The sequence below is a fragment of the Tasmannia lanceolata genome, unplaced genomic scaffold (assembly GCF_043159265.1).
Source record: "Tasmannia lanceolata isolate RefF3 unplaced genomic scaffold, GAP_Taslan_0.1 ptg000003l, whole genome shotgun sequence".
NCBI lineage: Eukaryota > Viridiplantae > Streptophyta > Magnoliopsida > Canellales > Winteraceae > Tasmannia > Tasmannia lanceolata.
Genome location: NW_027518680.1, coordinates 55740041 through 55791638, shown reverse-complemented (window position 1 = coordinate 55791638; position 51598 = coordinate 55740041). Strand labels below are relative to the sequence as shown.

The 51598-nt window shown below is 40.1% G+C and overlaps 1 protein-coding gene across 1 annotated transcript; it reads right to left on the bottom strand.

The window, feature by feature from the left end:
- Nucleotides 1-7066: 7066 nt before the first annotated feature.
- LOC143869952 (uncharacterized) lies at nucleotides 7067-32323 on the bottom strand. Its single transcript, XM_077376491.1, has 2 exons — nucleotides 29780-32323; nucleotides 7067-7228 (listed from the first exon to the last, which is right to left on the bottom strand). Exons 1-2 carry the CDS (start codon nucleotides 32321-32323, stop codon nucleotides 7067-7069), a joined length of 2706 nt encoding a protein of 901 aa, XP_077232606.1.
- Nucleotides 32324-51598: the final 19275 nt, after the last annotated feature.

The following is a 51598-nucleotide window of genomic DNA, read 5'->3' as shown; positions in this document are numbered from 1 at the left end:
GGTTTCAGGCATTAATGGAGAAATCTGCAAGAGGTTGGCGGTAAATTTTGGTAGGTGAAAAGTGAGAGAGAGAAAAATCTACTCTAACGTGTTCTTTTTGCCATGAGGGGTATTTGGGTAAAAGGCCATGTTAGAAAAAGGTGTTTTGACCTCCGTTCACAAGCTTTCCAAAGGGTGTCATCCATCCACTATTTTGGCATTTTTGTGTCACCAATTGACAATTTTTCCTTTACGAAAAACTTTCCAGTTTGGCACTCCACAGGACTACCAAATTAGGTAGTCCTTTTCCTACGTAGAAGTGTAGAACCAACTTAATCGCTTTTGACCTTTCAATACTTTATAAAAAGAGGAGATTTTATATGGTGTAAGGGCTTACAACAATACACTTAATCTCTTCTTAACCTTTCAATACTATAAAAAGAGGAGATTTTATATGGTGTAAGGGCTTACAACAATACGGTTGGGGCACCGCCCTTGATATTTGATCCAACAGCAGCTCATCAAAAAGCTCAAAAAGCGAGCTGCTGTTGGATCAAATATCAAGGGCGGTACCCCTACTGTATTGTTGTAAGCCCTTACACCATATAATTTCTCTAGATACTCAAAAGGAAATAGATGATTTGGGGTTTAGTGAAGTCATTTGAACAGTTAATTTTCTTTTAGGGCAGACTACGAGCTTTGGTAGTCCAAACCTTATACTTTGAAAAAGACAAACTGGGTAATAATGGGTTTCTCTTTATTTATGGAGAAAAGATCGAAGGAATCAATACACATGATATTTTAGCGAGAAAAGTACGGAATGCGTGTACTTGTGAAAAATAATTACGGATTTTGGTTACCTTTTGAAACAAGCATAAAAGATGGGTGATTCTTCAAAATCGGAAACAAGCATAAAAGATGGGTGATTCTTCCAAATCGGGTGGACAAAAGACCCTGATACCCTTCTGACATCAACAGAAACGTCCTTCAGCTTCCTTTTTCATTACTGCCCATTAAATTGGTGTGTTTCACAATGCTTCTTTTGGTTCATTCGAATTTTTATTTGAACCGACATAACCTTGGGTTTGTTTCTATCTTGGCAGTCGAAAATAACCAGAGACGGATGGATGCTTTACACGTGTTAAATTTGTTTTTTGGACTGCTGGCACTTCTCTACACAGCTGGTTTGGTTTGGATTTGAAATTTTCCTCTGAACCCAGGGTCCCTTGGGTTTGTTTAAATCTTGATCGTCGTCAATATGCATAGACGGTCGGATCCATGACACGCGAACATCAATATAGAATAGTGGCGTCTTCTAACAATACCGCTCTCTCTCAGTATGAGATTCCGGCGGCGTACTCGATATTCTGGCGGCATACTCTAGAATCCGGCGACGTACTTGATATCTTTTGGAACACATAGTTGAACCTAGAAACTCTGGTAGCGTACTCGATATTCCCGCAGCGTACTCTATAATCCAGCGACGTACTCCAGAATCCGGCGGCGTACTCTAGAATCCGGCGGCGTACTTGATATCTTTAAACGGTGGATGTTCCTTGAATCTGGTGGCGTACTTGATATTCCGGCGGCGTACTCTAGAATCCGGCAGCGTTATTAGCCAAAAGAGACGTGAGAAATAATAAAATATTAATAACGTCGCCGTTCTAAGCCAAAAGAGTCGTGAGAAATACTAAAATATTTGTTAACATCGCCGTTCTCAACCAAAAGAGATGTATAAAACAGAATTCTGGAGGATGTGGGTGAGCCACATGGCACCCCTCCTCAAAAAACGTAAAACTCTCATAAGGTGATTGTGGACCCCGATCCGAGATAGGCGGCGAGGGAACGGGTCCCTAACACCATCTGGATCATCCACGTGTAAAGGAGAGCTCTACCAAGGAACTCTCAAAACTGATGCCACCCTCATAGCATAGCACGAGTGGCGATATAAAAAGAAAGAGATGTGTCTCGATCCGGAACCGAGGTTCGAAACCGAGACATACCTGAAATAAACTCAGAGTCGCCATCCATGGATATGCCATGGAACCCTAAAATCAAATCCTCTGTGCAATGGATAACCAGAAATATATATGGGTTCGTGCCTGGTTACGAATGGGGAAGGTCTGAGAGCACCCCCGATTCGTCCGAGTGCAAGCACTTGGTCTCTTATGCTATTTATTATTAACTCCAAAGAAGTTTGGGTAAAAATCATCTGAAATGGGAACAATCCTCCAGAATCGTCTACCTAAGCATGCATTTCCTGAGGATAAAGATAATAAACACATATAAAATAAAAGATGTGCCACCTAAGCCTAGCTAGGTTATGAGTGACAAACCTAATGGGTGTCTAAATTCTGATGTGCAAACACATGCAAGCTACAGCAAAAGGTATAGGATCAGTACGAGAAAGTAAGAAAACACATCAAAACATATAATAACAACATAATAAATCTTAAGACTCTAAATTATTAGCCCGAGTCCTCGGATGGTCTGGTATTCATCCAAAGAAGCCTACGTATCCCCGCCTCCACGAGAATCAAGGCAACGTAGTTTCTCGCGCCTATTCTAAGCTAGGATGCCTAAGACACCTAGACCTCTATCTTAGACTCGATCTAAAAGACTGGACTAGTTATTAAAGCTTCTTGAACGATTATTTAAATTCTAGTGAATTGTAGATTTTAGGACACCCTATATGCCCTAACTAAATGCTAGTTAGCCCTAAGCTAATGCAGGTGGTTCCTACAACCTATGCGTAACTAGGCTGTGCATCCTAAGGAAAACAATGAGATCATTAACGCATCCTAGACCTAGTCATCAGTCGGCGATGTGAATCGCCAACTGACCAGACGGAGGCGCTCCTAGCTAGGACAAACTCCTAACTCTAATACAAACACTCAACAAGCAACAACAAATCAAAGACAAACCCTGACTCTAAAACCCTCCATCTAAGACAAAGTCCTAACTCTAGAGGAAGATCTTGTTGAAAACAAGATTTTGAAGAAAAAGGGGGTAAAACATTTATTTTACAAAGTTTGGCTGGACTTGGGATATGGATCCCAAGCTGCACTACGTACCTCGTGGAAGAGGATCAAGCCAACGTAGTTCGAAACGAACTCTTTACCTATCAAACACTTGCAGCAAATCAACCATTTTTATGTTTTAAGTTTCTAATGTTTTTGAGATTTTTAATGATTTCAATGTTTATGGATTTTAAAATTTCTGATGCTTTCACCCTTTTGGCCAAAGACCGGAGGGAATATACAAAATAACACCTTAGGGACAAACCCTAGGGTGAATAAGGGAAACTATGCTCTAATAACACCGTTATAAGAGCAAATGAGTCAAAGACTCTCTAATAAGAGCACAAAGGGAGCAACCGAGTCAAAGACTCTCTAATAAAAGCAACTAGAGGATAAATGAGTCAAAGACTCTCTAAAAGAAATGGAAACATGATTCGAAGACTCTCTAAGAGAGAAGAACATACGAGTCAAAGACTCCACTGACAACAACTAAAGGATACATGAGTCAAGGACTCTCTAAGAGATGAAAACACGAGTCAAAGACTCCACTGACAACAACTAAAGGGTAGATGAGTCAAAGACTCTCTAAAAGAGAAAATGAAACACGAGTTTGCACATTTGGCAGAGGTAAAACACCCAACCGGGCCGGACAGCTACCTAGCCATAGGTTGCAACAAATGTGCAACCCAATACCCATAAGGATAGGGGTATGTTGCCAAGCCGAGTAAGGTGTCCTCCCCAAAACCAGACGATGCATAGAGAGGAGGACTAACGAGAGAATGAGACCGGGCGGGTCTCCCAAACACACACAAAGATGGGCTCCAAGTAATCTTATCATTGCTCTTGCAAAGGGGGAAGCAAGGCTAAGACAACTAATTGAGAGGATTCTACAAATAAGGCCAAGCAGGCCTTCTAAAGGCTAATTACTAAAAAAAACCAAGACAGATGACTCCCTAATAACATCAATAAAGATCAAATGAGTCAAAGACTCCCCTGATAACATCATCACACAAACGAATGATTCAAAGGCTTTCTAAATGAGGCAAGGCATGCCTCCTATGGGTACACCCTTTATAAAAATCAAAGCAACCTCCTTGAGGTTAAGCTAAAAATGAGGCTTGCCTCCAAAGGAGGATTGCCTAACGAGACAGAGTATGTCTTCTAGTATAGGTTCTAGTATCTAAAGAAGTCTAAAAGAAATCTAGAAGACTGTGTTAGTCTAATCAAAATAGAGAAGAAAAAGGCTACCAGGTAATCTCAAATTTCCATTCAATTATTATAAAAAAACAAATCAAGTATTAGCAAAGTATGATTTACAACTAAAGAGTGTACAATCTGTAAGAATAGCAATCATAAAATGATAAACAACATTAATTAGTCCAGACCAGCCGCTGGATAGCTTAATAAAGTAAAAACAATATCAAACACTTCAATGCCAACCACAAACCCCAATAAAGGGGACTCCAATGAAATCAGATGATGCCAAAGTAATCATCTGATATCATATACACATGATAATATTTCTATATCCCGCCTTTAAATCAAACAGTACTCATATCGATAACATCGAATAGAGTAGTCATCTGATTTCCTTCTTCAATTAAACAATTTATTTAAATAAAAGAGAAACGAATATAATAAATTTCTAGATCATAAAGCAACGAATTAATCCTTGATTTAAAGTTAAATCCTCAAGATAATTTTTCTATTGAAGCAACTTCTCATGGATTCCATAATTTATGCCAACAGATTTACATATATTCATATGAGATTAACAAGAGATACGAAGACATCTCTATGTATAATTACAACATGCTCAATCTAAAGATCCAATTTAAACAACATCAAGCACACCTAAACAAACATAAACACACTTACCATGCTGCTGCCCTGTTACATGAGAGAATAGCCATATACTAGAGTGATGAATTAGGGAATAACTTGACTGACTTAGGGGGGGTTATAACAGGGGTTGAATCTGTGCCAACAAAGGTTGAATCATGAGTTGATTCAATGCGCGAACATGTATTGAACAGACACAGATTTGTGTGTGTGCACTGTGTGTTGAACAGAGGCATATTTGTGTGTGTGCATTGTGTCAAACACAGACAGATTTATGGGCAGAATTTGTGCAAAAACTGGGAACATTTTAATGAACAGATTTGTGTCGGAATTGAGGCCAAAACAGAAACAGATTTGGGGCTAAAAGCTGGGTTCAAACAGGGGCCAAAATGAGTGAAAATTGTGTTCAAACAGAGGCTAAAATGAATGAAAATTGTGCTAAAATGTAGACAGATTCTGTGTGAAAATTGGGCATGAAATGGAGTTAAATCTATATTGAAACAGGGCTGGTTTTAATCCAAAACAGGGGAACAGATTTTGGGTACAGAAACTTTCAGATTTTGCGAACCAAATCTGTGCAAGAATTAGGACAGATTTCATGGGTTGAATTAAGTAAGAATTGGGATGGATTTCATGCTTAAAAATGGGATAGATTTATGTTTAAAACCTGGACAGATTCATGCGTGAAACATGGACAAATTTATGATAGATTCATGAGTAAAAACTAGGATAGATTTATGGATAGAAAATTGTACAGAAAATGAGCAGAATATATGGGCTAAAATTGGGCAAAAAACTGGGCAGCGATAGGGTTAAATCTGTGCAGAAATTGTGTGGATACGGTGGGCTGAAATGTGCAGAAATTGTGCTAAAACATGGGACAGATTTGGGGCTAAAAGCTGGGCCCAAACAGGGGTAGATTTGGGGCTATGTTCTGACCCTTTGTCATAGATAACCTCAACAGACCCTAGGCTAAAAAAATATGTGCAGATATGCCTTGTATATTTACACCACAATGACACATATACAAATATATGCAGATAACTGACAAGAGAAATATATGTTTCAAACAAGCATTCAAGGACTTAACAGAAATAATCTCACAACTTCCAATGGAGGTCATTTAACCTTTTCAAAATAGAACCAAATCTCGCACCACTTTATTATCAGTAATGTAATTCCTTTGAAGCAAACATATCTATTTTCATTTCATGCATAGAGATAATGATCTGCTGGAATTTTTATCTCTAACACAATGGAGAAGAACTATAATATGCTTATATAGGAACTAAACTAACTAAAAAAAATCAAATTAGAAAAGATAAGTAAAGAATCACAATCATACATTTACACACACTCACTTACTCTTATACACATACTTTCACTGTTAGGGTGATTCATTTTTAAGCAAAGAAACACTGTTAGGTTTTCCTACAAGCACCTCTATGTGACAAATGACATAAAAGGATGATGAAATGGCTGCCATTACAAAAATGAAGATGTGGCTGCCATTATAAGAATGAAATAAGGGCTTCCACTATAAAAAAAAATAAAAATAAATGCATGAGTGTAGACACCCCATTTTGACAAGGCCCTAAACCCGCATATTCGAATAAAATCCCGAGGTCAGACGGAAAATGAATGAAATTAATCCGAGCAAAAGAGAATGTGGGGCCCGCTTGTGTGGGACCCGCCTGTGTGGGACCCGCTTTTGTGGGGCCCGCTTTTGTGGGGCCCGTTTGTGTGGGACCTGCTGATGTGGGGCCCGCTGATGTGGGACCCGCTTGCGTGGGGCCCGCTTGTGTGGGGCCCGCTGTTGTGGGACCCGCTTATGTGGTCAAAGAGAGAATAAGGACGGTCATCATTTTCTTCGTTTTTAAAAATGGGCGTAATGAGTAGTTTTGGTTTTCGTATGGCATCCGATGCCATTTGAAAATTGTTTTCTATTTTTTTATTTATTTTTTTGCAAAATTTAAGGGAATTAGGGGGGACAAGAGGGGGACAAAAGACTCTCATTTTCTCCCCTCATGATGACTCGTCATCATGGGTCTTCTGATCTCTCTCTCTCTCGCAGAGAAAGAAAGAAAACAAAAAAGAAAAAAAAAACGGGTGGGAAAACAGCAAGGGAAAAACCAGAGAGGAAAAAAAAAAGAGCAGAAGAAAAAAAAAGGAAAAGGGGGAGGGGAGAGGCCAACCGACTTCCACCACCACTACCACCTATCTCACTACCCACCTCCATCTACCCCATCCACCACCAAACCCACTGCCGACCTCCAATCCCACCACCCTCCAATCTCCGGCAACCCAACCGGAATCCGACCACCGGAATCCGGCACAGCCACCATTAATCTCCCAACCACCACCCTCAACCTCCCTCCAAAACCCTTCTAAAAAAAAAAAGAAAAGAAAAGAAGGGAGAACGAGAGGGAGGGAACCAGAGAAAAAAAAAAAAAAAAAAAAAGACAGTGAAAAAAAAAGAAGAAGGAAAACCAGAGAGAAAAAAAAAAGAAGGAAAAACCAGAGGGGAGAGAGAGAGAGAGGAGAGATCTGTAGAGAGAGAGAGGGAGAGAGAGAGAGAGAGAGAGTCTTCTCCTCCGGCAATCCAGCCGGAATCCGGCGAGGCCAAACCCATCTCCGACCGGCCATCCACCGATCACCACCACCTTCTCCGGCATCCTCCCAACCAACCACTGGAGCTCCACCGGCATCCACATCTCCTCCACCCCACCTCCAGCGGGCCCCACCTCCAGCGGATCCTACATCAGCGGGTCCTACATCAGAGGGTCCCACATCAGCGGGCCCCACACAAGCACGACTCTGTCAACACCTTCCTGGATCTCTTGTTCCTCCCATAGCTGGCGTAAGTTCATTTTTTTATTTTATTTTATAATTATTCATTCTTCGCACTACACGGGTCCCACAGCGGGTCCCACATCAGTAGGTCCCACAAGCGGGTCCCACAGCGGGTCCCACATCAGCGGGTCCCACAGCGGGTCCCACATCAGTAGGTCCCACAGCGGGTCCCACATCCGCGGGTCCCACAGCGGGTCCCACAGCGGGTCCCACAAGCGGGTCCCACAGCGGGTCCCACAGCGGGTCCCACATCAGTAGGTCCCACAGAGGGTCCCACAACAGCGGGTCCCACAGCGGGTCCCACAGCGGGTCCCACATCAGTGGGTCCCACAGCGGGTCCCACATCAATGGGTCCCACATCGGCGGGTCCCACAGCGGGTCCCACATCGGCGGGTCCCACATCAACGAGTCCTACTATGAATAGTAGTTTTGAATAGTACTTATAAATAGTAATTATGAATAGTAGTTTTGAATAGTACTTATAAATAGTAATTATGAATAGTAGTTTTGAATAGTACCTATAAATAGTAATTATGAATAGTATTTTTGAATAGTAATCTTGTATAGTAATTATAAATAGTAATTATAACAGTCTTCAGCACAGGAGTCAGTCCTTCAGTCAGTCCAGGAGTTTTTCCTATCATCATAGGGGTTAGGATTCTGTCCATCCTCTCATCAAGTCGTGATCTTTACCCGCTCCTGCAAGGTATAGGATGCTGTCCAACCCTTGCCGAGTTATTTTCCTGTTCGTTCCCCCGCAAAGTATAGGATGATGTCCAACCTTTGCGGGATTCCAGAAGTCTCCCTACCCTTATGATGATAGGATTTTATTCTCTGGTGTCAAAAAACAATAAAAACATTTCAAAAATACTTGAAAACAACAAAAACATTCCAAAAAACACTTGAAAATTCAAAAACATCTAAAAAACAATTCAAAATCCAAAAACATTTTAAAAATCAAAATTTCAAAAAATCTTGAGTCATGTGCAGAGTAGTTAGGAATTCTGGTCCGAACTACGTTGGCTTGATCCCTTTCAACAGGGTACGTAGTGCAGCTTGGGGTCCACATCCCAGGTCCAGCCAAACCTTTAAAAATAAACATTTCAAATATTCCAAAAAAATACAAAAAAAAAACTTCAAAACCTTTTCAAAAAAGATCTTCCCCTAGAGTTAGGAGTCTGTCCTAGATATTTAGGGTGTTTTAGAGTTAGGAGTCGGTCCTGATTTGTATTGATATGGTGTGTCCTGTCGTGTGAGTGTCCCTAGAGTTAGGAGGCCTCAAGTCGATCGGTTAGACATTTAGTCGAATCGATGGCTAGACTAGGAAGCATATAGTCAACCCATGGTTTTCCTTAGAATGCACAGCCTAGGTACACATAGGATGTAGGGCCCACCTGCATTAGCCTAAGGCTAATCAACTTGCATTAGTTAGGGCATATAGAGTCCTAAAAATTACAATCCACTTGAATTTAAGCAATCGCACAAAAAGCTTTAAAAATCAGTCGAGTCTAGTGGATCGAGTCTAGGATAGCGGTCCTAGAGTTTTAGGCATCGTAGTTTAGAATAGGGCACCGAACTACGTTGGCTCTGATTCTTCCCGAGGCCGGGATACGTAGTGCAGCTAGGATGGATGGCCATCCTGGTCCGAGTCAAGTATTGCATTAGAGTCTAGGGTTTGTCGTGTCGGGTCGTGTGTCGAGTCGTGTTGTGTTGTGTGTTTTGCTGTGTTTTCTTATTTTTATGTACAGATCCTATACCTTTAGCTGTAACATGCATGTGCTTGTCCACCAGAAATTAGACACCAATTAGGCATGTCACTCATAACCTAGCTATTCTTAGGCGACATATCTTTCATTTCTTTTGTGTGTGCTTCTTATTCATCTCCGAGACATGCATGATTAGCTAGACGTTATCTCGGAGATATTCGTTCTCATTTCGCATGATTTTCGCCCAAAACTCTTCAAAATTAATAATAAATGGCATAAGAGACCAGGTGCTAGCACTTGGGCGAATTGGGGGCGCCTAATCCCTTCCCCATTCGTCATCAGGCACGAACCCTATTTTATATCTCTGGTTATCCGTTGCAACAGAGCACAGCATGGGATCCAGGGCCCACTTCCTTGGATGGCGACTCTTCTTTGTTTAAGGTACGCCTCGAATCTGGGCTAGTCCCCGAATCGAGAGGTATCTCACTTTACATCGCCGCTCATGCTGTGAGGGGCACTCTTTCGAGAGTTCCTTGGTGGGGCTCTCCTTCACGTGGACGATCTAGAGAGACCCGTGCGGGGGCCCGTCCCCTCACGCCCGTCCCGGATCTGGTTCCACAGGCTGGCGACTCTGCTGGGGATTTCTTGAAACATTGCCTAACTCTGTAAAAATGCCATTTTTATTAATTTTGAAGAAATTTGGGTCAAAATCAAGCTAAATGGGAACTTTATCGTTAGAAATCCAGGGGCACCAAGTAGGTGCGTAATTAAAACAAGGGATTCACACACTGCACAGTAGGCATTGTCATATTTTTTATTTCTTGATTTTCATTGTTTTTTTATTGGCTCCACGGGATAGATTCAATGCGTGCCCGACTGGGATGTTATTACACCCTGATGGTGCTGTTGAATCTATTTCCAAGCTATGCGCCAGCGCTGCAGCCGTAAACACTCGGTGCACTTGTGTTTACAGCAGCCGATGAGCAATGAAGCATACTATGTATAACACTCGGTGCACTTGAGTTATACATATTAAGTATGTTTCATACGCATAGTACCCGATAGATTGAGTTCGGAGCCCTACTTTGTTTTATATATTATGTATATACTTACTGACCTAGTGAAACCCAACTAGGAAGTACCCGTGTTTATATAAGTATATTGCATTCATATAAGGACGAACATGTGTGGCTTACACATGTTGGAGCCTAGGTTTAGGAGCCATGTCCTATCTATAGATTATTGTAGCCCACCTTATGTGGCTACAGACGCAGTCCTAGTACACTCACTTGTCTGTCATGAGTCGAGACTCTCTCGACTCCGCTAGATTAGACTAGGGTTGGTGCCCCTGGTTAGGATGTATATATGTGTATACATATTTGTTATTAGATTAGGGTTTACTTCCTAGTTAAGTTTTCCTTCATAATCTAATCAATTATTCCTCTCTCTCCATTCTATGGATTATCATCAGATGCTTGGCTCTTTTAGCCATGATCTATCTCCCATGTGCTTGATCATTTGATTGATCATGATCAGGTGTACTCCGCATGTCGATTATGAGTCTATCTTGCCATTATCATTATCGGAGTGTGTTCTTGCTGAGAGCCCTGCTTTATCTTGACCATGACGGCATACTCTTCATGTTTAGTTGCTGAGACCCTCCTAGTATAGCCGTTATGCTGCCGATTTTTTTTCAGAACCCTTGAGCGTAATCATTCTCCTTTTGGGTTCGTTGACAACCATGTGCTTACCTTACCACATCTCCTGGTATAGCCGTTATGCTGCCGAATTTTTTCCAAATACCTTAAGTGTGGTCATCATCCTTTTAGGCTTGTTGACGAACCATGTACTTGCCGTACCACATCTTCATGTACAGTTGTTATGCTGTCGGATTTTTATTAAAGGGGAGGATGTGTTTGTGCTACCTTTTGCTTCAACTTGCACATTACATTGTCATGCGATTAATTCTCATTGAGCCTAGTGTTTATGATGTCCATGACAGGAGTCTTAGTCACTCGTCTACCATCAACCCCAAAAAAGCTTTCATCTCTAAACTCGCTTGGTCTAGCCCGCTACCTGGTAGACAGGGATTCCCTCATTCTTCTTGAACTCAAATGCTTCTGAGAACCCTGCACCTAACCATGTTGCACTTCTTTCACCCACCATGGGAACCATTTCACCCATTCAACCCTTCATATATCTTACCACCTTTACCTGTACCACTTCTGGCCTGAAAAATGATTGGGAAGGGAAAAGAAAAATGTCAGAGCTTGAACTTCTTGAAAATATCATACCAGAGAAAGCCTTGCCATTGTCAGGTGCTAAAGAACAATTTGAGCTGGGTCAACAGAAACCAAAGAGGCCCTCCCTTCTGAGATTCTAACTCCAGGATTGCTCTCTCCAATCATTATCATCATTAATGAAGGCACGTTGTCCTTGAACTTTCAACGCCGATCCTTTGCCTCCGATGAAGTGTCTCATCTTTGAAATTTGTTTTGAAGTGTGTATACCAACCCTCCTGTCAAAGTTGGTAAGCCTAACCATGTCAATATCAATTCTACGTATGTCGTGTTTTGTGGTCTCTCTCATTGTGAGCCAATGTCCCATCTTTTGTTGAATTTGATGGAGAGCCTATCGTGGCGCGTCAAAAATCAATGTATGCACTTCAAACATTCAATGCAACGAACATTTGATTCCAGTGTCGTCAGTATTCTTGTATATGTTCACTCTTGGATCTAATGTTAATAAACAAATTAAGACACCCTCCTCAGACGAGGATGCCGATGAAATTCTCCTCGAGATTTGAAAGCTGATCAAACGAGGGGAAGAGCGTCGAGCAAAGCCACTCGAAGATGAAATCGATACCGTGGATAGTGGTATCCAAATCCGAAACTCGGGAAATAAGGATTGGCAAAATCTCCCGAAGAGCGCAAAGAATCGATAAATCTATTTAGAGGGTTCAAATAAGTGTTGCTTGGTCCTATGAGGATAAACCGGAAGCGTGTCTTGGCATTGTTCAACGTAAGTCACCCTCAGCTTCAGACATCGGGTGGAAAAGCAAAAATTTCAAACGAAGAATACCAGATATCAAGTGAAGTTAATGAAAAATTGAGAGAAGACTTTCGGACAACAAAGTCATGAGCATAGAACATGAACCCCAAAAAGAATACTTGGGCTATACATTACGATGGAATTCTAAGTCAAAGTAATCAAAGGGTAAGGGCATTCCCGCATTTCAAATGAACAAAAAAAGAAAGATAGAATCCAGAGACGAAAGAAGAAGGGAGCATGCCCCACGTCAACTTCTCGAGAGCGTCAGAATCTCAAAAAGCAGAGCTGATAAATAGATTGAAAGATTTCAAAATCTTCAGCATTCAGAGAGGATCCAGCATTCAGAGAGGACCCAAAGTCGTAGAATCCCGAATATCAGTGCAAGATCCCAAAGAAAAAGTGGGAATTCAATCAGTCTAGCTTGCACAGTGCAGATGAAGTCTTGCCAGGAAATGCCGCCAGACTCCTCAAAAAAAAAAAAGAGAACAAGAGAAAAAGTTCAAAGCCATTGAACCTTGGCCATTCAAGAAGCTTGTATGCCAAAACATCAGAAGGCCATCCTTGGACGCCTGAGCCTTAAATGCCAGAATCCCAAGTTTTTTAAAAAAAAAAAAAAAAAATCCTTTTGCAAACACCTTCGAGCCTCAACAAAATCAAACATTCTTTTCAAACACCCGCAAACCAGGGGCATTTCGACCCGAACTACGCGGACCTGATCCCCAACTCTTCGGGGGTACGTAGGCAACTTGATCAATTCAGGTTCGGTCAAATCCTTGGGGATAAAAGCTAAATCGTCCCCTTTTTCAAACTTTTGAAGCTAAAAAGATAAACCATTCATTGTAAACCCAAAACGAACTACGCGGATCTGATCCTCCATTTTTTGGGTACGTAGGTAGTCTGGCAAGACCAGATTCGGTCCAAATCGTTTGAACTTTTGATATCTACCCCTTTTGAACCCGAGCCTACCTATAAAGTTCTTCTGGTGAAACGAGCAAAGGTTCAAGGCAATTGAAAGCAAAAACAGAAAGAAATGAAAGAAAAAAAAACGATGGAGTCTGAAGACCCGCTAGGCTGAAAACCCGGGAGGGCGGTCTAGGCAAAATTTAGGGTCATTCACCCGCTAAGTTGACAACTGAAAAGTCAGCTTAGGCAAAAGTTAGGGTAGCAGGCCCGCTGGATTGAAAACCCGAAAGGGCGAACCAGGCAAAAGTTAGGGCAAGCGGTCCGTCAGATTGAAAACCTGAAAAGGCAATCTGATCAATGGCAATGACTTCCAACAAAAAAGCGAATCATTGAGATGGAGAAACAGCCTTCAACCAGCGTAAAATCTCGGGGTCCAAGTAGTGCCAGCAAGCTTACTTTAACATTCCTCTAAACTGGGGCATTGAAACCGAGCAATCCAAAAGGGATAATAACCATGACCTAAACACCGAAAAAGGAGAGTAGTGCCTCTTGACACGGTCTTCGAAATACTCTAAAAGTGGCTAAGCCATACCCTTGAAAAATAACACATCAGATCCAAGAGTGAGTCGAAAGCGAGCCGAACAACAAGAATCTTCTTTGACCGAGTCCTTGGAAATCTATTCCTCCTTCATATTTGTGTTCCCTTTCCTTGCAAAGTCCAAACTGTCAGGTGCTGGAAGAATGGGAGTGTGTCCTCCAAAATGCGAAGAAAATTCAGAGTAAATCCTGGTTTAGGTATCAGAAGGGGCGGGAGACATCTTGTTCAAACCTACCCGAGACCTTAAGCCTCCAAAAGTGAGCCATGCGAAAGAAGAGATTTTCAGACTCAGCCATCATGGTTATTGTCCTATTCTCTCCATACAAAAAAAAAAAAAAAAAACTTTGCATCCTCAAGCCTTCATGAAACGAAACATCTTTTCTTCAACCATCATTGTCTTGCCTTCTTAAAACTCCTGTCATGGAAACACAATATACTAGGGGCATCTTTTATGACTTGCGTCATAAAAGATGTCAAGCGCACAAAGGCAATCAGTAACAATGTCTCAAGCAAGTAAGGATAAGAGGGGTACAAGCACATCTCAAGCCTAACCTCTAAACTCCTCAGTTGAGTCCTCTCTTCAGAAGAGTCAATTCTCTAAGAAAATCAGTTTCCCAAGCGGAGTCTAGAATTTGCTCGCGCAGCCTTCAATCTCCAGCAGAATTCAGTTCTCTCAGAAGAAATGGTCAATATCCAAATCCCTGCAAGTTATCTGAGTCCAATTCTCAGCAAGGAACTCATACTCCCAATTTCCTCGGCAAGAGGCAATCAGTCTAAAAAAAAAAAATCATCATTCGAAATCAATCAATTCTCAGCAATATCACTGTCCTTCCAAGGCTCTTCGTGGTTTGTCAGGCAGGCACATCATGGACCCTTGCTCCCTGAATGGCTCTTCGTGATCTGTCCTTTAGGATATATCATGGACCCGCTCTCCATGCTCATTTCATTCATCTCCATTACTTGTTATTCTTGTTGGGCTCTTCGTGGCTTATTGTCATGGACCCCAAATTTCATTCTAGGCTCTTCGTGGCTTATTGCCATGGACCTTAGATTCATTGCGTGGCTCTTCACGGTTTGTTGCCGTGGACCCTCGATTACTTCTTGGCTCTTCATGGTCTACCATTCAGGTATACTACGGACCCATGCTCCCCGATTGGCTCTTCGTGATATGTCCTTCCAGAAATATCATGGACCCACTATTCATAGTCATTCCATTCATATCTTTTACATGTCATTTGTTTCTGCATGTTGGGCTCTTCATGGCTTATTGTCATGGACCCCAAATTCAATGTTTGGCTCTTCACGGAGTATTGCCGTGGACCCTTGATTCCTTTCTGCTGGGCTCTTCATGGTTTCTTGCCATGGACCTTAGATTCATTGCGTGGCTCTTCACGGTTTGTTGCCGTGGACCCTCGATTACTTCTTGGCTCTTCATGGTCTACCATTCAGGTATACTATGGACCCATGCTCCCCGATTGGCTCTTCGTGATATGTCCTTCCAGAAATATCATGGACCCACTATTCATAGTCATTCCATTCATATCTTTTACATGTCATTTGTTTCTGCATGTTGGGCTCTTCATGGCTTATTGTCATGGACCCCAAATTCAATGTTTGGCTCTTCACGGAGTATTGCCGTGGACCCTTGATTCCTTTCTGCTGGGCTCTTCATGGTTTCTTGCCATGGACCTTAGATTCATTGCGTGGCTCTTCACGGTTTGTTGCCGTGGACCCTCGATTACTTCTTGGCTCTTCATGGTCTACCATTCAGGTATACTATGGACCCATGCTCCCCGATTGGCTCTTCGTGATATGTCCTTCCAGAAATATCATGGACCCACTATTCATAGTCTTTCCATTCATATCTTTTACATATCATTTGTTTCTGCATGTTGGGCTCTTCATGGCTTATTGTCATGGACCCCAAATTCAATGTTTGGCTCTTCACGGAGTATTGCCGTGGACCCTAAATTCCTTTCTGCTGGGCTCTTCATGGTTTCTTGCCATGGACCCTAGATTCATTGCGTGGCTCTTCACGGCTGGTCACTGTGGACCCTCGATTACTTCTTGGCTCTTCATAGCTTATGGCTATGAACCCTTGATTCTCAGTTTTTCTAATCCATTAATCACTCAATATCTTTCTTGCAAGGTTCTTCGTGGCTTATTACCACGGACCCCGGATTATGGCTTGGCTCTTCGCGGTTTGTTGCCGTGGACCCTCGATTTCTAGTTTCCTAAAAATAAAAAAATATAAATAAATTTCGTTCCGCGAGGCTCTTCGTGGCTTACTACCATGGACCCTCGATTCCCGTTTGCTTGGCTCTTCACGGTTCACCACCGTGGACCCTCGTTTTCTGCAAGGCTCTTCATGGCTTATTACCATGGACCCCTGATCAAAATTTTCATTCAACTGTTGTTCTTCCTTGTCTAATTTGGTGAAAAGCTGGACAACAACTCTCTCTAGTTATTTTGTTGTCAAGTCATGGTCCGTCGTTCCACAGTGTGCCGTCACCCAAGTGCGGAGTCAGGAATACCTGTGTGACCGATGTGTTACTCGAGTGTGACCGATGTGTTACTCGAGTTATTTCTCTGGTGGGAGGCTATCTCACCAATATGTTTTGAATGCTGAGTTATGTGTCCAGCATTTCACCAAATTAATATTAAGTCATGTTGAATGTGAAATTTTAAAACGAAAGTCTCTCTGAGAGCATCTTTGAGAGCATCAAGCCAATAATCAAAATCCTTTTCATTCAAAACCCCTGAGGCATCCCTTCCCTCCAATTCGAGTGAGACCCCTGAGACATCTATTCCCTCCACGAGTTCAATCTTTGTAAAATAAATTTTGGGCCAGTCAAAATGTGTTGTCTGTTCAGCTTTGACATTCGCGCGACAAGCACACTCTGCCAAAGAGGGGCATCTGTAGACACCCCATTTTGACAAGGCCCTAAACCCGCATATTCGAATAAAATCCCGAGGTCAGACGGAAAATGAATGAAATTAATCCGAGCAAAAGAGAATGTGGGGCCCGCTTGTGTGGGACCCGCCTGTGTGGGACCCGCTTTTGTGGGGCCCGCTTTTGTGGGGCCCGTTTGTGTGGGACCTGCTGATGTGGGGCCCGCTGATGTGGGACCCGCTTGCGTGGGGCCCGCTTGTGTGGGGCCCGCTGTTGTGGGACCCGCTTATGTGGTCAAAGAGAGAATAAGGACGGTCATCATTTTCTTCGTTTTTAAAAATGGGCGTAATGAGTAGTTTTGGTTTTCGTATGGCATCCGATGCCATTTGAAAATTGTTTTCTATTTTTTTATTTATTTTTTTGCAAAATTTAAGGGAATTAGGGGGGACAAGAGGGGGACAAAAGACTCTCATTTTCTCCCCTCATGATGACTCGTCATCATGGGTCTTCTGATCTCTCTCTCTCGCAGAGAAAGAAAGAAAACAAAAAAGAAAAAAAAAACGGGTGGGAAAACAGCAAGGGAAAAACCAGAGAGGAAAAAAAAAAGAGCAGAAGAAAAAAAAAGGAAAAGGGGGAGGGGAGAGGCCAACCGACTTCCACCACCACTACCACCTATCTCACTACCCACCTCCATCTACCCCATCCACCACCAAACCCACTGCCGACCTCCAATCCCACCACCCTCCAATCTCCGGCAACCCAACCGGAATCCGACCACCGGAATCCGGCACAGCCACCATTAATCTCCCAACCACCACCCTCAACCTCCCTCCAAAACCCTTCTAAAAAAAAAAAGAAAAGAAAAGAAGGGAGAACGAGAGGGAGGGAACCAGAGAAAAAAAAAAAAAAAAAAAAAGACAGTGAAAAAAAAAAAAGAAGGAAAACCAGAGAGAAAAAAAAAAGAAGGAAAAACCAGAGGGGAGAGAGAGAGAGAGGAGAGATCTGTAGAGAGAGAGAGGGAGAGAGAGAGAGAGAGAGTCTTCTCCTCCGGCAATCCAGCCGGAATCCGGCGAGGCCAAACCCATCTCCGACCGGCCATCCACCGATCACCACCACCTTCTCCGGCATCCTCCCAACCAACCACTGGAGCTCCACCGGCATCCACATCTCCTCCACCCCACCTCCAGCGGGCCCCACCTCCAGCGGATCCTACATCAGCGGGTCCTACATCAGAGGGTCCCACATCAGCGGGCCCCACACAAGCACGACTCTGTCAACACCTTCCTGGATCTCTTGTTCCTCCCATAGCTGGCGTAAGTTCATTTTTTTATTTTATTTTATAATTATTCATTCTTCGCACTACACGGGTCCCACAGCGGGTCCCACATCAGTAGGTCCCACAAGCGGGTCCCACAGCGGGTCCCACATCAGCGGGTCCCACAGCGGGTCCCACATCAGTAGGTCCCACAGCGGGTCCCACATCCGCGGGTCCCACAGCGGGTCCCACAGCGGGTCCCACAAGCGGGTCCCACAGCGGGTCCCACAGCGGGTCCCACATCAGTAGGTCCCACAGAGGGTCCCACAACAGCGGGTCCCACAGCGGGTCCCACAGCGGGTCCCACATCAGTGGGTCCCACAGCGGGTCCCACATCAATGGGTCCCACATCGGCGGGTCCCACAGCGGGTCCCACATCGGCGGGTCCCACATCAACGAGTCCTACTATGAATAGTAGTTTTGAATAGTACTTATAAATAGTAATTATGAATAGTAGTTTTGAATAGTACTTATAAATAGTAATTATGAATAGTAGTTTTGAATAGTACCTATAAATAGTAATTATGAATAGTATTTTTGAATAGTAATCTTGTATAGTAATTATAAATAGTAATTATAACAGTCTTCAGCACAGGAGTCAGTCCTTCAGTCAGTCCAGGAGTTTTTCCTATCATCATAGGGGTTAGGATTCTGTCCATCCTCTCATCAAGTCGTGATCTTTACCCGCTCCTGCAAGGTATAGGATGCTGTCCAACCCTTGCCGAGTTATTTTCCTGTTCGTTCCCCCGCAAAGTATAGGATGATGTCCAACCTTTGCGGGATTCCAGAAGTCTCCCTACCCTTATGATGATAGGATTTTATTCTCTGGTGTCAAAAAACAATAAAAACATTTCAAAAATACTTGAAAACAACAAAAACATTCCAAAAAACACTTGAAAATTCAAAAACATCTAAAAAACAATTCAAAATCCAAAAACATTTTAAAAATCAAAATTTCAAAAAATCTTGAGTCATGTGCAGAGTAGTTAGGAATTCTGGTCCGAACTACGTTGGCTTGATCCCTTTCAACAGGGTACGTAGTGCAGCTTGGGGTCCACATCCCAGGTCCAGCCAAACCTTTAAAAATAAACATTTCAAATATTCCAAAAAAATACAAAAAAAAAACTTCAAAACCTTTTCAAAAAAGATCTTCCCCTAGAGTTAGGAGTCTGTCCTAGATATTTAGGGTGTTTTAGAGTTAGGAGTCGGTCCTGATTTGTATTGATATGGTGTGTCCTGTCGTGTGAGTGTCCCTAGAGTTAGGAGGCCTCAAGTCGATCGGTTAGACATTTAGTCGAATCGATGGCTAGACTAGGAAGCATATAGTCAACCCATGGTTTTCCTTAGAATGCACAGCCTAGGTACACATAGGATGTAGGGCCCACCTGCATTAGCCTAAGGCTAATCAACTTGCATTAGTTAGGGCATATAGAGTCCTAAAAATTACAATCCACTTGAATTTAAGCAATCGCACAAAAAGCTTTAAAAATCAGTCGAGTCTAGTGGATCGAGTCTAGGATAGCGGTCCTAGAGTTTTAGGCATCGTAGTTTAGAATAGGGCACCGAACTACGTTGGCTCTGATTCTTCCCGAGGCCGGGATACGTAGTGCAGCTAGGATGGATGGCCATCCTGGTCCGAGTCAAGTATTGCATTAGAGTCTAGGGTTTGTCGTGTCGGGTCGTGTGTCGAGTCGTGTTGTGTTGTGTGTTTTGCTGTGTTTTCTTATTTTTATGTACAGATCCTATACCTTTAGCTGTAACATGCATGTGCTTGTCCACCAGAAATTAGACACCAATTAGGCATGTCACTCATAACCTAGCTATTCTTAGGCGACATATCTTTCATTTCTTTTGTGTGTGCTTCTTATTCATCTCCGAGACATGCATGATTAGCTAGACGTTATCTCGGAGATATTCGTTCTCATTTCGCATGATTTTCGCCCAAAACTCTTCAAAATTAATAATAAATGGCATAAGAGACCAGGTGCTAGCACTTGGGCGAATTGGGGGCGCCTAATCCCTTCCCCATTCGTCATCAGGCACGAACCCTATTTTATATCTCTGGTTATCCGTTGCAACAGAGCACAGCATGGGATCCAGGGCCCACTTCCTTGGATGGCGACTCTTCTTTGTTTAAGGTACGCCTCGAATCTGGGCTAGTCCCCGAATCGAGAGGTATCTCACTTTACATCGCCGCTCATGCTGTGAGGGGCACTCTTTCGAGAGTTCCTTGGTGGGGCTCTCCTTCACGTGGACGATCTAGAGAGACCCGTGCGGGGGCCCGTCCTCCACGCCCGTCCCGGATCTGGTTCCACAATGAGCTGCTACTATCAAAATAGAGTGTGGGGGTTATCTATATTCAAAAGGGGTTAGGGGTTGTCTACATCAAAAATGAGATGGGGGAATTGCTATGAACTTAATTGCGAATTTGTGTTGTGTAAAAACAGGGCTAAACTATGGACTAAACTATATCAAAACAGGGCTGAGATGGGTACAGATTTGCGCAGAAAATAAACATAGTTTATAGACTAGAATTGTACAAAAAATGAGCAGAATGTACAGGCTAAAATTATACAGAAAAACTGGGCATATTTGAAGACTAAATCCGTGTAGTATAGAGCTAAACATATGGACAGAATTTCATGTTAAAACAGAGGATCGGACGATGCATTGAGGTTATCCGGTTGAGTATCTTGCTTAGACAGCCTCAAACCATTTGTAAAGCAATCTTTTGCCTTTTATAAATCAAAACATGACAATGACATATAGCTCAAAAATCCATTTTACCTTTGATTTTATAACCCCTAATTGATATGAACATGATTTCTTTTATAATCTCTACACCATACCATCAATACAACTACCCAGTGCAGAGTCGAATTAATGAATAAAATAATTTAAGACTATAAGTATAAGAAAATCATGGCTGCACTAGCATTTTTCTCAAAAAAAAAAAAAAAATCATCACTGGAAATAAGGCATACAAAACAGAACAGGCAAAGATGAGCTGAGATTAGAGAATCAATTTCTAAAAATAAAAAAAATTAAATTAGAAAATCTAAATTTACTTTTACTACAAGAACCTCAAATAACTTGCTATAAAAGATCATGCATAAATGACATAATAAAAATCAAATAATAAACAGAAAATCATGAAAATCGATCAAGATGATCACATTCATAAGCATATAAGATTACATTCAATAATTAGTTCGCTTACCTGAAAGATTGCCTCTTGCGCTTTCTTCTTCTCCTCCTTTTTCTTCCCTCTGCGACTTATACCTTTTCTTTGGAGATAAAAAAAAAATATTTTGAATGAAATCTCACTCAACACACAGATCTACTTGCAAGTGACACCTCCTTGTCCAAAATCAAATGAAACAACCAAACTTTATCCACTAACGATCAGATCTGAACCAATATCAACCAGATCTAGAGGGTATGTGAATGGATCAAGGATTTGAAGGCTCAGATCTAAGGTTTCTAGCAATGGATTGAAGGTTTAAGATGAGGAATAACAAGAACAGATTTAAAAAAAAAAATCATTGACCAGATTTTGAACTCATTGACGAAGAAGAATCGATCGGAAATTTGACCGGATCTGACAAATTTTTACCGGAAGAGAAAGATCAAAAAGTTTAGAGTTTATTTAAGAGAAAGAGTAGAGGTTGGGGATTTGAGCTAAAATTTCAAGAAATCAAGATCAGATCTATCATAATCTGCTGAAGAAAAAAAAAAAAAAACGATTGGGGAAAACTAAAGTTTCATATAGATCTCTCGTTTTCTCTCTCTGATTTAGAAAAACTTAGAGAAAATAAAGTGAAGAAGAAGAGAAGAAACAGATGAGAGCAATTGCAAGCTTAAGAGTGATCGGAGACGATCGGAGCTCACCGAGGCTTTGACCAGAATTCGACGAATTCGATCGGAGAAGAAAAGCATAGAGTTTTAGGGTTTTGAGAATTTGGGATTTTTTTCTCTCTCGGATCTCTCTCTCGATTTTTTATAAGAAATATCAACAGCCCCTTTCTTTCTTTCTTTGATTTTACTTATATATTTTAAAACAAAAGCTGCTGATATCGGCACACCCAAATTAATGGGCGCACAGAAATGGCGGGCGCGCTAATTTTTGATAAGCGCACGAAAACGACTCGGATCCAGACGAGATTATGCAACCCCCTATGTACAAAATGATACCTTTATCTTCTTTTTTTTCAATGGACACCCCCTTCTTTGATTAATTCAAACCCCTATATACCTATACTACAACATTTTCGAGGCTCGTTTGCTAAGCAAATAAGCTCGGATTTCGATGAAATTCTGCAGGGACCTTGCTAGGACCCTAACCTACCTTGAGGTGAAATTTGGAGTTTTTTTAAAAAAAAACATTGGTTTAGCGAGGTTTTACTCAAACATGGGGGATTTAAGGTACGGTCAAAATGGGGTGTCTACAGATGCCCCTCTTTGGCAAAGCGTGCTTGTCACGCGAATGCCAAAGTCGAACAGACAACACATTTTGATCGACCCGAAAACAAAAGAAAGTAATTTTTGGGTTTTTGGTTCAAAAACGATATCCATAAAATAAAACAACAAAAAAACACTACATGACTCAAAACAAATAGAGAAATGATCTCTCACTAATCCTTAAAAAAAAAAAAAAAAAAAAAAAAAAAATTATGGGAACCAAAGACATCTCAAAGAGATAGTCTCGCTCTAACGCTCATGACTCAACTAAACAATCACAAAACACAAACACTATTTCATTTTTGAAATCACAAACATTTAAAGAAATTTTGTTTTATATGGTGCCGCATAAACCAGCTCCATAGAAATCCAAATTCGTACGGTTTTGCACAAACCAGATCCACATGAACCTCCTCTCAGATATACCTAAACAATCATAAAAACAAACACTCAAAAAGTTTTTTTTTTTTTATATATGCAATGTTGCATAAACCAGCTCTTCCAAATTCTTATGGCTCTGCAAAGATCAGATCCATATGAACCCCTCACAGATATTATAAAACCAAACATCCAAAAAATTTCTTTTTCAAAAACATGGTGTTGCATAAACCAGCTCCATGCAATTTTTCAAAATAAATGTGGTGCTGCATAAACCAGCTCCATGATTTTTCAAAACAAATGTGGCGCTGCATAAACCAGCTCCATGATTTTTCAAAACAAATGTGGTGCTACATAAACCAGCTCCATGATTTTTCAAAACAAATGCGGTGCTGCATAAACCAGCTCCATGTGATTTTTCAAAACAAATGTGGTGCTGCATAAACCAGCTCCATGATTTTTCAAAACAAATGCTGTGCTGCATAAACCAGCCCTATATGATTTTTCAAAACAAATGTGGTGCTGCATAAACCAGCTCCAATGCGAATCTTAAACATAAAACCAAACACTCAAAGAGTTTAAAAAAACGGGGCGATAGCTATACAGACCATTGTTGAAAATCCATCTGTTTAGCTATCAAGGTAACTCTGACTCCTCTCTTTCAAGGTAGCGAATCACCTAAGATTTATATAGCGCTGCATAAACCAGCTCTACAAGAATCTCTTCGCAGATATGCCTGACTCCCAACTTCGTTAGGTAGCGACACATTGCGGATCAACCTTGATTTGTATGTTGCCGCATAAACCAGCTCCATACAGATACAAAACCAAACACTCAAAGAGTTTTTTTTTATTTTATATCCTTGTATGAAAAACTTCATCAAAATGAATAAAAAAAAACAAAAAAGTCTTATTTCAACACTAAAAAAATAAAAATAAAAAAAATAAAAAAAAAAATAAAAAAAAAAATCAAACCACGCAGTATAGACTCCAGTAATTTCCAACTTTATTGGAAACTCCTCAATATGATGAAATTAAATCAGCCCGTGAAACACGAAACAATCAATGCCTTATCTTATTAAAAACTCAAAACAATAGATGATTGAAGGAAAAGACATTATAAACTTTCAAATTGATGAAAGAAAATGATCAGGCCACGAAACATAGATTCGGATAACTTTCTTCCTTACTAATCAAAACTCAAAAACAATTGAAGGAAAAGAATGACTCTTATTGATGGACTAGTCATCTTTCACAAAGAGTGATTAAAAAGCATGATTCTGATCAAAGACCGAACTCAAGTAACTTGAAGAAATTTTCATGTATCAATCTTTTTTCAAAATGAAAAACATTCAACAGAAGTTTGAAAATTGCTAGAATAAATGTTAGACTCCATTGGGGTAAAGAATTTCCAAAAGACCTGACTCCAAAGGAGATCAACTAAACTGAGGAGCTCGACTCAAAAGAGCATGCTCGAACTTCTCTAGTCGATATCTGATGAAAATATCCATCTCAAGCATCATCGCTTGCTTGACATCTTTTATGACGTAAGTTATAAAAGATGCCCCTAGTATGATTATTTCCATAACAAGATTCATTATAGAGCAAAACAAGAAAAACAGGCCAAAGGCTTTTCATTATCAAACACTTGGGTTTTACAAAAGATTCTTCTCATGAACACTTGAATTTACAAGGCTTTTCATAGGGTACAAGAAATTTGTTCTGCTCAAAATTCTCTTTATTTCCGCCACCTGCTGATACTGCAAAAGAGTTTAAAGAGTGTCATTTTCTGAACTCTGCTCGGTTTCACACTATCCACGGGAGCCACTAACTCTCTTCTTCTCTGAGGGATGATTTTTTTTTTATCACCCCAGCTTTAGGAGAACTTTGACTAACAAGACCTCAAAACTTAAACTCGACTCGACAAAGGAAAAACTTTGACAAGGAACAAGACAAGACTTTGACAACACATGACTTTTACACTAAGAGAGACTGAATCTGCTTCTTAGACTGATAAATGTTTTAAAATGTTAAAAGTCAACCACTCTTAGAATCTTTTGAATACTGCGTTTAAAGGTGTTTTATTCCCCTTTTCGGTATTTCAGTCATGGTTACTATCCCTTTGGATTGCTTAGTCTGAACCTCCCTAACCCAAAGAGTATCAAAGAAAGCCTTGCTGGCGCTTACTCAGACATTGAAGTAATGCCAAAGAAAAAGAAAGTTTAGCCGGCTCTTGGAAATTGCCCTTTCTGCATGAAGTCATTGCCAAGACCAAATCGCCTTTTCAGGTTTTCGATTTAGCGGACCGCATGCCTTAATTTTTGCTTGGACTGTCTGCCCTTGCAGATTTTTCATCCAGCAGGCTCTGTACCCTAATTTTTGCCTAAGCCGCCCTTTCGGGTTTTCAGCTTAGCGGGTCTAAGACTCCATCAATTTTTTTTTGTTTCTCTACAAACTTGGGCCTAAAATACACCAGAAGGACTTTCAGGTAGGCTTAGGTTCAAGCAGGGTAAAAATTGGTGTGTTTAAATGTATTTAAACCGAATCTGGACCTTCCAGACTGCCTACGTATCCCTGAAGAAAATGGGAATCAGGTCTGCGTAGTTCGCCCATTTGGGATTTTAAGGATTTCTTTTCTTTTTCAAAATGTTACGAAAGATGTGACCGAACCTGAATTAATCAGGCTACCTACGTACCCTTAAAAAAGGATCAGGTCATAACGTAGTTCAGGTCCAATATCTTTTATGACGCAAGTCATAAAAGATGCCCCTAGTTCGAGTTTGTCAAAGAAAAGAAGTATTATTTTTTTATTGGCTCAAAGGGGTTCACAAATGGTTTTAAACATATAGGTTATTGGCTCAAAGCTCAAATCGATCAAAGATGGCCTCCTGGTGTATCAGGCGTAATATTTTTTTAACTGATCCAGGTTTGTAGGTTCATTTAATTTTTCTCCGCTTTCATTGAGGAGTCTTACGGCTTTTCCAGGCAAGACTTCATCAATAATGTAAGGACCAGACCAGTTTGGCCTGAATTTCCCTCTCGGGTCAAATATTGGTGCCCTATTGGACTTCAAAACAAGGTCTCCAGGCTTCAAGTCTCGGACGCGAACTTTCTTGTTGAAAGCTCTTTCAATCCTCCTTTGATATCCCTGAATGTGATATAAAGCTCTCAGCCTCTTCTCATCTATCATCTGCAGTTCATCATGTCTGGCTCTTGCCCACTCAGACTCTGGTAAGCTAGCCTCTATCATCACTCTCAAAGAGGGAATTCTCAGCTCAACAGGCAAAACTGCTTCCATTCCGTACACCAAAGAATACGGAGTCATACCTGTCGAAGATCTGATCGATGTCCGATAAGCCCACAAAGCATATGGAAGTTTGTTCGACCAGTCTTTATAAGTCTCAGTCATCTTACTGATAATGACTTTGATATTCTTATTCGCTGCCTCTACAGCCCCATTTGTTTGAGGTCTGTAAGGAGACGACTTATGATGTCTGATCTTGAACTCTTCACACAGGTGTAAAACCTCCTTTTTGAAATGTGACCCATTATCTGAAATCAACTCGTGAGGTACTCCGTATCTGCAAATAATATTCGCACGAATGAACTTCGCAACTGTGTTCGAAGTTATGGAAGCATAGGATGCAGCATCGATCCACTTTGTAAAATAATCGATAGCTACCAAAATGTACTCATGCCCGCTTGAAGACTTCGGATAAATCTTCCCAATTATGTCTATTCCCCATACTGAGAATGGCCATGGCGAAGACAAAGAATGCAACTCTGAAGGAGGAATATGAATGAGATTTGCATAGACCTGGCACTTGTGACATTTCTTCACAAAAGCAAAGCAGTCTGCTTCCATTGTGGGCCAATAAAAACCAAGTCTCAAAATCTTTCTAGATAACATCTTACCATTCATATGAGGGCCACAGACTCCTTCATGAGTCTGCTCAATAAGCTCTGCAGCTTTATCCTCATCCACACACAGGAGTTGAATACCATCAAATGATCGCCTGTACAGCTCTTCACCACAAATGATGAAGTTGGCAGCTAATCTTTGAAGAGTCTTCCTCTCTTTGCTCGAAGCTTCAGGAGGATGTCCTTTACCAGAAATGAGGTTCTTGATATCCGTAAACCACGGCTTTCCATCTGGACACCTGGCTGATATTTCAATTACATTCACATGCGCCAGAGCCCACTGTAATCTCACAGCTAAGGGTTGGACTTCCATAGTTGCAGAGATGTCAAGCATCGAAGCCAAAGTAGCCAAAGCATCAGCAAAGTGGTTCCTGGTTCTCGACAGGTGAGTAAAAATGATATTCTTAAATTTTTTAACCAGAAATTCCAAATATGTATTATAAGGAATCAATTTATTCTCTCGAGTTTTCCATTTCCCATTGATCTGACAAATAATGAGCATTGAGTCCCCAAACACATCTATGTCCTGAATTTGAAGAGCTAAAGCTGCCTCAAGCCCTGCAATACAAGCTTCATACTCTGCCATGTTGTTTGTGCACTCAAACTGCAGTTTAATGGATATAGGGATATACTCTTTCTTTGGAGATATCAAAACAGCACCCACTCCTTGACCTCGGTTATTGACCGCTCCGTCAAAATACATCGACCATCTGGTACTCGGAGTTTCTTCTTCAATATCCATGATCTCTTCATCAGGGAATTCAGCCTTCAGAAAAGCACTCTCCTCAACAGGAGAATCAGCTAACTGCTCTGCTATAACCCGTCCTTTGATGGACTTCTGAGTGATATAAGTGATGTCAAACTCAGATAACAGTAACAACCACCTTGCGGTTCTTCCAGTAAGAGCGGGTTTTTCAAACAAGTACTTCAACGGATCCATCCGTGACAGTAAGAATACTTTGTTCGATAACAGATAGTGCCTAAGCCTTTGGGTAGCCAAAACTAATGCTAGACAAGTCTTTTCCAAAATAGTGTACTTTAACTCATATTCTAGCATCTTCTTACTGATATAATAGATAGGCTTTTCTCGCTTAGACTCTGGATCTTTTTGAGCAAGCATACAACCCATCGCAGTATTTGTAATCGACAAATACATCAACAAGGGTTGGCCATGAATGACGGGTGATAAGACAGGAGGCAAAGATAAACATTGCTTAACTTTTTCAAACGCTTCCTGGCATTCATCATTCCACTTCTTCGAGGAGCTCTTCTTTAAAAGCTTGAAAATTGGTTCACATGTCATAGTTAAATGAGATATGAACCTTCTCAAGTATTGAACTTTCCCGAGGAAACCTCTGATCTGCCTTTCTGTTCTTGGCGGTTCCATTTCCTGGATTGCCTTGATCTTTTGAGGATCTACCTCAATTCCTCTTTCACTGACCATAAATCCAAGGAGTTTCCCTGATGTAACTCCAAATACACATTTGTTCGGATTCAGGCGAAGCTGATATTTCTTGATTCTCTCAAAGAATTTTCTCAAAGCAACTGTATGCTCCGGTCTAGTCTTTGCTTTAACGATCATGTCATCTACATAGACTTCGACTTCTTTGTGAATCATATCATGAAGAAGAGTAGTTGCTGCCATCTGATAAGTTGCACCAGCATTCTTTAAACCAAATGGCATTACTCTGTAGCAGTAAGTACCCCACTGAGTGATAAACGTTGTTTTCATCATGTCTTCGGGTGCCATCTTGATCTGGTTGTATCCCGAGAACCCATCCATAAATAATAACAAAGCATGTCCAGCAGTATTATCCACCAGGAGATCAATGTTTGGCAATGGAAAATCATCTTTTGGACTTGCTTTGTTCAGGTCTCGAAAATCAACACACATTCGAACCTTCCCATCCTTCTTGGGCACTGGTACTACATTAGCGAGCCATTCAGGGTATTCAACCACTTGGATGAATTTCACCTCTAGAAGCTTCTTGACTTCTTCATAAACTTTTAACTCCCATTCAGTTTTGAGTTTTCAGAGCTTTTGCTTCTTTGGATTAATGCCAGGGATTAAGGGTAATTTGTGCTGAACAATCTCCTCACTTAATCCCGGCATGTCATCATAAGACCAATCAAAGACCTCCTTGAACTCTTTAAGTAAAGAGATTAATTCTTTGCGCTCTTCAGGAGATAAAGTTTTTCCAATCCTTATTTCCCGAATTAAGGTTTCATCACCAATATTCACAATTTCAATCTCCTCTTCAAGTGGTTTTGCTCGGCGACTCTCCTCCTGTTGAATCATGTGTTTGATTTCAGGGGAAGTTTCGTCGGCATCCTCATCAGAGGGGGAGTCTTGATTATCATTATTATTATCAGATTTTAAAGCAGATTCAGTAGATGAAACAGAAACAGGAATGTACACAGAAGAAAGCTCCTTTATTTCATTGAAAGTAGAATTGAATACATCCAATGATGAATGGCCCACATCAGGCTTTACAATGGACTCATGAAATGTATTTACAGACTCAAATGGTAGGTTGACATCAGTATCAACCGATTCAAACAAATGTAAAGAAGAAACGCCAGGCCCGTCAGTAGAAACAGCCTCCAACTTGACCTCACTAGGTGAAATGGACTCATCACCGACTTCGGAAATGGACTTGACCTCTACAGTACCTGCATTAAAAGAATCATTAGAAACGGAAGACCCTGAATTAGACTCAGAGAATGACACATACTTATAAACAACTGACTCTTTTGAGGGAGAATGACAGGACTGGAAAGTAACCTGAGGTAGGACCTGAGAGGTCCAGTTAGTCAAAGGTCCCTCAGCCGGGGTGATAAGATGAGTAGGATTCAGTACAAGCGGGTTCCTGCTGATCACGGCCACAGTCTGTGACCCCTCATGAAAAAGAGAGCTCAGCGCATCTGACCCCATTGCATCTGACCCCATTGCATCTGCCCAGTCTGTTTCAGTATCTGATTCAGCTCTTGTGCCCTGTAGACTCATCAGCTCATCATCAAGTTTTAAGTCAAAGAAGATCTCAAAGCCTGGCAGCCACTGCCCAGTAGATTCATCTTTCCATGCTTCAGCAAAGCCACAGAATGGGATATCAGATCCTTCTTTGCGGAACCTCCCATTCATAGTCAGATCAAACGGTCCCATCGGCAAGTCTACACCTCTGCGGCGACACTCTGCCCATTTCATCATATATCGTTTCATTTCTTTGATCTCTGCCCTAGTTGGTTCATACCCAAGTCCAAATAAACCATTAAAGGTCTTGAACACTGGCCACTCAGTCATACCCTGATGGTATCTGCCTAGCCCTGCACCCGGGATATAACCTTGTAAACGTATCATCCTGACTACGTTCAAATTGGTACTACTTAAGAAAAAGATTTCTTCATTCACTGCTTCTGCCAAAGTTATAGCTGTCACCTCCAAGGAAAATCCAGTCAGGCTAACATCCTCTGAGTTATCAACAAAGAGCTCCTGAGAGATCTGTCCCACTTCTAGGTCAGGGTCTCCTTTAACAGTTATCACCTTGTTTTTCGAAATAAATTTCAACTTCTGATGTAAGGTGGACGGCACAGCTCCAACCTTATGTAACCATGGGCGACCAATCAACAGCAGAAAGGATGCCTTAATATCAAGAATTTGGAACTCAATATCGAATTCCTCTCCACCTATTTGCACTTCAGTTATTAAGGTCCCTATTACATCCCGCCTAGTCCCATCATAGGCCAAGATACCCTGATCTGAAGGAATGAAGCTTTCAGGTCCAAAACCCAAGGTAGTTGCTGTGCTTAAAGGGCATACGTTCAGTGCAGACCCATTATCGACAAGGACTTCAGGTACCTTCTTCTTGTTGCAAATAACAGTTATTCTGAGGGCTTTCGCATGATCTTTCCCTTCGGGTGGCAAATCGCTGTCTGTAAATGATAGAGTTTTCGCCGCTTTAGACATGGAAACTATGCCGACAAGCTCGTCGGGAGTTATTTCAACAGACACCTGAGCAGAATTTAACTCTTTCAACACCACTTTCCGGTGTTTCGAAGATGACATCAAAAGTCCCCAAACAGAAATGTTTGCTTGGGTTTTCTTTAACTGCTTTAGAAGGTTATCATCTTCTTCATTTATCACAAGCCGATTCTGTCTTTGGCCATCAGCAGCCCTTGCAATCTCAGCCGGATTGTCAGCGCTCAACTCAAGAGGTTTAAAGACTCTCCCTCCTCTGGTCATATGACGCATCTCGTCACATTGATCATCCAGCAACAGTAATTCATCATCATCCATACTCAAAACATAAGGAACTCTGACATCTTCCTGCTCAAAGTCATCCATTTCTAAAACATATGCGGTCTTTCTTCCTTTCCTCGTGTCATCATTATGAGGAAGATACGATTGAGATGAAGAGGACTCCGCAATCTCTATGTCACTGAATGACAAAACATAGGGCTGCTTCCCTTTCACATCTTGAAGCTCTTCTTCATCAAACTCTAAAACATAGGTGTTATCTGTCATGATAGCACATATAAGGGTAGATGGATCAAGAATGGGCTCATCACGAAAGATGGCATTTGCTGTAGGAGGAGGAGCAGTATGATGATTCGGGAGGGGATTCTGAGTAATATTCGGCCCTTTAATTGAGAGCTCATCCTTATCAATCAGATTTTGAATTGCATGCTTCAAGGCGAGGCAATTTTCAGTCAAATGGCCAGAATTCCTGTGATACTCACAATGCTGATCTAGCCTCCAGTATGGTGGTAATGGATTTGGCACAGGTTTCAGATCCGGAAGCTTTATCTTTTTGTCCCTCACCAGCTTTTTCAATATCATCGGTAAAGGATAAGGGAGGGGATCGAATTGCCTGAAAACATTTTTTCTTACTGGTCTAGCCACCTCAGCGACAGCCTTGACCTCTGGTCTGAAAGCCGGCTTGAAATAGTTCACTGCATGAACTTCTTTAGGTGGGGCCATAGGCCTCTTGCCTTCCCGCACATCAGACAGTGCCTTTGCTCTGAGCCCTTTAGCTATAGCATCCTCCGTCTGGGTGCCAGTTTTTATCAAATGATCAAAACTAGGATAGTGTTGAGGGGCTATGAAATGGAAATACTGCGGAGACAGACTCTTGATCACTAACTTGATCTGATCCTCCTCGGGCATCCTTTGACTCAACTGTGCAGACTTGCGCCTCCAGCGCCTGATAAACAATGTGAAAGTCTCTTGGGGACCTTGCTTTAGCTGCTTCAAGTCTCTTTTCGTTATCTCTATCCCCTCTTCCATCGAAAACTGTTCAACAAACAGGTTCGATACATCGTCTAAAGTCCTGGTTTCTTCGGGCTTCAGCCTCAAAAACCACTTTTTAGCTATTCCCGTGAGAGACATAGGAAATAACTGAGCCATTTGCTCACGACTCAACCCATGCTGCTATGAAAGGGTTATGAACCATCTGACATGGTTTCTGGGGCACCCAGTGCCATCATACCTGTCATAATCTGGTGCTTTGAACTTTGGCGGCAAAGTGACAATAGGGGTCTCAAAATATTCAGAAATATCGAACCTCTTCGGCCCTTGAAATTTCATGCTTTCAATGTCTTTGGCCATCTTCTGGCACATACTGAATAACTCCTTCTCCTTATTCGTCTGCGGAGCACAATATTCTTCAGCATATTGGTCCTCATCGAGGTCAATCTCCACAGGAGGAATATGAGGTCTATCGAGGTTAGGAAATGCAGCGGGAGTAGGCTGGATGACAGGCGCTCTAGAAGTAGAGGTCTTGTCAGTAGTCTGAGATTTCAGCACGGCCATCTCCTCTTTCAACCCCGAGATATCTCGAGACATGTTTCTCAGCATTTCTTGAATAACCAACATGGGATCAGTTATATCAGTCATTTGGTCGGACTCTGGTGAGTTAGGTAACTCAAGGGTAGGGGATAAAGATTCTCTGGATGATAAGTGTGAGTCAAAATGACGGACAAGTCTAGAGACAGAGGAAGGTCTAGACCAGGTAGGTTTGGACTGGTTATCTTTTGATGGAGCGATGGTTGCTCTCTTTCAGAATCCTGATTGGAAATGAACATATTAGATTAAATGGATGATGAGTGAAATAGGACTTTCTGAGCAAATAAAGACAAGAGAAAAACAAACACACTTTTATTGATAAAACCTCGAATTGTGATTACAACAGATGATAATACTAATCTCTGATCACAATTGGATAAGCAGATTGACAATAAATGAAAATGCAGAAATCAAGATGACAAAACAGATATGGAATCTCAAGGCTCTTCGATCCGAGCTCTCCTGCTTGCAGGCTCTTCTGCTAATGCTTCATGTCGGACTTTGGATATTAAACCGAACCTCCTTTCCATATTTTTGTTTCCCCAAGCAGCCACAATGGATTTGATAAGATCAGGAGTAAGATCCTCACAAAGAGGAGGGACTATGATTCCGGGAGGACATGGAATTCCCGTAATCTGATAGAGAAATCGCATGGGTGCATAAAAAGAAGATTTCTCGGTACCCATGAGGTAAACAAACGGGTGTGGGTAAGTGCTAGTAAAAACGTGGAAGCATGAATGACTTACCCAGCGAAACTGGCTCTCCTTTACATGCTGCAACCAATTGCGCTATTCATCAATGGATTGAGGTTGATTGGCTATCGGTTTCCATGTACGGAAATTCTTCAGGATATACGGATTTTTGTTTTGTCGCTGAAGAATTTGAAGTTTTTCACCAAGCCAGACATACAACAACTTCACACACCCACAAAAATTGTCTTTGATCTCTTGGGAAGCAATAAGATCTAGTCCCAAGAAGGTCTCTGCTAACATGGTAGGGATGGGATTCCTCCCTTCGTTAATTTGGTCTACCACAGTTAATAAGGATAACGGAGCAACACGAGGGTTTTTCCGAATGAAATATCGCGCAAAGACACTAAAAATCAAAGCATTGCGTCGACAACTCTGAAAATGAGAGTTAGTAGGATCAACGTTTTCGGAAAAGAGGGTAATGAGGTTTTGAACTTGCACACACGTATCCGTTAAGCATGGAAGAGCATCAACGGTTTGATTTTTGAATAGCTTGCAAAAAATGGAATGAGAGGAATCTATACTCGAAGATCGTATCCAAAGTCCCTCTGTTGGGAGCTCTAATAAAGCACACCAATCCTCGAATATAGGACAAAGCTCGAAAGATCCAAATCGAAAAACGTGAAGATTAGGATCCCAGAATCCCGCGGCTGCTTGGAGAAACTTCCAATTTATATCAGATACACTCAAATGATTGAAAGCACAGATGAACTGATCAGCCATACTCCTTTCCAAAGATTCTCGCGGAAGAGCCTTAATTGTCTCGCTTATCCAGCCTTTCAACACATTATTCGCCATAATTTAACCTAAACACAAAGAATAGGATGGGATAATTAGGGAATGGAGAATAACTTGGGATAAACAAGGAATAAGGATAAATTCAGCAATTAATCACAAGGAGGATACTATTGGCAACATCGAATGTTCCATTAATGATCAAAGATGATCAGAAACTCAGAGAAGAGACCACGGTCATAGAATGACAAAAGTAGATCATAGACCGGATCTAAATCTGGAAGATGGACAACAAAATGTACGATCAAAAATATGAAAGAAATGATAGACTATGGTCATAGAGACAGCAGACAAGCAATCGACCATATCTAAGACAGAACGAACAACGATTTGAGTAAGACAATATTGATCTATGATGTTCGAATTTAAAGGATAAAAACAGGTAAAATTTATCATCACTGGGTCAAGGAATAAACCGTAGCTACGAGTGTGACAAGTATAAGTCACTAGCCAGGTTTAGATCTGAGAGATGAATAAACAAAACAGACTGATTCAAGCCAGGAATCTCTACTAGAAAGTAGGTCCTGATCTTATAATCAAGAGATAAATGGACAAAATCTCAATGAATAGAACAAAATATAGGCCACGACCATGAGAAGGCAAGTAAAAGCCACTGGTCGGGTCTAGATCCGAAGGACGGACTGATATGACTAATTTGATTAGATAAGGAAGCCTCACTAATGAGTAGGCTCTAATCTAATAATCAAAATATAGATATATACATATATATCCTAACCAGGGGCACCAGCCCTAAATATAGTCCCGCAGAGTCAAGACACTTGACTCAAGACAGACATGTGAGTGTACTAGGACTGCGATGTAGTCACATAAGGTGAGCTACAATAATCTAAGGATAGGACATAGCTCCTAAATCTAAGGTCCAACATGTGTAAGCAACACATGTTCGTCCTTATATGAATACAGTATATATATATGCACATGCAGATCCTAATTGGGTTTTACTAAATCAACAAATATATCCAAGTACATAATATATGTAAAATGAAAGTAGAGCTCCGGACTCAATATTAGGTACTATGCATATGATCCATACTTTAAGTATATAACACAAGTACACCGAGTGTTATATACAGTATGCTTCATTGCTCACCGGCTGCTGTAAACACAAGTACACCGAGTGTTTACGACTGCAGCACTGGCGCATAGCTTGGTAATAGATACAACAGCACCATCTGGATAGTGATATCCCATGAGGCACGCATTATATCTATCCCGTGGAGCCAATAATAATAAAATCAATAAAATGAAAAAAATAAAAACAAAATAATGTATGCTATGCAGTGTGTGAATCCCTTGTTTTAAACACCTATCTGGTGCCCCTGGATTTTAACCGATTAAATTCCCATTTATAATGATTTTATCCCAAAATTCTTCAAAGTTAGTAACAAATGGCATTTTAACAGAGTTAGGCAATGTTCCAAGAAATCCCCAGCAGAGTCGCCAGCCTGTGGACCCCGATCCGAGATAGGCGGCGAGGGAACGGGTCCCTAACACCATCTGGATCATCCACGTGTAAAGGAGAGCTCTACCAAGGAACTCTCAAAACTGATGCCACCCTCATAGCATAGCACGAGTGGCGATATAAAAAGAAAGAGATGTGTCTTGATCCGGAACCGAGGTTCGAAACCGAGACATACCTGAAATAAACTCAGAGTCGCCATCCATGGATATGCCATGGAACCCTAAAATCAAATCCTCTGTGCAATGGATAACCAGAAATATATATGGGTTCGTGCCTGGTTACGAATGGGGAAGGTCTGAGAGCACCCCCGATTCGTCCGAGTGCAAGCACTTGGTCTCTTATGCTATTTATTATTAACTCCAAAGAAGTTTGGGTAAAAATCATCTGAAATGGGAACAATCCTCCAGAATCGTCTACCTAAGCATGCATTTCCTGAGGATAAAGATAATAAACACATATAAAATAAAAGATGTGCCACCTAAGCCTAGCTAGGTTATGAGTGACAAACCTAATGGGTGTCTAAATTCTGATGTGCAAACACATGCAAGCTACAGCAAAAGGTATAGGATCAGTACGAGAAAGTAAGAAAACACATCAAAACATATAATAACAACATAATAAATCTTAAGACTCTAAATTATTAGCCCGAGTCCTCGGATGGTCTGGTATTCATCCAAAGAAGCCTACGTATCCCCGCCTCCACGAGAATCAAGGCAACGTAGTTTCTCGCGCCTATTCTAAGCTAGGATGCCTAAGACACCTAGACCTCTATCTTAGACTCGATCTAAAAGACTGGACTAGTTATTAAAGCTTCTTGAACGATTATTTAAATTCTAGTGAATTGTAGATTTTAGGACACCCTATATGCCCTAACTAAATGCTAGTTAGCCCTAAGCTAATGCAGGTGGTTCCTACAACCTATGCGTAACTAGGCTGTGCATCCTAAGGAAAACAATGGGATCATTAACGCATCCTAGACCTAGTCATCAGTCGGCGATGTGAATCGCCAACTGACCAGACGGAGGCGCTCCTAGCTAGGACAAACTCCTAACTCTAATACAAACACTCAACAAGCAACAACAAATCAAAGACAAACCCTGACTCTAAAACCCTCCATCTAAGACAAAGTCCTAACTCTAGAGGAAGATCTTGTTGAAAACAAGATTTTGAAGAAAAAGGGGGTAAAACATTTATTTTACAAAGTTTGGCTGGACTTGGGATATGGATCCCAAGCTGCACTACGTACCTCGTGGAAGAGGATCAAGCCAACGTAGTTCGAAACGAACTCTTTACCTATCAAACACTTGCAGCAAATCAACCATTTTTATGTTTTAAGTTTCTAATGTTTTTGAGATTTTTAATGATTTCAATGTTTATGGATTTTAAAATTTCTGATGCTTTCACCCTTTTGGCCAAAGACCGGAGGGAATATACAAAATAACACCTTAGGGACAAACCCTAGGGTGAATAAGGGAAACTATGCTCTAATAACACCGTTATAAGAGCAAATGAGTCAAAGACTCTCTAATAAGAGCACAAAGGGAGCAACCGAGTCAAAGACTCTCTAATAAAAGCAACTAGAGGATAAATGAGTCAAAGACTCTCTAAAAGAAATGGAAACATGATTCGAAGACTCTCTAAGAGAGAAGAACATACGAGTCAAAGACTCCACTGACAACAACTAAAAGATACATGAGTCAAGGACTCTCTAAGAGATGAAAACACGAGTCAAAGACTCCACTGACAACAACTAAAGGGTAGATGAGTCAAAGACTCTCTAAAAGAGAAAATGAAACACGAGTTTGCACATTTGGCAGAGGTAAAACACCCAACCGGGCCGGACAGCTACCTAGCCATAGGTTGCAACAAATGTGCAACCCAATACCCATAAGGATAGGGGTATGTTGCCAAGCCGAGTAAGGTGTCCTCCCCAAAACCAGACGATGCATAGAGAGGAGGACTAACGAGAGAATGAGACCGGGCGGGTCTCCCAAACACACACAAAGATGGGCTCCAAGTAATCTTATCATTGCTCTTGCAAAGGGGGAAGCAAGGCTAAGACAACTAATTGAGAGGATTCTACAAATAAGGCCAAGCAGGCCTTCTAAAGGCTAATTACTAAAAAAAACCAAGACAGATGACTCCCTAATAACATCAATAAAGATCAAATGAGTCAAAGACTCCCCTGATAACATCATCACACAAACGAATGATTCAAAGGCTTTCTAAATGAGGCAAGGCATGCCTCCTATGGGTACACCCTTTATAAAAATCAAAGCAACCTCCTTGAGGTTAAGCTAAAAATGAGGCTTGCCTCCAAAGGAGGATTGCCTAACGAGACAGAGTATGTCTTCTAGTATAGGTTCTAGTATCTAAAGAAGTCTAAAAGAAATCTAGAAGACTGTGTTAGTCTAATCAAAATAGAGAAGAAAAAGGCTACCAGGTAATCTCAAATTTCCATTCAATTATTATAAAAAAACAAATCAAGTATTAGCAAAGTATGATTTACAACTAAAGAGTGTACAATCTGTAAGAATAGCAATCATAAAATGATAAACAACATTAATTAGTCCAGACCAGCCGCTGGATAGCTTAATAAAGTAAAAACAATATCAAACACTTCAATGCCAACCACAAACCCCAATAAAGGGGACTCCAATGAAATCAGATGATGCCAAAGTAATCATCTGATATCATATACACATGATAATATTTCTATATCCCGCCTTTAAATCAAACAGTACTCATATCGATAACATCGAATAGAGTAGTCATCTGATTTCCTTCTTCAATTAAACAATTTATTTAAATAAAAGAGAAACGAATATAATAAATTTCTAGATCATAAAGCAACGAATTAATCCTTGATTTAAAGTTAAATCCTCAAGATAATTTTTCTATTGAAGCAACTTCTCATGGATTCCATAATTTATGCCAACAGATTTACATATATTCATATGAGATTAACAAGAGATACGAAGACATCTCTATGTATAATTACAACATGCTCAATCTAAAGATCCAATTTAAACAACATCAAGCACACCTAAACAAACATAAACACACTTACCATGCTGCTGCCCTGTTACATGAGAGAATAGCCATATACTAGAGTGATGAATTAGGGAATAACTTGACTGACTTAGGGGGGGTTATAACAGGGGTTGAATCTGTGCCAACAAAGGTTGAATCATGAGTTGATTCAATGCGCGAACATGTATTGAACAGACACAGATTTGTGTGTGTGCACTGTGTGTTGAACAGAGGCATATTTGTGTGTGTGCATTGTGTCAAACACAGACAGATTTATGGGCAGAATTTGTGCAAAAACTGGGAACATTTTAATGAACGGATTTGTGTCGGAATTGAGGCCAAAACAGAAACAGATTTGGGGCTAAAAGCTGGGTTCAAACAGGGGCCAAAATGAGTGAAAATTGTGTTCAAACAGAGGCTAAAATGAATGAAAATTGTGCTAAAATGTAGACAGATTCTGTGTGAAAATTGGGCATGAAATGGAGTTAAATCTATATTGAAACAGGGCTGGTTTTAATCCAAAACAGGGGAACAGATTTTGGGTACAGAAACTTTCAGATTTTGCGAACCAAATCTGTGCAAGAATTAGGACAGATTTCATGGGTTGAATTAAGTAAGAATTGGGATGGATTTCATGCTTAAAAATGGGATAGATTTATGTTTAAAACCTGGACAGATTCATGCGTGAAACATGGACAAATTTATGATAGATTCATGAGTAAAAACTAGGATAGATTTATGGATAGAAAATTGTACAGAAAATGAGCAGAATATATGGGCTAAAATTGGGCAAAAAACTGGGCAGCGATAGGGTTAAATCTGTGCAGAAATTGTGTGGATACGGTGGGCTGAAATGTGCAGAAATTGTGCTAAAACATGGGACAGATTTGGGGCTAAAAGCTGGGCCCAAACAGGGGTAGATTTGGGGCTATGTTCTGACCCTTTGTCATAGATAACCTCAACAGACCCTAGGCTAAAAAAATATGTGCAGATATGCCTTGTATATTTACACCACAATGACACATATACAAATATATGCGGATAACTGACAAGAGAAATATATGTTTCAAACAAGCATTCAAGGACTTAACAGAAATAATCTCACAACTTCCAATGGAGGTCATTTAACCTTTTCAAAATAGAACCAAATCTCGCACCACTTTATTATCAGTAATGTAATTCCTTTGAAGCAAACATATCTATTTTCATTTCATGCAAAGAGATAATGATCTGCTGGAATTTTTATCTCTAACACAATGGAGAAGAACTATAATATGCTTATATAGGAACTAAACTAACTAAAAAAAATCAAATTAGAAAAGATAAGTAAAGAATCACAACCATACATTTACACACACTCACTTACTCTTATACACATACTTTCACTGTTAGGGTGATTCATTTTTAAGCAAAGAAACACTGTTAGGTTTTCCTACAAGCACCTCTATGTGACAAATGACATAAAAGGATGATGAAATGGCTGCCATTACAAAAATGAAGATGTGGCTGCCATTATAAGAATGAAATAAGGGCTTCCACTATAAAAATAAAATAAAATAAATGCATGAGCTGCTACTATCAAAATAGAGTGTGGGGGTTATCTATATTCAAAAGGGGTTAGGGGTTGTCTACATCAAAAATGAGATGGGGGAATTGCTATGAACTTAATTGCGAATTTGTGTTGTGTAAAAACAGGGCTAAACTATGGACTAAACTATATCAAAACAGGGCTGAGATGGGTACAGATTTGCGCAGAAAATAAACATAGTTTATAGACTAGAATTGTACAAAAAATGAGCAGAATGTACAGGCTAAAATTATACAGAAAAACTGGGCATATTTGAAGACTAAATCCGTGTAGTACAGAGCTAAACATATGGACAGAATTTCATGTTAAAACAGAGGATCGGACGATGCATTGAGGTTATCCGGTTGAGTATCTTGCTTAGACAGCCTCAAACCATTTGTAAAGCAATCTTTTGCCTTTTATAAATCAAAACATGACAATGACATATAGCTCAAAAATCCATTTTACCTTTGATTTTATAACCCCTAATTGATATGAACATGATTTCTTTTATAATCTCTACACCATACCATCAATACAACTACCCAGTGCAGAGTCGAATTAATGAATAAAATAATTTAAGACTATAAGTATAAGAAAATCATGGCTGCACTAGCATTTTTCTCAAAAAAAAAAAAAAAATCATCACTGGAAATAAGGCATACAAAACAGAACAGGCAAAGATGAGCTGAGATTAGAGAATCAATTTCTAAAAATAAAAAAAATTAAATTAGAAAATCTAAATTTACTTTTACTACAAGAACCTCAAATAACTTGCTATAAAAGATCATGCATAAATGACATAATAAAAATCAAATAATAAACAGAAAATCATGAAAATCGATCAAGATGATCACATTCATAAGCATATAAGATTACATTCAATAATTAGTTCGCTTACCTGAAAGATTGCCTCTTGCGCTTTCTTCTTCTCCTCCTTTTTCTTCCCTCTGCGACTTATACCTTTTCTTTGGAGATAAAAAAAAAATATTTTGAATGAAATCTCACTCAACACACAGATCTACTTGCAAGTGACACCTCCTTGTCCAAAATCAAATGAAACAACCAAACTTTATCCACTAACGATCAGATCTGAACCAATATCAACCAGATCTAGAGGGTATGTGAATGGATCAAGGATTTGAAGGCTCAGATCTAAGGTTTCTAGCAATGGATTGAAGGTTTAAGATGAGGAATAACAAGAACGGATTTTTTAAAAAAAATCATTGACCAGATTTTGAACTCATTGACGAAGAAGAATCGACCGGAAATTTGACCGGATCTGACAAATTTTTACCGGAAGAGAAAGATCAAAAAGTTTAGAGTTTATTTAAGAGAAAGAGTAGAGGTTGGGGATTTGAGCTAAAATTTCAAGAAATCAAGATCAGATCTATCATAATCTGCTGAAGAAAAAAAAAAAAACGATTGGGGAAAACTAAAGTTTCATATAGATCTCTCGTTTTCTCTCTCTGATTTAGAAAAACTTAGAGAAAATAAAGTGAAGAAGAAGAGAAGAAACAGATGAGAGCAATTGCAAGCTTAAGAGTGATCGGAGACGATCGGAGCTCACCGAGGCTTTGACCAGAATTCGACGAATTCGATCGGAGAAGAAAAGCATAGAGTTTTAGGGTTTTGAGAATTTGGGATTTTTTTCTCTCTCGGATCTCTCTCTCGATTTTTTATAAGAAATATCAACAGCCCCTTTCTTTCTTTCTTTGATTTTACTTATATATTTTAAAACAAAAGCTGCTGATATCGGCACACCCAAATTAATGGGCGCACAGAAATGGCGGGCGCGCTAATTTTTGATAAGCGCACGAAAACGACTCGGATCCAGACGAGATTATGCAACCCCCTATGTACAAAATGATACCTTTATCTTCTTTTTTTTTCAATGGACACCCCCTTCTTTGATTAATTCAAACCCCTATATACCTATACTACAACATTTTCGAGGCTCGTTTGCTAAGCAAATAAGCTCGGATTTCGATGAAATTCTGCAGGGACCTTGCTAGGACCCTAACCTACCTTGAGGTGAAATTTGGAGTTTTAAAAAAAAAAACATTGGTTTAGCGAGGTTTTACTCAAACATGGGGGATTTAAGGTACGGTCAAAATGGGGTGTCTACAGTGATATATTTGGATTGTAGAAAAAATGTCACCATATCCCACGTTTTTAGCAAAACAGTTTCTATTACTCAATATCCCACGTATAATAGCAAAATTGTTTCTATTTAATGGAGAAAAAATCTCCACTATGTCCCATGATTTTAGCAAAATTGTTTCTATCTCTCAATATCTTACATGTATTAGCAAAATTTTGGCGAATTAGTTATATTTTGCCCTGTGTATTGCACGGGTTGTCCACTAGTATTCAATAACGTAGCTCATTTCGCCAAAAGATAAGTAAGAAATAATAAAACATTACTTTAAAGATAATGATTGATGTTGGGTTGTGAATTTGTCAGGAAGGGCAACATACGAGGACTCTGTTGATGTCAGAAGGGTATTGGGTTGTGAAGATGATGAAGGCACCTGGAAGGGCTCATTTGATTCCTAGGTCTCCTTTTGAGGCTAATCCTAGAGGCTATTTTCGAGGTTTGCGTGGAAAGCCAGTTAACACTAACCTTTTAGGTTGAGGTTTTTCTATCTGGGTTCTGTTCTGATCTAACAGCTATGTTGTTGGGTTTAGCTTTTTCTTTGTTTTTTGTTTAAAATTTTAGGTTGTGTGTGTTTGTTGAAGTGGTTATGTAATATGTAGATGGAATGACGCGAGTTTGGTTAAACTTCGTGAACTCAGTAATATGATGGATGTGGTTTGTTCTCTGTAATGGTTTTTATTCTCTATTTGTTTTTTTTTTGGGTACTGATTGGCTTGCATGGCAAGATAAACTCTTTCGATTTTTGGTCTATATATTGATTTTTGCTGGAGGATTCTAACCCTCCAATTTGTACAAGCTTTCTTGATGAGTAAAACACATATACAGGCACTGATTAAACGATATTTTAATAGGTATTAATTATATAGCTGGTTGTGACCGGCTTATAATAGGGAAACTAGTGGGATTTGTTGGGGCTTGTTTTGTGAGAATCGAGGAGAGAAGGGGAATAAGTTAAAAGAAGAAGAAAAGTAGACTAAAGAAGACCATGCATAGTTGTATGTAGGTTGATCTCAGGTCCTTGCTGCTGGTCCTTCTTGCTTTTAGACGGTGGATGATGGATTCTTAATACGGATAAATGGGCAGGTGTATGTTAGGCACCTAAACACTAGGCAGAAAGCTCGAAATTAGGATAGGCCCTTTCAACTTGCCCCATACCAGGTTGGGTCCCACAGTCTCATACCAGGCTAGGTCCCACAAAAATGCCACACACTATCAAAAGTACCACAAATAATAGAGGATGTGGTTTGATTTTCTCTATTGAAAATCCCATAAAGCTTTCGAGAGAAAGAAGAAAATTTTCTTTTGAAATGCCCACAAAACTCGGTACCGATTGGAGAAAAAAATCCACTAATTTCTCGATCAGAAAGCTCTTTACAAAAGGAAGCATTTCATAAACTTTCTCCTGAAAAGCCCACAAAGCTCTTCACCAGAGGAACAATTCCGTTCACACTCTCTAATGAAAAGCTTACATTCAATGGAAATGTTTCATTTATCTGTAAGACATTTATGCTTGAGGTTGGGAATTCCAAACCTTTTTTTTTGGAAAATTACATTTACACCCCCCTCTACTTTCTGACACATTCAACTTTAACCCTGACTTTCAAAAGTTGACAAGTACACCCCCTGAGGTTTCAATTTGTATAAGTTAGACCCTCCGTCAACGGTCCCAAACTAACCTGGGTTAAGATTTTAAGGACTGAAATACCCTCATCACTGGTTTCAAGCCATTTACAGATGGACTAGGGTTTGCCATCGTCGCCGCTGTTGCCATCTCCGGCCACCACCATCATCGCCATCTTCGGTCGTCGTCTTCCATCCTCGCACATTTCTGAAACCCCTTTTTTGCCATCCCTTTCTTCCACCCTCGACCCATTTTGAAAAACAAAAGCAAAAACATAGAGAGATCTTCTCTTCTTCAAGACATCGCCACCACAAACAACGTAACTCCACTCCATGGCTATATGAAACCCCATATTTCAAGAAAAAAACATAGATAAAAAAAAAGGAAAAAACCTAAATTTCAGACAAAGCATGATAATGATGTGAATGAAGACAAATAAAATCCCTAAATCGAGCATTTTCAATTTTCAAGTATGAAAACCCTAATTTTCAGTTGGGGAAGATGAGGGCATTTTGGTCATTTCTGCCTCGCTGTCTACTCCGTCACGTTAAAAAAAATCCAATGCTAAAGGTCGATTCCGAAGCAACGGTAGTTATTGGCACACTCATGAGATCACGTGCCATCTTAGAGAGAATAGGATATCTACCGGCATTGTCTTTCCAATATTCTAAAACATTCAACTATTGTTTATGATCAAACTTTGTCTCCTCCAAGTAGATGTCTAATTCGAATTTCTTGGAGGTACAAAATTCACTCTCATTGTAATCGAATTCCTAAATCATTTAAACATCAACTATATTAGATATACTTCTTAAAAAATTAAATACAATAAGAATATTAAAAAAAGTGTAACTTACACTAAAGTCATCATCAATGCAAACGTCGCCACTAATCATAGCTGAAGCATGATTCAAACTGTCTACAGAAAATTGGGAAACATATTCTTTAAAGAGTAAATTCAAAGCCGCTCGGACACATGCCACATTTTCCTTATATGTGTTGTCATTAATCTTCTTATAGCAAAACTCTACAACATTCATCTTGTACCGAGGGTCAAGAACAGCAGCCATAGCGAGCATAACACTGTAAGACTCCTAATATTTTTCAAACTTTGCAATCATTTCATCTGTCATGCTACTAATTACAACATCTTCGCTTTCTTTCTCTTCAAGTAAACGGATTTGAATTTTTCACACACATTGAAAATATAAGTTTGTCGTTGGGTAATCGGAACCCGATAAAAGCATTGTAATGTCATAAAACGGCTTCAGCATTTTGCAAATTTCCTGCCCCCTTTTCCATCCATCAATTGATGGACAATAGTTGTACCCTGGTTCTATCATAGCATAACATTGAAATGCAAGACGATACTTGATGGCACTTTCAAGCATTAAAAATGTGGCATTCTATCTAGTCGGTACATCCATCCGCAAACCCATGGAGTGTCTCACTCCAACTTGTTCACAACACTCAGCAAACTTTATTATTCTACCCTCAGATCCTTTAACATATTTCACACTTTCTCTAATATTCTTTATAGCTACATTAGCAATCTTCAAACCATCTTGACCAATTAGGTTCAAAATATGGGCAGAACATCGAACATGAAAAAAATCACCCTTACATAACAAGGCATCTTGCACAATAAGTTGGTTTTTTTAAATTTCTTGCATGCTATCATTGCTAGATGCGTTGTCTAAAGTAAGAGAAAAAATTTCTTCTCAATTCCCCAATCCTTAAGAAATTGAAACACTTTATCTGCCATAAGAACACCGTTGTATGGAGGAGGAAAGTGACAAAAATTAATAGTTTTACTATGCAACCTCCAATTGTCATCCACGTAATATGCCGTAAGACAAATATACTCCTCAGTTGTGATTGATGACAATACATCTGAAGTGAGACATATCCTACTTGAAACTTTCCCCAAAGCAACCATAAGCTTCTCTTTCTCTCTCTCTTGTATATTTTCAAACACTCGGATTTAGTGGTGTTCCTACAATAGGGTTTTACATCTTGATTCAGATAGATGTGAAGATCCCTAGTGCCTTCCTGTTCTACCATGGAAAATGAATAATTATGTTTCATAATGGATTGCCACTTTCTCGCGATAAGTCTCTTGACTTATTCTCTTGCCACACAAGGATGCATCATAACCTATATGCATTTGATTTACATCCTTATGGGAGCGTCCAATACATTTTCCAACAGTTTCAACATGTTTTTTCAAATTTGAAGTCCCATAGGTATTACTACCTATGGCAAAACTTTTTGGGCATTTCTTGCACTTTGCTCTATCTTTTCCATTCTCATATCTTATAGGTTACAAACTCATCCCAAATACGAGATTTGCTTTTAGAAGTGTTACCGATAGTAGCAATACTTGAATCTTCCTAAGGACTTTCGTCACCGCTGTGCTCATTCATAGGAATATTGTTGTTCGTAGACTCCATAAGACCTTCAAAATAACATTAAAAAATTCTATTAAAAGTAAAACAGAGAAAATAAACATCTCCATGTGGATATCATAGGAAAATAAACATCTCCAGCTATGGAGAATTCCTCCAACAATGTGGAGGTCAGATGATAGATACCTTGAGGAAAATCAATGATGAAATTTTGTTCCTAGCTATCGAGAATTCCTCCAAAAAGAAATCTAATGAAAACAGTTGAAATTTGAAAACAGTTAAAATTCATGAAAGCAAACGGCATAAATCTATAAGGAAAGAATTCGAAGTAGGTTTTACCTATAAAGAAATCGAATTACTTACAGAAAAGAGAAAACCCTAGGCTGCACACACACACACACACACACACCAAAAAAACCCTAATCTCTGCGCGCGTGCACACACACACACACACACACACACACACACACACACACACACCAAAAAAAAGGGCATTGATATTTTCGCCTCCTCTTATGGATACCCCCCCCCCCCCCACACCCTTTAACAGAAATCGTTTGGATATACAAAGGGGTGGAGGAGCCATCGTTAACTCCTACAGGCTTAGAAGTTAACGATTTCTGTTAAGAGGGAGGGGGGGGGGATATCCACTAGAGGGGAGGAAAATATTACTGCCCAAAAAAAAACCCAAGAGTTTCTACAAGAAAAGGAGAAACCCAAATCTTTGCACAAGAAAAAAACCCTAAGTTTTGAATATTTAATGAATGAAAGAGAAGCTTGCACAAATTGAGAATAAGAGTGTTTTTTTTTAATTTTTACAGTTTCTTAGAGATTATCTCTAGACTCTAGTTATTTGAGATCTGCAAATAGAGAAAACCCTATTAGGGTTTGAAGCACACATTTATAAATCGAATCTCTATTGAGGGGATTTTCATTTAAAAAAAAAAAGAGAAGCAGAAATATCCAATATTATAGAAGAGAGAGAGAGAGAGAGAGAGAGAGAGTACATGTGCTTCGGCAGAGAGGCTGAGAGAGGGCGATGACTCGGCCGTAACTCGTGAGGGAGTGAGTGAGGATTGGGGAATGAGGTGGCGACAGTGGCGTCCCCTTCTCTGTCTTTGAGTCCTTGAGTTTGAGAAAAATAACAAAGGAAGAAAGAAACCCTAAGTGGCTAAGTTAGGGCATAAAACTAAAAGGCATAAAAGACAAAAAAGTTTGGGTCTTTTTTAGGTTTTTTAAAGAAATAATAAAAACCAAAAAAAGGCATAAAACCCGCGGGTACCCGCAGGTTGACCTGACCCAACCCATGTTTTTTAGGGTTGGGTGGCCCAAGGGTCAATTTTGGCGGGTCACTGAAACCTGGACCCGTGCCCACAAATTTGGGAGTGGGTTGGGTCGACCCGCGGGCACGGGTCGGTTTTGCCATGTCTAATCCCTCCCTCCCTCCCCCCCCCCCCCCCCTCCCTCTCTCTTCTCTCTATCTATATTAGTAATGACACCCCCCTACTTTTTCCCCTTTTCTTTGAGTCTATTCCGCTCAACCAAACATTACTTACCTCTATTTTGCGAGTTAATTCCAGGCAAATCCAATTCTTGTCTCCTCCCTCTTTGACTTCTTATTCCACTACTAAAGGGTTTGGGTCCGGTGCTCATCGTGAGCGTATAGCGTTATATCATTCTACAATATACTTGCATCCAAGCATGTAATCGTGCGAGTGTCTAAAGTATGGAAGATTCAAGCACTTTCTAGAGTTTGCACCTTTGCTTGAACTATAGCTCTTCATAAAATTCTCATTGTAGACCATCTTCACCATCGGCTCGTGGATCATAGACCACTTTCTTCTTTGTATTGAAGTAGGAGAAACTGTGGACCATTTCTTCCTCCATTGCAAAATGGCGAGGTATATATGGAGCAAAGTTCTTTTGTAGATTTGGAATATCATGGGGTTTCCCCATCTAAGCTAACAGAGCTGGTAGAATGATGAGCCGTGAGTGTTAGCTTGATGGCAGAGTAAAAGGAATTTAGGGAATAATATCTTGCTAGCAGTAATCTGGGTCTTATGGAAGGAGGGGAATGCACTGGTGTTTAGAGGGTTGGTGAAATCGCCTCATTTTCTTTACATGAAGGTCATTGCTCTCACAATTGCTTAGGCAAGAGCCTTGCATAGCTTCTGATTTGTTTCAGCTCATAAGCTATGGTAGGGTTGGTTAATGGTTTGTACCCCTGGGAGCGGATTCCTAAAGTCGAACTTCGACGGTTCAAGTTTTGGCAATCCTAGACTGGGGGGGATTATCTCGGTCATCGGGTCTTCCAATGTTTTTTTTTCTATTTTCAATATAATTCTTTGCCATTAAAAAACGGGTCTACTAACATTCAATTAAAAAAGGGAGGTGATATATTTGTATGTGGACATTACAAAATGTCCGTGTTAAATTACTAAATCACCCCTCAACCCCTTAAGTGAACATAATTTAGATGGAGTCGCTTAGGCCCAAAAGGGAGATCAGTTGAGAGGCAGTCGAAATGTCACTACATCAGATACAACTCACTACCATCAAACAGGCAGTCGAAATGTCACCACATCAGATACAACCCACTACCATCAAACCTACAGAGGAGGGTGGGTCTGAGAACTACTTGAACCATTATGCAATGTGGTTAGAGTAGTTATTGCATATGAAAAGAGAATAAAAATGCATTTTCATCTCTTTCCTAAAGAAGAAAAGAAAAGATACTTGAAGATATTTTCCAAGAAGATCAAGTCAACACATAAGGTCCTTCACCGGAAAGTTACTAATCTTCAAAACCGATAAAGCACGAACCAATGAAGCTCACACATTTTCTAACATCGAGGAACGCCAAACATGCTACGAAAGCCCTCATCCTCACTACCCTGATCGTTAATCAAAGGAATCAAGAAAGTTGTATCACTTTTCATTAATTACAATTCCGCTATAACTTGTCTTTGAATTTTGTGATCTCAAGTTCAAGGAATTTGCGTCATCATTGTACCTACTTTTTTACTTGGTACAACCACCTCTAGTATATTTATGACTTCTCCTTTACACTATATGGGTTGTCCCAGTTAAAAAGAAAAGGCAAATATATCATTTACCTTAAGAAAAGTGTTTTATAAAGTGAAGCGGCAATAATCTCGTACAAAAGATAAAGTCGAGAATCTAGAAAGAGGAAAGGAAAAGAAATTAATAACTGCTTCTCAATGAAGTTTAAGAAAAGAGGGACGCATGTAGTATGATTCAAGCAATGTTGAATCCAACGTCATCCGTAAGTAAGCTTTGAAAAGACCGATTCATCTACCATCAGATTTGAAAATGTGATTAAGATAAGTTTCGGTAAATAATTTAGGCTCCTGATATTCCCACTACCATATTTGATAATAAAGCAATCTCACTAAAAAAACCCCAAATCAAAACCTATATACTAGAAACCCCCAAAAAAAATTTATTTACCAATAATATTGTCTTGTGCTATAAGCCTATAATTAGCTTTTAAGTTTTTTCTCTACCCATTCTACCCATAATTTTACTACACTTGTTAAAAGATAATGTAAATATCCCAACAATCTATCTCCACTCAGTAGTCTACTTACGTACGATTCTATTTCCCATAAAATAAAAGCAATGGGACTACCAAAAGACTTTAATACGACTCCATGTCCCAACAAACGAAAGCACTGCAATTGGCACTGCTAAAAGACTTTCAGCTCTGTCAAGCAACCTAATACTTTATAAAAAGCTCCCAGTTTGGCACTCTACAGGAGTACCATACTAGGTAGTCCTTTTGCTACGTAGAACCAACCAATCTCTTTTTAACCTTTCAATACTTTATAAAAAGAGATGCCCAAAAGGAAATAGATGATTTGAGGTTCAGTAAAGTCACTTGAACTGTTAATTTTCTTTCAGGACAGACTACGAGCTTTGGTAGTCCAAACCTTATTACTTTGAAAAAGATAAACTGGGTAATAATGGGTTTCTCTTTATTTATGGAGAAAAGATCAAAGGAATCAATACACATGATATTTTAGCCCCTAATTTACGCAAGTAGATCCTTGAACATCTGCGTACTGAGAAAAAAAAAATGGGAGAGAGTTTTGGGAATTTTCTGTTGGAGAAACTGAAGGAATTGCTTCTTTTGTTGGAGAATTTTTGGGAATATTTGGTACAGAAGTTCAATGAGATTCTCCCACCTGAGACCAGGTCTGAGAAGTTGAGACACTGGCTCTCTGTGGGCTTGGCAGTGGGTTTTGTAGTTTTGTTCCTTTGGTGTTGTTATCGTTGTTGTTGCAAGAGGGGTGTGCGTGTGAAGATGATGAAGGCACCTGGAAGGGGTCATTCGATTCCTAGGCCTCCTTTTGAGGCTAATCCTAGAGGCTACTTTAGAGGTTTGCGTGGAAAGCCAGTTGATAATCTTGTTTAGGTTGAAGTTTTTCTATCTGGGTTCTGTTCTGATCTAACACTTTATGTTGTTGGGTTTAGCTTTTTCTTTGTTTTTGTTTAAAATTTTATGTTGGTGTGTGTTTGTTGAAGTGGTTATGTAATATGTAGATGGAATGATGCGAGTTTGGTTAAACTTCGTGAACTCAGTAATATAATGGATGTGGTTTGTTCTCTGTAATGGTTTTTTTTTTTGGGTACTGATGGGCTAATATGGCAAGATAAACCCTTTCGATTTTTGGTCTATATGTTGATTTCTGCACATTTCTGCCCTGTTTGGAGGATTATTAGCTTCCGATTTGTTCAAGCTTTCTTGACGAGTAAAAGCCATATAAAGGCACTTATTAAACAATAATTTAATTGTTATTAATTACATAGCTGGTTTTGAGTTTTGACTGGCTTATAATAGGGAAACTAGTGGGATTTGTTGGGGCTTGTTTAGTGAGAATCGAGGAGAGACGGTGAAGAAGTTAAAGAAGTTAAAGAAACCCTGATACAACCAAACACATTCCCTCTTTTCCTATAGGAGTGCCTTGTGCACCGGCCCCATGTTAGACGTTTGCCA

Coding starts and splice junctions, on each gene's coding strand:
- LOC143869952 (XM_077376491.1), bottom strand. CDS start 32,323: ATGGCTCAGTTATTTCCTATGTCTCTCACGGGAATAGCTAAAAAGTGG. Junction 7,229..29,779: donor TGATCAGCAGGAACCCGCTT/GTACTGAATCCT, acceptor TTTTTTTTTTAG/AAGGGTTTTGGAGGGAGGTT.